Genomic DNA, 72,089 nt, shown 5'->3' on the forward strand with positions numbered 1-72,089 from the left:
CAGTTGCTAGGAATTGCCAATGAACGATTTCTTTTCCCCATATAGTCGGGTATTCTAGCCATCACTAAGAATCTTCACCTTACCTTTTTTATCTCTAGCTAAGTTAGGTATTCTAGTCATTGCTAGGAATCGTCATTGAACCTAGTTGTTATTCGCCACTGAGTTAGGTATCTTAGTTGTTATTAAAGATCATCGGTGAATTCATTTGGTCGATCCCCAGTAGATATCAGGTATTCCAGCCATTTCCAGGAATCGCCATTGAATCTATATTTTCCCCATTAGAGTTAGGTGTTCCAACTGTTTCTAGGAATTACCTTCCTTTTTTTCTCCCTATCCATTTCTAGGGGCAGTCGCCCTTTCTCCTTTACTGATATTCTCATTCCCCAACAGAGTTTCTTCCCTCCGTCTTCTTGAGATTTTGACATCAAAAGATACTTATGTTGCATACATTGCATTGCATTGCATGCATAATCATCATAATCATGCATAATCCTGAAAGAAATCAACTCATATCACTATTATCCCCAGCAGGGCAAATGTGTGGTTACTCCTATTAGTATTTAATCCCCTCCTACCATGAATGTATTAGAAACCATTGTTATACATACCTTCAAGTTCGAAAAGGTTAAATAAGGGAAGTTGTCATACCCTTAAATTTACCCTACCCCATATCACTCTCTTAATCCCTAAACCCTAAGCCTACATACCACACATTTCATACCATATGCATCAATCCACAATAAGCCACAAATTTAAGGCATGTGATTCATCTATGAAGGTTCAAGCTCCATAAGCCATGTTGAGGTCTACCCAAGCCACTTTAACCCTGATTTTATCCTCAAGCATCCCACAAATCCTAGAGGATCTCTCAAGACATCTCACTTACTCCCTAAATCCAATTTGGGTGGTGATTCCCCTTTGAAGAAGCTTCAAGATTCATCTGGTCACCCAAGGACCAAACCCTAGCTATTGACCCTCATTTAGCTTGTACAAGTTATGATTCACCATGGATCTTGACCATGCCATTGAGGATCCATCAAATCCAAAGTTTTTTCATGCCACATATCCTTTAAATATCTCAACTTGACCCTTGCATCTCAAACCCTTATCCATCTCGATTTGGTTCTTGATGAAACTTGTGGCTTAAGAAATCCTGATTTAGGGATCCTTCAACCATTGGACTTGCTTCATTTTGATAATCCAATCACCACACCATTCATTCAACATCATTCTATGTCCATTACAACCAAAATCCATCATTTAAACCTCCATTCAATCCATGTTACAAGTAGTTGGTTTATTCATGATTTTTCAACATTCAATGCTTTGATCCACCCATCAACTTGATCGAAAATCATCCAACAAAGGTACAAATCTCATTTCCCATCATGGTATGATCATAGGAACTCAAAACATTCACCATTGTGCCTTGGAAATCAAGAAATCCCAATATCCCATTTTTAGGTCATTTGGTTGGTCACATTTTGGCAAGAATGGCCTATGGGAAGTTCCAATGGTCATAACTTTCTCATTTTTCAAGATTTTTAAATTACACTTCAAGTAAAATGTTCTAAATAACTTCCTCTCCAACTTTTTTTCAAGGTCCAAGACCTAATTGATTGAGGAAGGGCTTCCATTCTGCTATTGGCCAAGTTGGTCCAACATTCCCACCATGCCCTAAAATCATGTCATGACCACTACTTTGACACATTTTCATTTCCAAACTACAAACTTTTTTGACCTGGTTCTTTTTTCATTCAATCAAGATCATGTCAAGGAACAAATTTCCCAAAATTGAGACAAAATGCACGAGCCAATTTCATTTGGCCTTGGTTCAAACATGGGGGTTCATCCTAATGTGCAAGACATATCACAACCAGTCAGAATTGGAAAATGGATGCACCAATTTACCAAATCAATCCCTTCTGATCCCAATGGTCCCTAAACACTTTGTATATGGTATTTTGGTGTAGAAGGAATTTAACTTGGATACTAAAACTCCTCATAATGCCAAAACCGGTCCCATGTGCAAAAATCAATTTTTGCCCAAAATGGAAAAAAGCAAAATCCATAGCAGGCTATCCCTTTGCCCTTGTCTGTTCTAGATCAATTCGAAGGACCAAGGCAAAGTTGTCTGAGGTGGAATCAAGCTCAGACAACAACCACACTTGTCCCCCATGATCAAACTTCAACCATGCCTCGAGCCAGTTCCCCTTTCTGAGCAATCCTTCATATTCTCCCTCTAAAACCATTCACATGCATTCCCTATAAAAAGGTGAAGGTGTCCCCTTCATTTTCCAAACTAGAAATCCACCTAAACCTCTTCTACACTTTTGAACCAAATCTCCAAGAACAGATAATCGTGCCTTGGTTTTTAGAGTGTTTCAATCCCAAATAACCACCCAGAAACCTTCACCAATATCCATTCGAGCTTTTCAAACTCCTAACTCACCTTCCCTAAGCCTCACCTAAGTTGAGCTATGTCATCAGAAAACCTCCTTGAGTTGTTTCTGATCAGGTAGTTTCCTTCACCACCTTCATCCAAATAAGTTCTTAACCACTTCGAAATTTTCTTATGATTATTTCCCCTAAAGTTGTAGCTTTGATTGTCCCATATTCAGATATTGACTTCTAAACTAGGTCAATTGTGGTCAACTAAATCGTGGTGAAATATTCCATACTTAGAGCCAATCAATGGCTCATAAGTGTGGAAGATGATTTATTTTTGATCATACAAGCTATCTCCATGCTTGAATCTAATTGAAAAATGGATTTTTGAAGTTTCATTTTTAGTTTGCTCGAGATAGAAGACAACTGTTTGTGCATTTTTTGAATTTGAAATTGTGTTGTGTCCCACTCTGGTTAGTTGATCAGCGCGTACATCCATTTCATTTTTTGTTTTTAATATCTATTTATTTCAATGTGTTTGCTTGCACAAGAGAGCTCTTGGCCTAGTGGGAGAGGGGGTTGATCCCCCCATGACCCCAAGGTCATGGGTTAAACCTCCAACATGTGCAAATCCTTTGTTTCAATTTCACTTGTCTCATTTTATTTATTTTATTTCACCATTTATTTCCATTTTCTCTTTATTTTTTACGTCACTTATTTTATTTATTCTGAAGACATGTCCAACATAAACCCCAATTATTTTTGCCTATAGTATTTGATTTTGTTTTATTTCAAGTCATTTGGATATTTTTTGAATGGCTTATGGAGTCTGAACTTATGGACTAATGAAATCCACCTAGGTCATGATTTATTTGGTTTAGGGTTGATTAAACCTTCCATACTTCAAACCTACCATTGGATGATCAAGTATTCATCCACGATACTTAAAAGCATGGATAGGTTGCCCCTATTTCAAATAACTTGGGTCATTTTACTTATGGATGAAGTATTACTTGAACTTGTTGACTTGTGGAGTCACCTGATATGTTATTATTCCTCTTGGTTTATACTAACCCACTAACATTTTATACTTACTTATTTATATCATACACTAACCATTTACTAACTTGTTAATATTATACCTTGTCCTTATAACTTGCTAACTTAATAACTTAATCAATCATAATCTCTCAAACTTGGGTTTTCTATAGTCTTCCTTTTGTCAATCTATTGATAGATGGACTTGGGTTTGAATAACTTTCATTTTTAGAAATCGATGGTAAGTTGATCCATTGATCATCTTCCATACTTTGTATCAGTGATAAGTTATCCCCTGATTCGCCATATTTTGAATTTATTGACCAAAGGATAGATAATCCGCAAGTGTTTGTCCTTTGTTCATAACCTAACTTTACTAGCTTTGATTATTACTAACCTTTTGTTATTATTATTATCATTTTCATATTTCATTGTTATTTACTTTTATTTAATTTACATTTAAGTACTCATCATCACCATGTCCATTGTATAAACTCATCATGCATAGTTTATCATTTGTCTTTACCTTATTGTTATCATACAATTAAAAACAACAAAAACATGATAAAATTATAAGACCAGAACGAATCCATTTCACTTAACCTACTTCAACTTAGAGTATCTCATCCTAGGACCTTTGCTTGGAGCCCTTTTTCCTTATCTTTGTAATACTCTGTGAACTTTGGGTTTCATTCGTACTTACATACATGTTGTAAGAATGACATCATTGCACAACCTTAGGGGGACATGTTTGTAAGACCAATATCCTTTGTTTATATTATGTCACTTTTGCATACACAACGATTTCTCTTCGGCTACCTTATAATGGGACTCTTTATTTTCTTGTCGGTTACATTGCATTCATGTTGCAATAGCCAAATTTCATAATCAAATAAATAAACCCTTGATTCAACGTCAAACGACTTTTTCATAATCAAATTTAAATCATATAATAACTACAATTAGTATTGTGCGCCACGAGCCTTAGGTAGTCGAGAATGAGTGAGAATGGATCATTCTTACCCTCACTCTAATTCTTTTGGACTCAAGATGCTTGGCTTGTTGTCTAGAATATTCACCTCTTCCCCTAGTCTTTAGTGAAATATAATCCCAAACATTCTTTTCATAAACCCTTGTCCAAGGTAAAATCAACACAACCTATCAAACTTAATTTTTTGTGCCTTAGGGAACCCATCCCGGAAACCCTTTTCTCAAAGGTAAAACTAATAAGCACACAAGCATTTTCCACTCTGAACTATGGAGCTCTGATTTCTCATCCCCGATGAGTGATACGTAGGCACAAGGGCCACAATCATTGGCGAGCACCATAATAAAAAACCAAAACCCTCTTTCTTTCACACATTCTTTTAGAAAGTAAAATAATAATGAGATAAATCCCCACGTACGTAAACAAACCAAATGCTTCCCATGGAATACCATGGACGTGAGGGGTGCTAATAACTTCCCTTTGCGTAATTGTCTTCCGAACCCAAATCTCGGTTGCGAAACCAGTTCCTTATTCTCTTCTAGTGCCTCCCGTGCGCGTCTCTTTTCTCGAGGGTTTTATCGACTATTTCCCCTCACCTTTCTGATAGAAGCACACAAATAAAATCCAATGGCGACTCTTATGATTTTTTCCTTTGATAGGCAGTTCATTGTACTCGGTTTCAATATCATGAAATCTCGGTAGCGACAATAATGAATTTATTGATCCCATTTTTATGAAATGCAATATGATATGCGAATGATGCATGCATGCAAAAATGTTTTTGTCATTATTATTTTATTTCAAGGGAATCATGAGATTTGTCTATTGTTATGAGCAATCATAGAGCATAAAATTAGAGGCAAAATAACATTCCCAAATAAAGAAAATACGCATTTTATTCATATGGAAAAATAATGGCTACAAATACAAATCAACAATTTGCTCATCGAACTATAACATGATCGTCCTGAAACCTCTAAAATACAACTATATAGATAGAGATAAAATGAAATACAACCTTGTCGCTACCAAGTAAATGGAGCGAGTCGACTGACAGGTGTCAAAAAGAAAATGACACATAGTCGCCACCGAATTTTAGTTATTCCCAAAGAGGAAAAAGGGAAATAGTCGATAAAACCCTCAGGGAAAAGAGATGCATGTGGTGGTAAATTCATGACCATCAAGCTATGGATAAGCTAGACGTCAATTAAACCAGAGTCGCCACCACACTTTTATTGTTTCCAAGGGAAAAGGGAAAAGTACGGACTAAATCCAAAAATAAGAAGTTTTTAAATCAAAACTAATAAAATGCCAGAGATTACAGGTAAGGGGGTTGCTTACACAAAGGGAAGGTATTAGCACCCAAAGTGTCATAGGTACTCCTAGGGAGCCCTTTTTTGTGTGCATATGTGTTTTGGTATAAAAGATGTTTGCAATAAATAGAGTGTAGGGATGAGAAAAGAAATCATTAATTATAATTTTGTGTTTGACAAGACCTTCGGACTTGTGCCTACGTACCAACGTAAAAATGAGGGATCAAAACCTCATAGTTTGTGGTAACAATTTCAAAGTGAATGCATTGCTTTTAACAAAAATTTAAGTTTAACAAAGGCACGAAAGGCCTAAAAAGGTTTGAGTGAGTGTTAGTTCTTTTTGGGTTTTAAAAATTTAAGTCAAGTATAGTTAAGTTTATTTATAAGTTTGATTAAGAAAAAGATTTTTAAAATGCAATGACATAAGGCCAAAGTTTCTAATTTTCAAAATGGTTTAAGTTTAGAAAACACAAGCAAAGAAGATTTGAAAAGGAGGGAGAGATTTGAAATTAAAGAAGTGGGGAGGAGATGAAGAGACTAATCCTAAGCACAAATTTAAAAGTTGAGAGTTGAAAATATCTAACCAATGGGCTACAATCCAATAGACAAGAATGTCATATAGAAACCCAAATTTCCCTTGGACTTTAGAATCAAGCAATTTCAATACAAAAAATAGCAAGGTGAAGAGCAGGGCATCAAATAAAGATATCCACATCCAAGCTTAGCAACTCCGTGATCTTATTCAAAATTTCTCATGTATTAGATGACTTCAAAGGTAGTATTAGATACAAGTTCAAAATAACAGCTTCAACATGATCATGTTGCAGATGAACTCAAATGGATATTCAATAATTGTATCAGATGAAAGTTCACTTCACAAGCACTTGGTTTTATGAAAGTTGGCATTGGTCAAGTCCTTTGCATAGGTAGTTTTGCCTAATTCTAAGTTCAATGTCTCAGATAAAATCCAACAGTCCATACAAATTGTTTTTTAGGGTTTTTGTTCTTATTATGTACATTAAAGTCAAAATACCACAAACACAAACAAGTATATACAAACACAATATATTCACAAAATATGGCTCAAGTGAGCAAAGTGAAAATGGCATTAAAGTAAACAAATTGAATGGTATGAACAATGGCAAATGAATAAAGCTTGAAATTAAAGTGCATAAGAGTAAATGGCTTGAAATTAAATTTTAGTTGTTAATTGATTAGGAGTTAGTATTGCTTTTGCTTTTGTTTTGTTTGAGTCATTCTTTGGAGAACACTCAACCCACTTATCATAAGCATGGATCCTTGAACCAAGACATCTTCCAAAGGAAGGAAAAAAGGCCAAGTTTCCACACAATACCATGAAAGAGGGAGACTTACAATCTCACTTACTAGAATGCAATGCCTTTTGTGTCACAAATTTAGCGCTATGTTAAGCAATCGTAATTGAACTTATGTAGAAGTCACAACTATTTGAGGCTAGGCAATAGAATTTTGGTGTTAATGCATGTTAGAGACATAGTATAATGGACCATGCTCCTAAAACATACCACACACAAAAAGAATATGCAAAAGTGTGAACCTAATCTCATCCATACTCATATTGATTTTGCAATCAACCTAGCCTTAGGATCTAGAGATATCATTGGTCTATGATATGAAAGAATAGACAAGGGGAATGAGATGAAGAGGGAGGGTAAATGGAATCAACACAAATTGGTCAAAGGAGGACTTTTACCAAATTAAGATCATTCATTCATTTAGGGAGATGAAATGTATATTTCACCAATCCCCAAAATCCAATGATTTTAACTCATTAAAGCCAAATCAACCTTGACCAAGGCCCAACAACACAAGTCAAACTCAACAAGTCAAAATTAGAAGCTCAACACAATTTATTTGGCATTTAAATAATTAAAATTAACTAAAATATAGATTAAACTAAATTATGGTTTATCAAATTCCTAAAACCTCATCAAAACACCAAAGAAATGACCATGATATTTATCATAGGTTAAACAAGGTCAAAGGACCTTCGAGAAAAAATTTCATCATTTTTGGAAACTTAAAACTATTTTTAAAGAATTAAAAATATTCACAAAATCAATTAAATCATGAAAAATATTAATAATGATCCAAAAAATAATTTTAATTCAGAAAATGAAAGAGGAAATTATTTAAAAATTTTTTGGTGAAACTCTCATATTTTTTGGAGCACTATTAAAATTAATATGAATTAATGAAAATAAAACAAATAAAATTAAAATCAAATAATCAGAAAAAACGTGGACCACTTGATCTCCCTCATTAATTGAGGTGGCAGATCAGATGGTCACAAGTGCGCAATCCACAATGGTCTTTAGTCAATGCGCCACAACAATGGTAATTCAAACCAACACTTAAGATTAAATCATTTCAAATGGATCCTATGATTCTGAACTTGCCAACTCACCACCGGAGCTGGCTCCGGTCTCCTTCTCCGGTGAGCTTCACCGGACTGGTTCAGTCACAACCATCACCAAAATTAAAAAGAAGGACATGATTTAAAAGTAAAAATGGCACTGAGCTCGAATCTGGCATATTGAGAGATACAAGGAGTTGAAATTTGAGGTACACGATTTGAGTTGCTTTTATTTGACCTCAAAGCAACTCAATCTTGTTGCCTACATTGGTAGGACTTCAGACAACCGAAGATCCAAGAGAATTATGGAGAATTGTGTGAGAATCTAAGAGATAAAATTTTCTGGAAAATACCTTCAATGTAGGTCTGAACTCGATCGATCTTGCTCTTGCTTGTGCTTGATCTTACTCAGGATGCTTCAAGGAGTAGATTAGAATGATCAAAAGGCTTTGGATCCCTGGAATTTTGAATCTCAAAACAGTGAGATTCAAACTCAATTTCCAATGGAAATTCTCAAGTTTATCCTCTCAAATGGAAGGGTTTGAAGGTGTGGATTCAAAGCTGGAACGCATGGTCCTCCATTCTAAGTGTGAAGGGTTCTATTTATAGCCAATTCAATTGATATTTGCACACTTGAAGTGAACTTCCAAAATTAGCAATGTGGGATGCATGGGTGCATGGGCGTGTTCAGGCCCATGAAATCATTCCATTTGATCCATAATTGAGTGTAAGCATTTCTGAAGTCATGTTGGAATTCTGGGCAACTGTGCATGGAAGTTTGAAGTTCAATCTTGCCAAATGATGATGCAATGTTCAAGCCATGTGTAACCCATTCAAATCTTGTCCAAAATGGATGAGATTGGAGTTTTTGAAAAGTTTAGATCAATAGGAACAACTTTCATGTTGAACACTTTTTCATTTGAAGCTTGTATCATGAAGAATATTGAGGTGGAAGTTTTGAAAATTAAACATATCTAAAAAATTTGTAAGGGTCAAGCCATATGTTCAATTATTCCACCTTGGCTAATTTTTTATGTGAGCTTCAAATAAGAAAAGTTCCTTCATAAAAGTTGTAGATATCTAAAAGTAATTCAAAATGGTCACAAATTTAAACTTATTTGGAATTAATATTAAGTAGTTATGCATTTTTGAAGTTGAGGAAAATCACTTGTTCAATGGTATCGGTCCAAAATGACCTATAATGTATCCTCATATCACATGCTCATAAAAGTTGAATTAGCTCTTCCTACAAACATAAAAGTTGAATTATACATCTTTAATTTGATTGTTCAACTTGGAAATCTTTCATCTCATAAAAATTGAGAAAGTTATGGCCTTGGGAAGTTGACCTCCAAATTAGGGTTTAGACAAATTGACCTATAATCTTTCACCATAAAAAATGAATTTACAAGCAAAAATAGCTCTAGACCTCAACATGAAAGTTGTTTGTAATGTCATTTAGAGTAACATTTATCTTGGAATAATTTTCATATGATAAACATTGTAGGAGATAGGGTCTAGGGAACCCCAGATTTGATCAGATGAATTCCTCTAGTCAACCACCATCAACCAAATTGCTAGCTTGCAATTCTCTTAACTTTTGGGACTCATGGATGATCAAATATGCATAAGATAATGAAATTTTAATTATCCCTTTAAATATTGGATCAAATTTTGAAGAAGCTTGTTGAAGAAGTTACACAAGATACCCAGATGAACTAGGGTTTCCAAGGCAAACCAATTCCAAACTCTTGATGATTTCTTGATCAAAATGACATGTGAGGCTCAAGGGGATCCATATATGATACCTAAAGCCATTTTATATCATTCTTGATTGAGATCTTAGTAATGAGGGTCTGAAACCCTAGATATGAACTTTATAGATCAAAGGTGAGCATGTGCCCTACCTACAAAAGAGTTAGACAAATGCAAAGACATGTTTTTGGTATTTTGGTTAGTAAAATGATAAAATACAAAGTATGATACAACCAAGTGGTGCTTGGTGATCTCTTCCAATGCAAACCCAATGAATGAGGGGTAAGGAGGATGCCAAGGTGTCATCACAATGCCAATGCATATGATGAGATAGCATGAGGGATCTTAGGGTCAAAATTGGGGTCTTACAATGCACATAGGAGTGTAATAAGGATAAAGAATCGGTCTCGCAACCTATATTGGGTTCGGAAGTTGGTTACATAAGGGGGGGTATTAGTATCACTCACGTCCATGGTACTCCATGGGAACCATTTAAGTTGTAACGAGCATGGGTTTTTATCTTATTTATTGCTTTATTTTTATAAATAGCGTGAAAGAATGGTTTTTGGAATTTTTATTATTGTGCTCGTCAAGGATTGTGGACCTTGTGCCTACGTATCATTCATCCGGTGATGAAAAATCAGATCTCCGTAGTTCTGAGTAAAAATGTTTGTGGTGTGGTTGATTTTACCTTTGAGAAAAGGGTTTTCGGAGTGGTTCCCTGAGGAAGAAAAAATGGGGTTTGATGGGTTGTGTTGATTTTACCTTGAATAAGGGTTTATGAATAAATTGTTTGTGATTATATTGCACTAAAGTCTATGTGTCTTGTGTCCAAAATAATCAGAGTAGGGGTAGGAAAGCTCCATTCTTACTCATTCACCACCACTTAATGCTCACGGTGCATAATACTAATCGTAGTTTTATTGTGTTTTGAATTTGATTATGAAAATTCCTCTTGACAATGAATCAAGGGTTTGTTTATTTGAATATGAAATTGGGTGATGAATAAGATACACAAACTAACCAAACAAGAAAGTAAAGAGTCTTATTGTAAGGTAGCCCAAGATAAAGTCTTATGTATGAAAAAGTGACCTAAGCTAGCAAAGGATTATGGTCTTACAATCATGTCCCCCTAGGGTAGTTTCATGATGTCATTCTTACAACATGAGTCTAAGTTACAGGTGAAATCCAAAGTTAAAACAAAGTATCACAAGATAAGGGAAAATTCCTCCAAGCAAAGGTCCTAAGATTAAATCCTCTAAGTCCAAGTTGATCATAAGTGGAATGAATTTTTTGGTCTTATCATTTTATCATTTTTTTGTTGTTTTTAATTGTATGATGACAATAAGATGAATGACAGTAACAAACATGCATGATGAGTTTATACAATGATGCTGATGAGAATGAATAATTGAATGTAAATTACAATGTAATAACATAAAAGTAAATAATAAAGTAGTAATGATAAAGTCACAATAGAAATGGTTACTAAGAAACAAAGTATAGTTAGTGGTTAGTAAAAATATACAAGGTAGCCACTGAGGATTATCTATCCTTAGGTAAAAAGATTCAAAATATGGCGCATCAAGGGATAACTTATCATTGATGCAAAGTATTGAAGATGATCAATGATCAACTAATAATATATTTGTAACAACGAAAGTTATACAACCCCAAGTCCATCTATCAATAGTTTGACAAACAAAATATTATATCACTCAATGATACAAGTTAATGGTTGATTAAAGGATTAAGTTGGGGATTTGTTGAGTTACGTACAAGTTAAACAAAGGTTAAGTCATATACAAGGTTAGCAAAGGAGCATAATGGTTAGAGGGTTAGTATAAACAATGGAAGCAAAAATGAAACAAATGGAATCACAAGTTAATATGTACAAGAAAAGATTCATCTATGTGTCAAATGATCCAAATTTTGTTGATATATAGGCAACCTATCTATGCCTCAAAGTATCATGAATGATCCATTGATCATTAATTGATATATTTGAAACATAAAAGGTTTAGTCAACCCTAATTAATCCATAATCATGACCTAATATACCTCATTAGCCATCAATGTTCAAGGCATAAAAAATCAAGCAAAAAATGCTCAACTGAAATGAAACAAAGGTAATAAAATAAAGAGGGAAACATAATGAGAGCTTGTGTTGGAAAATTTTTTATCAGAAATAAAATAAATGGGTAACAAAATTAAATGAGAAGAGAAAATAAATAGGTTTAAAATAAATAAAAGAAAAGAAGTAAAGAAAAAACAAGGGAAATGGGCACGCTGGGGGTTGAACCCCTGACCTTGGGGTCACGGGGTCAACCCCCTCACCAACTCAGCCAAGCACTCTTGGTGATTCAGAAGCGCTTCAACAAAATAAATATGAAAACAACTATTAAAACAAAATGCGTGCGTGACCCAACCATTCAGAGTGAGACATCACAATCTTTTGAATTCAAAAACGCGCGCACGTGGTCATCATCAACCTTTAGCCACCTCAAAATCAAACTTCAGAACTCGAGTTTTTAGGGAGATTTAAACTTGGAAATATCATCCCCAACCTTCATCGTTCTAACCTCCACACTCATGAGCTATTGATTTGATCTGAGTGTTTAGTATTTTACAAAAGCTTAGAAACTCGATTTAACCTAAAACAAAAATTAAATGCTTGATATTGGACAATCAACACGCAAACCATAGGGTTAAGCTTCAATGGATGATTTCGAGTGGAATGGTAATTTATTTGAGTGAAGGGTGTGAGTGTAGTACCTCATCATAATTGGTTTTAGAAGTGAACTACGACGAGTTTGAGTAGCTCAAGTGAGGTGTTGGGAAGGTGATTTGGTGTTTGGGAATGTTTGAGTGATGTTTATGGATGGATTCTGGGCACTTGGTTTGAATAGAAATGGTTCATAACTTAGAAATGTTATCTCTGTTTCAATGGTGAATACGATTTTGCAGCAAGGTGATTCTAGCTATTCAAGCTTGGTTTTAGAGTGGAAAACCTTCCCCTATTTATGGGGAAGGTGATGAAGTGGTTTAGAGGGATAAAATAGAAGGTTTCTTCAGAAAAGGGGAAATTCGAAAAATGTAAAAATATGGAGACTTATTGGACAAGTGTGGTATGTGCTTGTCATGTAATTTTATTCCTTTTAGTCTATTTTGCCATTTTCATTGTTTTGGTCGGACAAGGGTGGTCCCAAAACCTTCTGAGGTGTCTTTGGTTTTGTCCATTTTTGGAAAAAAAAACTCCTCTTTAAACCATGGTTCGGGTTGGCTGTAGCGGGGTATTCGTTACCATTAGAGATATTGACTAAATCCAAGTTAAATCATACAAGTCGAGTCGCCATCGCACTTCTATTTATCCAAAGGAATGGTTAGAAAGCGAACAAAAACCTAAAAGTTTTATCGAATCAAAAACTAGTAAAAGAGAGTCAGAGATCTGGGTAGGGGGTTGGTTATGCAATGGGAAGGTGTTAGGCACCCAAAACATCCTAGGTACTCCTAGGGATCCCTTTTCACATTTGTTGTAAGGTTGTTATTTTGTAAAAAAAATTGCTTGTGCAAACATGATTGAAGAGATGAGAAGAGAATATACAAGTTATTTACATTTTTGTGTTTGGATGGATAAACCCATTGCCTACGTACCATCTTAAAAAAGATTAGGATCAAAACCTCGTAGTTCGGGGTAAAAATCTCAAAATGAGTGAGTGGATTGATTGGTCCAAAAGCCTTAAGGTCTTTTGTTATCCAAGGGAGAAAACTCAACCTAAAACCACAAATCCATCATGTGAGGATAGCTTCAACATGCTAGTGAGGGGTTAACCCTATAATAAGCATGGAAGACTCATTGTCCATCACTAAGGATATAGGAGAGTATTACATCTACCTCAAGGATAACTCAAACCTAATAGCTAAAGGTTATGAAAAAGTGATTTAAGAAAGTGGCCATTGAAACCATAAAAGCATTTGAATGGGTTATATTTACCAATGAAAAGTATTTTCAAAAATGGTCAAAGTTGACTTAGAATTTCAATTCAAAATAAGAATTATGAAAAGAGAGTTTAAAAATCAAAAGCATAAGGCTTAGGTTTCTAATGTTGAAAACAAGTGTTAGATGTTTGCACAAGAGTTTTGGCTTGGGTTAGAGTGGAGGGAAGAAGAAGAATGGCTAAAGTCCTAAGCAATACAAGAGGTAAGGGACAAGAAGCAAAACCACAAATGGAGTTCCTCTCTTGAGATCATATTGATGATCCAAGTAGCTCCCATACTTTGGAATAAGCAAACACATAAGCATAAACTCAAGCAATCAACAATCAAATGAACTCTTGGAAGATCCCTCTCTCTTAGAAGCTCATGGCAATGGTTCCTCAACTTGGCTCAATGTTGGAATCCCTAGCACAAAAACACACACATCAAAAGGTTCTATTAACAATCAAATAATGGACAAAAGGGAGTTTAGAATATGGTCCTTTCAATGTTCATCCTTAAGCTTTAAGCATTCTAAAGGCATGAGGCCTAGTTGCTCTTTGACATTTAAGCACTCTAAAGGCATGAGGCCTAGTTTCTCTTCAAACTCCATTTGCTTGGGTAAAGTCCTAAAGCCTAAGTCCATTTTGTCCAATTCTTCACATTTGGTTCACAACAAACAGACAAACACAAGCACACAAGATATATGTATACACAATTATATGCTCAAGTGAGCAAAAGGCAAATGGCATTAACATAAACATGTGCTCCAATGAGCAAAGGAAAAAGAAAATGAATAATATGTACAAGAATGATAAATTGCATAAATGTAAAGTGCAAAAAGTAAATGTTAATGGTTAATGGTTAGTGTTAGTAGTTAGTGTGCCATAAGGCAAATTTAGCGTTATGTTAAGCAATCGTAATTGGACTTATGTGGAAGTCACAACTATCTGAGGCCGGTCAATAATAATATAGGCAACAACACAAGTTAGAAGTCTTGATTAGTGAACCAAGTTCCAACAACTTGCCATGCCAAAAGAAAAAAAGGAGAATTGATCTTGTATTGGTTTAAGTCTTTTGCATGATTTAGGAAGCAACATATCCTTAATGCAAAGACATTCACTTGATCATTTGATCAAGATGAATTAGATTTGAATCAAAGAAGATTAAACATCCCTAGTCAATGCTAACTTATCAACCTTCAACTCATTGATCAAAAGAAGAAAGAATAAGAAGAAGATGAATAATGGATTATGAAATGGAAGGATTAAAATGCATAAGATGAAATAAAATGTACCAATCCATATGTGTTGACCGAATGACATTCAAAGTCAAAGTCAAACAATGAAAAACCAGAAATCGGATGAAGATTGGAGGTCAAACAATGAGCAAAATATTTTGGCATTTTTAATATCAAAATAAACTTGAATTAAAAAGAAAAGAAAGGTCAAACTTCAAAATCACTTCAAATCAATCTTGAAAGGTCCAAGTGATTTATCCTAAGTTCAACAAGGTCAAACAAAGTTTGACAAAAAATTTCAGCATTTTTAAAAGTCAGAAACTATTTTTAGTCAATTAAAAATGAATAAAAATAACCTAATTGAACTAAAATCTCAAATAAATCTCAAATCATTTGAAAAATTCATGAGAATATTTTTCATAGATCCATCATCATTCAAGTAGGTTAGGGAAATATTTTTGTATTTTTTGAATATCAAAAACTTATTAAAATGAATTAAAAATAACCAGAAAAGAGGAAATTCACAAAAAATATCAAATGACAAAATAAAAAATATTAAAAATCATTTTTAGAAACTAGAAATTATTTGGAGAAGAATGCAATTGGTCCCATATTTTTTGGAATTAAAATGAAGAAGTTATGAATTTTTGAAAATAAAGGAAATAAAAGAAATTAAAACAGAAATTAAAAAATTCAAAAAAACAAGGAGCGTCTGATCAAGCCTCATTAATTGACGTGGCTGATCAAACGCTCCAGATGCGCGCTTCCATGGTAGGCTTCAGTCCACGCGTAACACAAGGAATTATTAAAAGTCATAAGAAGCAAAGGCCAGGATTAGAGCTGGAAATAAGAATGGATGGCCACGATTGGATCTGGAGACCAGACGGTGGCCAGCGCCACCGTCTTCTCCGGCTAGCTCCGGTGAGAGCTCAAATTTGCAGAAGAGCAAATGTGCACCAAAACACACGATCCAGGCATCAATCGAAAGAGGAAGTGATGTACATCACTCCTATACCACTCACTTCCACTCTAGATTCCTATTAAGAGAGAAATTAGAGATGGAAGCTCGATGGTGTTCATCATGAACTTTCTTGATTTTGAAAATTGAATACACAGTAATGATGCCTCTGTGGAGAGGACTTCACACAACACAATATCCAAGCAAATAGATCAAAGAATAGTGAGTTTTGAAGAAAAAACCAGTTGGAGAGAACCTTTGAATTGTGGTGATCTGAGCTTGCTTCCTTGCTTCCTTTGGCCAAACAAAAGTACAATGGACTATAGGATGAAGGTCTAGGAACTTTAGATCTAGAGATTCAACCAGATTTAGTTGAATTTCAGATCTGAAAAATTTGAATGAAAATGAAATAGTTCCTTTGGTGAGAGGTTTGGTTTTCAATTCAGCAGCATTTCAGGTTGATTCATGGATCATAATTGAATGGAATGGTGCTTCTATTTATAGCCAAGCATGGTGCAAGCAATGAGAAATCCGTGGGTGCATGGCAAGTGGATGCTCTTTGCATGGGCTTGCATGATCATGTAAAAGGCCCAAATTCAATGCCAAATGCAATCTGCAGTGTAATTGAGCTGAAATGGATGTGTAATTGGCAATGCACAAGCTTGTGTAATGAGTTCCAACATGTTATGCACAATTATGCCTAAAACGTCTCCTCTTCGAAAATGCCATTTTCCAAATTAAAACATGAGCATGTGAGTAATGGTTGGAAAGGTCTTGATGTAAGGAACAAATGTTATGTTTGGAAAAAATCCATTTGAAGTGTGGAAATTAGTGAATTTTGAGTTTAAAGTGTAAGGTGCAAAGCATGCAAAGGTGAGGTTTCCAAATTTGGCCAATGTTCAAGCCCCTCTATTTTGATGATGAAAACCTCAAATGAAAAAACCTCCAACATCAACATTGTAGATCTTTTCAAGATAATCAAAATAGGCTTAATTTTTGCATCATTTGGATTTTTTATGAAAGAGTTATGGGCACTTGAAGTTGGACTTTGTTTGCCTTACAATGCATTTGGTCCAAAGTGACCTATAATGTTTTGCATTATCACATGTGTTTCCTTTGAGATTTTGAAATTTTGTTCAACATAACATTTGAAGTAGACATCTTAAGCTTTCCAATTCATTTGATTCCACATAAAAATCATAAAAAATGAATGAGTTATGTTCTTGGGAAGTTGACCCAAAATTAGGGTTTCAGTCAAAATGACCTATAATGTCTTGGAATGGATGATGACCTTCCAAGCTTCAAATCAATTTTAAATGAACATGAAAGTTGTTCATATTGTCCTTAAGAACATTTTTGCTTTTGGGATCATCTCCATTTGACCAACACATAAAACGTTAGGTCTATTTAGAAAAAATATGGGGACCAAAATGGTAATTTAGTCTATTTATTAGTAATAAATTAGTATTAATTTTAAATGTTTATATTACAAAATAATAATAATTGTGTCCTTGTTATAATAATTTATTAGCTTTGTGTATGGAGAATTATGTAATAATTTTATTTTTAGATAAATGATTATATAGTAAATAATTTAAAATATATATTGATATATTTGAAATTAAATATATAATAATAATAATGGTTAAATATGTTTGTGGTCCTTTAAAATATCTTGAATTTCGTTTTTAGTTCCTCAAGATATTTCCTTTAAGAAATTGTCTTTATAAAAATTTTCATCAATTGGTCATAATATTAAAACTATCGCTAATTTTTTTGCTAATCCAACCGTTAAGTAATCAATCGTCGCTAAAACTATCGCTAATTTTGTCGTTAAATTGTAAAAATCGTCGCTATGTTGCAGGAGAGATCAAAAGTGTGAAAAATATGGATAAATTTTTTTCTTAATTCGTATTGTTCTTCCTAAATCTCTTTAGTTGTCTTGACTACTCGTTCCCTTTTCAGGTTAAGGTTGAGCTTCAAGTTCTATCTATCCAAAATGATTTTACCAATGTTAGATCGGAGGCCAACATTCTCCTTTTCCAACACTTTGATAATCTCTTTGAGTTTGTAAACCTTTGAAATAGGAACAACAACAGGCTCAACAGGCTTGATACTCATGGAAGGCTCAGATGGAAACGACAAGATAATTTCTATGACCCTCTCCTTAACCCACTGTGTGTAGGATTTCTTCGCAATGCAATTCTTCTTTCCCAACTGATTCCTTCCTTGGAGGCGGACCTCTCCCCATGCTCTGATAATCCTCTTTTGAAACTATGAGTTATCAACCCCTTCATACAAGACAAAATCCTTCAACTGCTCGAAGTCTAATTTGTCCAACATTAGGTATCCCAACTAACGTAGTGTTAATCTCAGATTATTGTTAATTCCTCCTTTTCTACCTAAGAGGGGCACATTGGGGAAATTAAAACAACTGAGGATGATTTTGATGTCATCATAGCTTCTAGAATACCATGAGATATCTTCGGATGTAATAGACATGATCCTTTGGGACCATTTAAGGTTTCCCTTGTTGTCGACAAAAGGAGCCTTGTTGGATAGATGCATAATAAACCATCTATACAGCAGAGGAATACAACATATTATGGTTCCTTTCCTCTTCTTATTTCTCACATGGATATAGTAGTAAGTATCAGCAAGAAGAGTAGGAACAAGATTCTTGGCCATGAAAAGGTGGATAGAAGCTAAATTCACAAAGTCTTCCATGTTCAGGAACAACATAATCCCATATATGAACAAAGAAAAACCAATGTTGAAAGCACTCCAACTTCCAGCTTCAGTGAAGGTAACGACCTTGCCTACCAGAAAACTTCAGAGTAAAACCATGAGTCCCACCCTTAGGTTTAAGGTTAAGTTCCACTTCCTTCTTCTCCAGGTGAAGGAATTCAGCTAGATAGTGAGACTTAGGAAGATCCTTTGTACGTAAAGCATGTGAATATTCCTCCAGAGTTGGAGCCAACTGATAGTCTTGGAACGTAAAGCATCTCAATGGAGGATCATAAAATTGTACAAGAGTATGGACAACTGTTGTATTGAATTCAGTGTTAAGAATACCAAGGATATTATCGTAGGTCTTCTTGAAACCTTATTTATTATCAAGAAACAAACGAGCCCCCATCCTCTCAGAGTCTTCAACTGAGGCTCCACGAACTTGTAACTACGAATGCTTCTTCTAACAGAATCCATTCTCTATTGACCATTCAAAAAAGTATGATCTCTTGAGTTCCTTGGAAATGTACATGCAAACAATAATTTCAATATGATGAAATGGTATGCAAGCATCATACAATCAAAATTTCAGTATAATTTGGAAATTCTGGATAATATGGTATGATATATAAAATATGGATAACCTGTTCATTTAACTCAATATAGGATCAAAAGTCTGGTATGATATATAAAATATGGATAACCTGTTCATTTAACTCAATATAGGATCAAAAGTACGGTATGCTTTAGAAAATCTAGATAACATGTCCATGTAACTCAATATAGGATCAAAAGTCCGGTATGATCTAGAAAATGTAGATAACCTATCCATGTGACTCAGTATAGGATAAAACGTCCGACGTATATAAGAGATAAATGGAATGAAGGATCCTAGTTTCCTGCAGAAAAAACCCAATATCCCCTCTCACAGGTGTGTACTATTCCTTAAAGGTGGTCCCTAAAAGGTCTCTCAGAGTCATTTACTCAAATGAAAATACCTTTCCATAGCGAATACCTTGACATTGAATGAATAACGAAATTAAATGTAATAATTATAGTTTTTTCCCCTTATATTTAAGTCCGTTATAGTTTTTCTTCCATATAGTCATGATAACCATACAAATTTTTAAGTTTTGTCACTCCATTATAGTTTTTCTTCGAACCACACTTCATCATCATTACGCCGTCTCTCTCAAATATAGTCATGATATCCAACTCATTATTGTTTGTTGCTGTCAATATTGTTTGTTGCTGTCAATTAAGATTTATTTGTTATAGTTCAACTCAAATTCTTTTATTTATTGTTTAATAAAGTATATTATATTATTAACTTATGGTATTTTATCTTTTTTAATTTAGGCATTCTTAATAATTTGAATTATATTTTAGTTATTATATTCTATTATTTTAATTTGGTTTAGTTTATTGTAATTCTTTAATTTGGTCAAATTATTTTTAAATAAATGTTGAAATGAAGTGTAGAACTATGTTGTGTTATTAATATTATATATACTATAAATATTATTGTATTAAATTTGGAATGAATTTTTGAAATATTTATTTTATTAAGTTGTGAACATATGATTATGTGTAACATATTTATGAAATATAGTTTTATACTATTAGTTTATTTAATAAACGGTTCAACCGTAGGATTAACGGTTTGAACCAATAGAACCTTAAAACGCAAGTTTTACCGATTCAATTTTTAATTCGATTTATAAAACATTGGTTCATCTCTCATATTTAACTACTGAAATAACGATAATTTTAACGATGATTTAAGTATTAGATATAAAAAAAATTTAGAAGAACCATTCTTTAGAGGATATACATATATATATATATATATATATATATATATATATATATATATATATATATATATATATATATATTCAAATTAATTACGTCATACAATAAATATCATTAGACGTCATAGGTTGAATAAAAGAGAAAAATAATACTTTTTTCGGTCTTAAATATAACCTACTTTACAAAAAAAACTTACCCTTTAAAAAATAATTGAATTCATTTAAATCTTACCCTCTTTTTAATTTTATGCATACTTTTTATTTTGAAAATCTTTAAAAATATATGAATAGAAATAGCGATAAATTTGGAATAATGACATTGAATGAATAATGACATTAAATGTAATAATTATAGTTTTTTTTCTTATATTTTAGACTATTAAAACTTCTTTTTAAACTTATATTGAGAAACTGAGGGAGTAATTATGAAACATCAACTTATAGAAAGAGAAAAATAATTATTATTTAAAACCTATTAATAGTGTTACCAAAAAACCATTTATTTTTTAAATTTTTTATTAAATTCTTTAAACTTTTTATAATTTACTATGATTTTAAATTTATTGAAATTTAATGATATGCAATTTATTTATTATAATAACTAATTAACTAGATAGAATGTTATGAGATGTAGACTTTGATTATAATGTCATTTGAATATATAACTAAAATAAATCAATAATTTATATATATAATTATGTAATATGCCTATTGATGTATTTATATAGTAATAGTAGGAAGTAATTTATTATATATATATATATATATATATATATATATATATATATATATATATATATATATATATATATATATATATATATATATATATATATATATATATATATATATATATATATATATATATATATATATATATATATATATATATATATATATATATATATATATATATATATATATATATATATATATATATCATTCTATTTTATATTGTTTATGAAATTAATCTTTTTATTTTGAATTCAAATGGTTATAATTACCTCTCACATTATTGCATTTAAAATTATCATATAAGATTTTTTTTGAAACTTTAAACACAAATATATAAGTTATATGTTATATATGTCATCAATTTTTAATGATAAAAAACATATGTTTCAATTTATTAAAAATTGACCTGTCATTAATTTTGAGTAAAAATTTGTAAAAATGATAAAAAAAATATTTTAATTTAAAATAAAAAATTATTTTTCGTGAATGAAAAAAAAATGTGGACTATTTTAAAGATTGATACTAACAAAATAGGGGACCAAAACAATACTAATAATTTAAGAATTTAGAAATTGTAATTCACAGTACTAACAATAAAATTTGGAGTTGAAGAATATGAAAAGAATAATATTTAAATGGTAATTTAGTCTATTTATTAGTAATAAATTAGTATAAATTTTAAATGTTTATATTACAAAATAATAATAATTGTGTCCTTGTTATAATAATTTATTAGCTTTGTGTATGGAGAATTATGTAATAATTTTATTTTTAGATAAATGATTATATAGTAAATAATTTAAAATATATATTGATATATTTGAAATGAAATATATAATAATAATAATGGTTAAATATGTTTGTGGTCCTTTAAAATATCTTGAATTTCGTTTTTAGTTCCTCAAGATATTTCCTTTAAGCAATTGTCTTTATAAAAAATTTCATCCATTGGTCATAATATTAAAACTATCGCTAATTTTTTTGCTAATCCAACCGTTAAGTAATCAATCGTCGCTAAAACTATCACTAATTTTGTCGTTAAATTGTAAAAACCGTCGCTATGTTGCAGGAGAGATCAAAAGTGTGAAAAATATGGATAAATTTTTTTACGAGGACCATTCTTTGAAGAAAATATTACGAGGAAATAAAAATGATATTTGAGATATTTAGGAGGACAACAACATATTTTACCCTAATAATAATATATCATAAATTTTTAAGGTTTTTTTAATTTTTTAAAAATAAGAACCTTTAAATAATGTATAATTTTGTTTATGAATTTTTAATAAATTAACAACTAATTTGATAAAGAATGTAAATTTGTTTTGTTCAATGTTTTTAATTTAATTTTATATATAATTTATAGAGAGTATTAAGAGTTCTTAAATGTATAAAATAGTTTAATAAAAAGATCTATATGGTTTTACAAAAAACAAAATATTATATGATGTTGTTACAATTTATATAATATTAAAGCAATTTTAATAAAATAGTACAATTTAAAATATTATTTTAGCAAAGTCTTTTTAATTTTTATTTATAATGTGGAGAGAGAGAGTATTAGTGATTTTTTTGGACAACCTTGTTTTTGTTCTTTATCAAAAAAAAATTGGAAGTTTCTCATTGTTAGATATATAATTAATTGATATATAACTTATGAAATTAAATTAAAATGGAAAAAGAGTAGGTGACAAGTTTACACACGTCATATCATCATAATACTCTTTTAATATTAACTCAAGTATTAATTTTAATATTTTTTATTAATTTATTATATTATTAAAAAAATTTGTATAATAAATAGACATAAAATACAATATTTTATATACAATGTATAATAAACTTAGAAGCAAAGGAAAAAGTAATAAAATCACTAATAAAAAATGATTTTAAAATAATTTTAAAATTCCTTTAATTTGCCTATAAATAATGTCCTTGAATCTTCATTCAAATCACAACTAGAATTAAACATTTCAAAAGAATTCATAAAGCATATAAAAACATCTAATTTTAACATGGGCTCAAAGAGTGTTGCATCGATTATCATCGTCATCTTTTTTGTTAACATCCTTTTCTCTGCTGGTCTTAGCTCCGCCCATGTTCAAGTGGCAGTTAGTTCAAAATGTCCTGATTTGCGTGTTTGTGCCAATGTGTTGAAAGATTTGGTGTCCATTATAATTGGCGCTCCACAATCCAAGCCATGTTGCTCCCTCATTGCTGGTCTTGTTGATGTTAAAGCCCATGCTTGTCTTTGCACAGCAATCAAAGGTGATATTTTGGGAATAAACATTAATATTCCTGTAAAAATTTTACTCAATATATGCGGACGAAAGGTCCCTGACGGCCCTGTATGTTAACATAATATAGCATTTTCAAATAATAATAGAAATTTCTATTATATTAGTTACCAACAATGTATATCAATCAATATATATAATGCAAAATTATATTCTTTGGTGCAATAATGTTATTTTTACTAATAGGATGATTACAAACCATTAATCGGTTTAAGTTTTCACACTTTTATAACATTCTATTGAATGTTTTTTAGCATTTCTCATTGTTAAAAAAATTTGTATCTTAATTAACCTTTAGTGAATTTGCCAAGTAATTTTCGAATTTAAGTCCATCTTTACATTGTTTCACTCTACATGCCACATTTTGGGTTGGGTTTATCCAATTTAAGCGTGTGACCATTATTGAAAAGCTAAGAAGTAGAACTATAACTTCCATTTTGGACCCAAACCTGAGTACATAAATACTGATGGTGAAAAATCGCAATATCTTAAAGATGCACTTGCCTGTGGGGTTGAGCCACTTATTTGTATTGGGTCAGAGAATTAAATTATTAATTCTGTAAGGTTTTGTTTGTGAGTTTGGAGGTGAGGGGAGAGAATGACTTTGAAAAATAAGAGGGATTCAGTAAAAAGAATAGAAAGAATTTAGTTTGGAGGGTTTTGGAGGATTTGTGTTTATTTAATACCAAAAGCCCCGAAATTTGGGAAACTCAAAATTTGAATTTGATGAGAGTTTTGGAATATTTTGGTTTTTTTGGAAGACTTAGACAAATTGTTTAAATATAATTTTTGTTATTATGGTATTTAAAAAATTAAAAATTTCTCTATATTTAAAAACAAAATATATTTCGAAACCCTCTTTTCCACTCCCTTCCAAACTCTCAAACAAAACCTAAGGGAATTGCTTATCCCACCCTATGTGATGAAAAAACACCATATAAACTTTTTAAAATCTCCCTTTAATTCCGAAAATTCAATTTCGGACGCATCTCGAATGTCACAAAATTTCTTCCCACTTGAGTCTCACCCCGTATTTTTTCCAAAATTTATTTCGGAGATTCATCTTCGGACTCACCCTACATATTTATTTCTAATTTAACAACTCAGTGAAAAATTTGAAATGCGTTTCTGGATTTGTAAAGCGGGAATTTGAAAGCATGCCACCTCTGCATGTCAATCAATTTCAGAAGTACATTTTTGAAACTGTCAAATGTGATTTTTAATAAAACATAACCCTTATTCTCTTCTTCCTCCTGATCAAAGACCAATTTGTCTGAAAACCCTTACAAAAGTCCTTCCATTCTTAATCAAGATTTGCACTCCAAAACTTTACTCTTGTGTTTCATCACATCAAAAGGATCAAAAGAATTTAGAATTCTAGTTAAAGCTCATTTATTTCATTCCTCATTTCCCACATTAATATGGTTTTTGAGCTAAAAAAGTTATGTTGCTTTTGAAAATGCATTTCTGAATTCTATATGAATTCGAACGGAAGTGCATTTCCAGAATTGTTCAGTGTTCATTTGAATATGTTTTTGAATATTTTATGTTATTGTTTGCATTAGATATGGTGCACCCTAATGTTTTCATTGAACCTATTGTGACTATGGATGCCAAACGTGTTGATGTGAAGGAGGTAAATATTGACAACCAATTTACAAATGGACAAAAGTTTAAGTTTCCTGATCATATGCTCCAATGGATTTGCACGGAGGCATCCAAATTTGGATTTGGGTGTTATAATCGGAAGGCCTGGTAATGGTTAAGATAAAAGACTTGCATTTGTGAGAATGAGATACAAAATAAGTGGGAAGTGTATAACTCCTCTACGAAAATTCAAACGAGATGACACTGGTTCAAAAAATGTGAGTTTCCCTTTAAGTTATGTGGTTATATTTTGGTAAATAACAAATGGAAATTTAATGTGATTTGTGGTTTACATAACCATGATATTGTAGCGGTAAATTCATGACCATTAAGCTATGGATAAACTTAACTTCAATAAGACCAGAGTTGCCACCGCGCTTTTATTGTTTCCAAAGGAAAAGGGAAAAGTACGAACAAAACTCAAAGATAAGAAGTTTTCAAATCAAAACTAATAAAATGCCATAGATTACAGGTAAGGGGGTTGGTTACACAGAGGAAAGGTGTTAGCATCCAAAGTGTCCTAGGTACTCCTAGAGAGCCCTTTTTTATGTGTGTATGTGTTTTTGGTATAAAAGATGTTTGCAACAAATAGGGTGTGAGGATTAGAAAAGAATTCATTAATTATATTTTTGTGTTTGACAAGACCTTCGGACAATTTTAAAATGAGTGGATTTGCTTTTATCAAAAGTTAAAGTTTTAAAAGAGGCACAAAAAGGCCTAAAAGAGTTTGAATGAGTGTTAGTTCTTTTTGTCTTTTGAAATTTTAAATCAATATGGTTAAGTTCATTTACAAGTTTGATTTAGGAAAAGAGTTCAAAAATGCCATGGCATAAGGCCAAAGTTTCTAATTTACAATAAAGTCTAAGTTTAGAAATCACAAGCAAAGAAGATTTTGAAAATGGGGAGAGATTTGAAATTTAAGAAATGGGAGGAGATGAAGAGACTAATCCTAAGCAAAAATTTAAACGTTAAGAGTTAAAAAGATCTGACCAGTGGGATGCAATCCAATAAACAAGAGTGTCATATAGAAACCCATTTTTCCTTTGGACTTTGGAATCAAACAATATCAATAAGCAACTAGCAAAATGAAGAGCAATGTATCAAATAAAGATAGCCACATCCAAGCTAGCCACTTTATAGTCTTCTTCTTAATCTTGCCATGTATCAGATGACATACTCCCTGAATGGCTCAGAATAAGGCATTAGACACAGGTTCAAAGTAACATTTGCATCAAGACCATGTGGCAGATGCACTTAAGAGGATCCCAATACTTGAATCAGATGAGGGCTTAAATCACAATAACTTGGTTTCAGAAATGTTGGCATTGACCAAGTCCTTTTGGATAGGGAATGTTGCCTAATACTAAGTCCAAAGCTCAGATCAAACTCAACAGTCCACACAAACATTTTTTAGGGTTTTTGTTGTTTATTAGGTATTTTAAGGTCCTAAGACCACAAACACAAACAGGATACACAAACAAATATATACAATCACAATATATGGCTCAAATGAGCAAAGGGAAATGCCACAAACATAAACAAGTTAAATGATATGTAAATGGAAAATGGTAAACGACTTGAATTTAAATGACATAAAGTAAATGACTTGAAATTAAAAGCTATAAGAACAAAAGTTAGTCAGATGTTAGTTGATTAGATGTTACTATTGTTTTTCTTCTCAATTGATAAAGTCATTCTTTGGAGAACATTCAACCCTCTATTCACAAGCATGGATCCTTGAACCAAGACATCTTCCAAAGGAAGGAAAAAAGGTCAAGTTTCCATACAATACCATGAAAGGGGGGAGACTTACAATCCCACTTACTAGAATGCCATGCCTTTTGGGTCAAAATTTAGCGCTATGTTAAGCAATCGTAATTGGACTTATGTAGAAGTCTCAACTATCTGAGGTCGGGCAATAGAAATTTAGATGCTAATGCATGTTAGAGATATGATATAACGAACCACACTCTTAAAACATACCACACTCAAAAAGAAAATGATCAAAGGATGGACCTAATCTCATCCATACTTGTATTGGTTCATTTAACATAAGTTATTGTTGAACCAATTAGCCTTAGGATATTGAGATGTCATTGGCCAATGGAAGGGATGAGATAGAATGGGATTAGAGATGAAGAGGGAGGGGAGATGAGACAAACACAAATTGGTCATGGGAGGAATTTTATCAAATTAAAATCACTCATTCATTTTGGGAGATGAAATGTACATTTCATCAATCCCCTAAATCCAATGATTTTAATCCAACAAAAGTCAAATCAACCTTGACTATAAGACCCCAATTTTGTCCCTAAGATCCCTCATGGCACCATAGCATTGCATTTGCATCTTGCCTCAAGGATCATAGCATCTTGGTTCCCTTTGCCTTTGGGCGGGACCTCTTGTGAGTGGTTTGAGATCACCAAGCATTCTTGAATTGTATATTATTGGTTTTCTCACTTTGTTTACTAACCAAAAGCACAATAATATGTCACTAACATCTTTTGTTTGTAGCTTGAGCAATCACAAGATCCAAAGCTTCAACGAGATCTTTTGTGCAATGATAAGGTCAAGAGGAGATGAAAGCAAGCATGGTAATGGTTCCCAAAGTTCTCCTCCATCAAATATGCCTCCCTAGCATCTCAATTCATCATTCTAATCAAAAGCAAGTCAAAGGGTTTGAGGTTTGTCCTCCAAGAAACCCTAATTCACCTGTGCACCACAATGCCTTGCTCTTGAAGCAACCTCAGTCCATGATCAAATGCAACGAAGGGAAGTTCTTTAACTCATCATTTCATGCATATTTGAACTTATTTGAGTATCCTCAATCATCAATTCATCAAGATATGAGTCATGGACTTGAGAAGTTGATCAAGTCAATTCATCTGACTATTTTGAAATACACTGAGACCTAACTTTTTGTGTGTTGGTAAAATGGAGATGATCCCAAAAGCAAAAATGTTCTTAAGGAAAATATGAACAACTTTCATGTTCAACAAAAATTGATTTGAATCTTGGAAGGTCATCTCCCATTCCAAGACATTATAGGTCATTTTGACTGAAACCCTAATTTTGGGTCAACTTCCCAAAGACATAACTCATTCATATTTTATGATTTTGAGGTGGGATTAAATGAATTAGAAATCTTAAGATGTCTACTTCAAATTCTATGTTGAACAAGATTTCAAAATCTTAAAGGAAATACATGTGATAATGCAAGACATTATAGGTCCTTTTGGACCAAATGCATTAAAAGGCAAAAAAGTCCAACTTCAAGTGCCTATAACTCTTTCATAAAAAATCCAAATGATGCAAAATTTAAGTCCATTTTGATTGTCTTGAGAATATCTACAACTTTGATGTTGGAGGTTTTTTCATATGAGGTTTGCATCACTGAAACAGAGGGGCTTGAACATTGGCCAAATTTAGAAACTTTGCCTTTAAATGTTTTGCACCTTGCACTTTAAACTCAAATTTCACCAATTTCCACACTTCAAATGGATTTTTTCCCAACATAACAATTGTTCCTTACATCAAAACCTTTCCAACCATTACTCACATGATCATGTTTGGATTTGGCAAATGGTATTTTCGAAGAAGGGAAGTTTTTGGTTCAATTATGCATAACACCTCAAAATTCCATGCACAAGCAATTACCATTCAGATTACACGTCCATTTCACTTTGGTATGATTTCAGATTGCATTTGGCATTGAATATGGGCCTTTTGAATGATCATGCAAGCCCATGCAATGAATGTCCAATTCCATGCACACGGATTGAATCACACTTGCCTTGCCATTCCATCTATAAATAGAAGCCTTACTCCATTCAAATTTCATCCATGAATCAACCTGAAATGCTGCTGAACTGAAAACCTAACCTCTCAACAAAGAAGCTATTTCACTTTTCTTCAAATTTTTCAGATCTAAAATTCAACTACATCTGGTTGAATCTTTGGATCTAAAGCTTCTAGACCTTCATCCTTTAGTCCATTGCACTTCTGTTTTGCCAAAGGAAGCAAGGAAGCAAGCTCAAATTTCCAGAATCCAAGGTTGATCATCAACTGGGTTTCTCTTCGAAACTCATTACTCTTTGATCTATTTGCCTGGCCATTGTGTTTTCTGAAGTCCTCACTTGAGAGGCAAGCTAGTGGTAGCTTCAATTTTGTGTTTTATTGAACTGCATTTTTCATACCTGAATCTTCCATCTCAGATTTCTTACTCTATAGGAATCTTGAGTGTGATTCAAGGTTACAGGGGTGATGTACATCACCCCAGCTTTATTTTGATATAAGGATCGTGCAAAATGATGAAGGTTTGAAAACCTGCAAATATCACCAGAATCTTCATGCTTACCGGAGAAGAAGGTGGCTCTGGTGGCTGTCCCTTTGCCAGATGCGTTGTGGATCGTTGGATCTGATTTCCAGTTTATATCCTAGCCCTTGGATCTTTTGACTTTTATTAATGCTAAGTGTTACGCGTTGGATTTCGGCCTATGGTGGAGGCGCGCTTCTGGAGCGTATGATCTGCCAACTCAATTAATGAGCTCAGATCTAACGCTCCTGGTTTTTTTGAATTTCCTATTTTCTGATTTTATTTCTTTTATTTCCATTATTTTCAAAAATTCATATCTTCTTCATTTTAAATCCAAAAATTATGGGACCAATTGCATTCTTCCCCAAATAATTTTTAGTTTCTAATTTTGATTTTTAATATTTTTTATTTTGTCATTTGGTATTTTTTGTGAATTTTCTCTTTTCTGGTTATTTTTAATTCATTTTAATTAGTTTTTGATATTCAAAAAATACAAAAATATTTTCCTAACCTATTTGAATGATGATGAATCTATGAAAAATATTCTCATCAATTTTTTAATTGATTTGAGATTTATTTGAGATTTTAGTTCAATTAGGTTATTTTTCTTCATTTTTAATTGATTAAAAATAGTTTCTGACTTTTTAAAATGCTGAAATTTTTTGTCAAACTTTGTTTGACCTTGTTGAACTTGGGATAAATCACTTGGACCTTTCAAGGTTGATTTGAGGTGATTTTGAAGTTTGACCTCTCTTTTATTTTTAATTCAAGTTTATTTCAATATTAAAAATGCCAAAAAATATTTTGCTTATCATGTGACCTCCAATCTTTATCTCATTTCTGATTTCTCATTGTTTGACTTTGACTTTCAATGTCATTTGGTCAACACATATGGATTGGTACATTTGATTTCACCTTATGCACTTTATTCTTTCCATTTTCCTTTTCCTTTATTCATCTCTTTCTTCTTTTTCTTTTTCTTTTTTGATCAATGAGTTAAAGGTTGATAAGTTAGAATTGATTAGGGAGGCTTAATCTTCCTTGATTCAAATCTAATTCATCTTGATCAATTGATCAAATGAATGGTTTTGCATTAAGGATAGGTTGCTTCCTAAATCATGCAAAAGACTTAAACCAATACAAGATCAATTCTCTTCTTCTTTTTGGCATGGCAAGTTGTTGGAACTTGGTTCACTAATCAAGACTTCTAACTTGTGTTGTTGCCTACATTATTATTGACCGGCCTCAGATAGTTGTGACTTCTACATAAGTCCAATTACGATTGCTTAACATAGCGCTAAATTTGCCTTATGGCACACTAACTACTAACACTAACTATTAACAATTAACATTTACTTTATGCACTTTACTTTTATGCAATTTACTATTCTTGCACATATTATTCATTTTCTTTTTCCTTTGCTCATTGGAGCACATGTTTATGTTAATGCCATTTGCCTTTTGCTCACTTGAGCACATAATTGTGTATATACTATTGTGCTTGTGTTTTGTTTTGATTGTTATGAACCAAATGAAAAGAATTGGACAAAATGGACCTAGATTTTAGGACCTTACCCTAGCAAATGGAGTTTATAGAGCAACTAGGCCTCATGCCTTTAGAGTGCTTAAATGTCAAAGAGCAACTAGGCCTCATGTCTTTAGAATGCTTAAAGCTTAAGGATGAACTTTGAAAGGACCATATTCTAAACTCCCTCTTGTCCATTCTTTGATTGTATTATAGAACCTTTTGATGTGTGTTTTCTTGTGGTAGGAGTTCCAACTTGAGCTTAATTGAAGAACCATTACCATGAGCTTCTAAGAGAGAGAGATCCAAGATACATTGAGGAGTCTTCTCAAGAGTTCTTTTGACTATTGATTGCTTGAGTTTATGCTTGTGATTGCTTATTCCAAAGGATGGGATCTACTTGGATCATCAATATGATCTCAAGAGAGGAACTCCTTGTGTGGTTTTGTTCTCTTCTCCCTTATCTCTTGTATGCTTAGGATTTTAGCCCTTCTTCTTCTCTCCACTCTAACCCAAGCCAAAACTTTTGTGCAAACATTTAACCTTTGTTTTCAACATTAGAAACCAAAGCCTTATGCTTTTGATTTTCAAAATTTCTTTTCCTAATACTTATTTTGAATTGAACCTTTAAATCAACTTTGACCATTTTGTACATACTTCTAATTGGTAAATATAACCCATCCAAATACCTTTTTGTGGTTTCAAGGGCCACTTTCTAATCCAAACTTTTTCATAACCTTTAGCTATTAGGTTTGAGTTATCTTTGTGGTAGATGTAATACTCACCTATATCCTTATGATGGACAATGAGTCTTCCATGCTTATTATAGGGTTAACCCCTCACTAGCATGTTGAAGCTTTCCTCGCATGGTGGATTTGTGGTTTTAGGTTGAGTTTTCTCCCTTAGATAACAAAAGACCTTAAGGCTTTTGGACCAAATCAATTCACCAACTCATTTTGAGATTTTTACCCCGAACTACGAGGTTTTGATCCTAATCTTTTTAAGATGGTACGTAGGCAATGGGTTTATCCATTCAAACACAAAATGTAAATAAACTTGTATCTCCTTTTCTCATCTCTTCAATCATGTTTGCACAAGTAAACTTTCACAAAACAACAACCTTACAACAAGTGTGAAAAGGGCTCCCTAGGAGTACCAAGGATGTTTTGGGTGCCTAACACCTTCCCATTGCATAACCAACCCCCTTACCCAGATCTCTGACTCTCTTTTACTAGTTTTTGATTCGATAAAATTTTTAGGTTTTTGTTCGCTTTCTAACCATTCCTTTGGATAAATAGAAGTGCGGTGGCGACTCAACTTGTGTGATTTACCTTGGATTTAGTCAATATCTCTAATGGTAACGAATACCCCGCTACATTGACCAAGGCCCAAACGCATAGGCAAACTTGACAAGTCAATAAAAATTGATCAACATAAATTATTCACAATTAATCAATTAAAAAACCAAATTAAAATGCATTTAAATTATATTATGTTTGATCAAAAACCTAAAACCTCTTCAAAACACCAAATAAATGGCCAAGAGATTTATCCTAGGTCAATGATGGTCAAAGGACCTTAGACAAAAAAATTCACAATTTTTGAAAAGTCAGAAGTATTTACAAACAATTAAAAATATGCACAAAAAGAATTAAATCATGAAAAATATCAATATTAATCCAAAAAATAATTTTAATTCAGAAAATAAAAGAGGAAAATATTTGAATTTTTTGGTGAAAGTCTTATATTTTTTGGATTAATAATGAAATTAATATGAATTCATTAAAAAATAATGGATTAAATGAAATATTCAAAAATTCAAAAAAATGAGAGTCATCTGATCTCCCTCATTAATTGAGGTGGCAAATCAGATTCTGATAAGCACGCATTCCATGATGAACTGCAGTCAACGCGACATAGGCTTAGTAATTAAAAGCAACACATGAGATTAGAAGATGGAGAGGCGATCTGATGGATAAGAGCATGCCACCACACCACCGGAGCTACGGCTCCGGTTGTCTTCTCCGGTGGACCTCACCGGACTGGCCACCACCAACCTCCACAAAAATAAAAATAAAACAAGACATGGATTTAAAGAAAAAATTATCAGGAGCTCAAATCTGGCCTCAAATTTGTCCAATTCTAAGTATTTATAAAGATACAACAATTTGAATTTTGAGGATCATGAACTAAGTTGCTTCGATTTGACCTCAAAGAAACTCAATCTTGTTGCCTATATTGGTAGGACTTCAGAAGACCAAAAATCACAAAGAATAATGGAGAATTGAGAGAGAATTGAAGAAGAAAAGTTTCTAAAATCTCACATTCGAATTGATCTAATTTCACTTGATCTTGATCTGGATTTGATTGCTTTCTCTTCCTCTTGCTTGCAGAAACCAATTGAGATGAAAAGGGAAGTGAATTTCTGGAGAAATCTTTAGAAATTCTATGGTAGTGGGGGTTTGAATTGGTCTAGAGAAGCTTGGGCAAGGTGTTGATGAAGTTCTGATCACATTGCACTTCTATTTATAGGCTATGAGATTGATATTTGCACACTTCCAATTTTGCCAAAATTTGAATTCCTCTCTTGCATGGATGCATGAGCGTGCACTAGGCCTATGAGATGATGTAATCTGATCCAAAGTTCAATGTACTTCATGCTAAAATCATGTTAGAAGCCCATGCAAATGTGTGTGAAAATTGGAACTTGAAATCAACCAAATGCTGCTTTAAATTGCACCCATCCGCAAGTCCCTCATACTTTGGCCAAATGAGATGCTTATGGACTTTTTAGAAAGGTGAGATCAAGGGGAACAACTTTCATGTTGAACATTTTTTCATTTGAAACATGGATCATGATGAATTTTGAGGTGGAAGTTTGGGAAATTAAACATATTTGAACATTTTCTAAGTCCCAAGTCAAATGTTCACTTCTTCTACCTTGAATAACTTTTTATGTGGACTTCAAATGAGAAATGTTCCTTCATAAAACTTGTAGATATTTCAAACCTATTCAATTTTTATCACAAATTTGACCTAATTTAGATTTTTAATGAAGGAGTTATGCATTTTAGAAGTTGAGGAAAATCACCTATTCAATGGTAATGGTCCAAAGGACCTATAATGTTTCCTCTTGGAACATGTATTTACAAGTTGAATTTGCACTTCCTCTAAACATAAAAGTTGAAGTATGCATCTTTATTTTGATCATGAAAGTTTAATGGCTTTCATATCATAAAAAATGAAAAAGTTATGGTCTTGGGTAGTTGACCTCCAAACTAGGGTTCAGACAAAATGACCTATAATCTTTCACCATAAAAAATGACTTTTCAAGAAAAACTAGCTCCTTACCTAAACATGAAAGTTTTTTTTAATGTCATTTAGATTAACTTTTCTCTTGGAATAATTTACATATGACACAAATTGTAGGAGATAGGGTCTAGGGAACCCTAGTTTTGACTAGTTGACTTTCTCTGGTCAACCACCATGAACCAACTTGCTAGCTTGATATTCTCTTAACTTTTGGGGCTCATGGAGGATCATATATGCATAAGATGATGTAATATTAAGTACCCCTGGATATATTTGTTCAATTGTTGAAGAAACTTATTGAAGAAACTTGTTGAAGAAGTCACGTAAGCTACCCAGATGAATTAGGGTTTCCAAGGCAAACAAACTCCAAACTCTTGATGATTTCTTGATCAAAATAACATGTGAAGATCATGGGGATCCATATATGATACTTAGAGCTAATGTGAACCATTTCTTGATTGATCTTCTTGCATTGAGGGTCTTAAACCCTAGATATGAGCTTGATAGGGCATAGGTGAGCATACACACTACCTACAAAAGCAACAAACTATACATTGACATATTTTTTGGTATTTTGGTTAGTAAATAAAAAAAATAAAGTATGATACAATATAAAGTGCTTGGTGACCTCTCCCAATGCAAACCCAATGAATGAAGGTAAGGAGAATGTCAAGGTGTGATCCCAATGCCAATGCATATGATGAGATGGCATGAGGGATCTTAGGGTCAAAATTGGGGTCTTACAGATATGTCTGCCAAGTTTTTCGGTCATCCCATTGCATGTTGCCTTATGTTGTAAGAGAAGGTAATTGTTTCGAACAGGAAATTTGTTGCATCTCGAAAAATATGATCCTTCATGAGGCACTCACATGCTTGTGGAAAAAATATTTGAGAAGAGTCGCCACCGAACTTTTTTTATCCCAAAAGAGGAAAGGGAAAATATTTATAAAACCTTTAAGAGAAAAATAAGATGTTCATCGCAACCAAATTCAGGTTCAGGAGTCGATTACACAAGGGAAAGATATTAGCACCCCTCACGTCTGTTGTACTCAATGAAACCTTTTAGTTAAATTTATGATTGAATGTTAGCTATCATTAATCATTTCCTTCGAGTGATAAAATATTAAAGAAAAAAAAGAAAGGGGTCAGAAAAAGTTTTTTTTTATTAATGTGCTTGACAAGATTGCGAGTCTTGCTCCTACATATCCTCAGGTACAATGAGGAATTAAAAGCGATGTACTTATGTGTAGCAAATAAGTGTTGGTTGATTAATTTTAGTAAACATATGTTTAGGTCGCATTCTAATGGTTAAATGTTGGCTTGCATGCTCGTGGTGGATGCTTAAGTGCTAGTTTGTATACGCATTAGAAAGGACTAAACAATGTTCATTTGTGAAAAAATTTCGATCGCACGGGGGAGAGAAAAAGATAGGTTTGATGTGTTGAAAGTATTTTAGGCGAAAGACAAGTATTAAAATAGGGAGCTCTACAACAGTGTTCAAATAATCAGAGACTGAGGAAAGTCTAAATCCAATCAATCATTTTTCTTCTAAATTATTTTGAAAAAAATGTATGGAGAATTAAGTCAAGATTCATTGACGAAAGAAAATTATTCGCACAGGGAGCTCTACAATAGTGTCAAAATAATTTGAGATTGATAAAGGTCTAAACCCAATCAGTATTTTTCCTTTAATAAGAGAACTATAAGACCCCAATAATACCCCCATAATACCCATTAAACGACGATAAACCCCCCTTACCTGAGTTAATCCGGCAAATCCTTTAGCTTCAAGCTTCTCCCTTCTTCAACCCTCGTTCTCTTGCTCTTCCTCCTTGCCCTTTTCTCACTTTCTGTCGCTTCTCTGGTTTCCACGTGAAAAACCCTTTTTACCAAATGGAACTCTTTATATATATTCCAACTTATTATTCCAATTTATATTATTCCAATAATAATAATTCCAAATAATATTCCAATTATTTAATTAAATTAATAAATATACTATTAACTTAAATTAAATAATTATCTTATTTTTATCGGGGTGTTACACCATGAGCCTAGAAAGTCAAGAGAATTGAAGGTTAGCAAGTTGGTTGATGGGGGTTGGCCAGATGAATTCATCTGATCAAAATTGGGTCTCCCTAGACCCTATCTCCTACAATTTTCACCATATGAAAATTATTCCAAGATAAATATTACTCTAAATGTCATTCCAAACAACTTTCATGTTGAGACCTAGAGCTAGTTTTTCTTGGAAAATCATTTTCTATGTTGAAACATTATAGGTCATTTTGTCTAAACCCTAATTTGAAAGTCAACTTCCCAAGGCCATAACTTGCTCAATTTTTATAAGATCAAAGATTTCCAAGTTTCAGAGTAAAATTCAAGATGTCTACTTCAACTTCAATGTTTGGAGTGAGAGCTAATTCCACTTTTATGAGCATGTGATATGAGGCTACATTATAGGTCCCTTTTGACCTATACCATTGAACAAGTGATTTTTCCAAACTTCAAAAATGCATAACTCTATCATTTCAAATCTAAATGACATGAAACTGGTTACCATTTTTAAGGTATTTGAAATATATACAACTTTGATGAAGACACTTTTCTCATTTGAGGCTCATATACAAAGTTAAGCAAGGTGGAATATTGAGATATATGGCTTGATACTTAGAAACATTTTCAACATGTTAAAATTTACAAACTTCCACCTTAAAATTCATCATGATACACACTCCAAATCGAAAAGTGTTGAACATGAAAGTTGTTCCTCTTGATCTAACCTTTCCAAAAAGTCGAAGTTCATCCATTTTGGACAAGAATTATTAGGGCTGCACATGGCATGGACATGGTATCATCATTTGGCAAAGATCAAACTTCAAATCTTCACACACACTTACCTTGCAATCCAAGTTGATTTCAGACTCTCTCATATTTATTTGTGGAACTTAAGCAATGATCTCATGGGCCTGTACACGCCCATGCACCCATGCATCACCATTTGCCTATTTTGGAAAGTGAATTTGAAGGTGAAAATATCATGAGATGCAGCTATAAATAGAGACCTCTAGCGTCGGAATTGAACACCCCTTGCGCGCCAGCTTTGCCCCCCATTGAAACCCTCTCATTCCAAAGGAAAACCTGATAAATTTCAACTTGAAATTTTAGTTTGAATATCAACTGTTGGAGATTAAAAAACTCCAGGATCCAAAGCCTTGCAACCTCATCAATCACTTCCTGCTAGCTACTCAAGTGTGATCAGATCATGTTTGGAGCAAACAACCTCAAGAATTGCACTGCATTGAAGGTAATTTTCAGAAAACTTCATCTCTTTGATTCTCTCTCAATCTTGCTCAAGTCTCTTGATTCTTTGGTTGTCTGAATTCCTACCAATGTAGGCAAGAAGATTGAGTTGCTTAGAGGTCAAATCAAAGCAACTTAGTTGACATACCTCAAATTTCAACTCTTCATATCTTTATATATGTTAGGAGTTAGTTAAAATTGAGGTGATATTCATGATCTACACCATTTTTCCTTTCAGATTATGTCCTCCTTTTTCATTTTTGTTGAGGTGATGAATGGACCAGTCCAGCCAAGGTCGCCTGAGAAGACGACTGACGCTTTGCTCTAGCAATGATGTGGCGTGGTCCTCAGCCATTGGATGAGTTTAAATTGTTTTAATCATGAGCGTGTGTTTTAATTACCAAGCGCGTGGACATTTGACTCAGGCGCACCATGGAACGCGCGTTGGTGGCCACTTGATCTGCCATCTCAATTAATGAGGGAGATCAAGTCGTCCACGTTTTTTCTGATTATTTGAATTTCATTTTCATTAATTCATATTAATTTTAATATTGATCCAAAAAATATGAGAGTTTCGCCCAAAATTTTGAAATATTTTCCTCTTTCATATTCTAAATTAAAATTAGTTTTTGGATCATTATTAACATTTTTCATGATTTACTTTATTTTTCATTTGTTTTTAATTATTTAAAAATACTTTTAAGTCTTTAAAAAACCTGGATTTTTTTCTCCAAGGTCCTTTGAGCTTGTTTGACCTATGATAAATGTCATGGCCATTTATTTGGTGTTTTGATGAGGTTTTAGGAATTTGACAAACCATATTTAATTTAAATTCATTATTTTAGTATTTTCAATTGGAATAAATGCCAAATAATTTTGTTGACCAATTGTGATGACTTGTTTATGTTCGACTCTTGCTGTTGGGCCTCGATCAAGGTTGATTTGACTTTGTCAAATTAATATCATTGGATTTAGGGGATTGATGGAATGTATATTACATCTCCCAAAATGAATGAATGATATTAATTTGGTAAAAGTCCTCCTTTGATCAATTTGAGATTTCATCTATTCCCCTCCCTCTTCATCTCATTCTCCTTCTTGATTCATTGATCTCATTTGGACTATGATATCTCAAAGTCCTAAAGCTAGTTAATTGAAAAATTAACATGAGTATGGATGAGATTAGGCCACAGCTTTTTCATATTCTTTCCTTGTGTGGTATGTTTCATGAGCATAGTTCATAATACTATGTCTCTAACATGCATCAATACCAAAATTCTATTGCCCGACCTAAAAATAGTTGTGACTTCTACATAAGTCCAATTACGATTGCTTAACATAGCGCTAAATTTGTGACATAAAAGGCATAGCATTCTAGTTAGTCAGATTGTAAGTCTCCCCTCTTTCATGGTATTGTATAGAAACTTGGCCTTTTTTACTTCCTTTGGAAGATGTCTTGGTTCAAGGATCCATGCTTGTGATAAGTGGGTTGAGTGTTCTCCAAAGAATGTCTAAGAATGAAAATAAAAAACAAAATGATGGAGGATAGATCTTGACAATGATTTGTATTAGATCCCTTGGACTTTAAACAACGTCATGGGAAGCTTTTATTTATCTTGTATGCTGATGTGGTTGAAGGACTTTTGAGTGTGCTAGTGCAGTTCTATGATCCTCTCTACCGTTGTTTCACTTTCCCTGATTTTTAGTTTGTGCCTAGCTTGGAGGAGTATTCTCATATTTTGGGGATACTTGTTTCTAGTAGAGTGCCTTTAAGTGGATTGGAGAAGATTCCCCGATCTAGTATTATTGCTGAAGCTCTTCACTTAAAGAAGTCTGAGATAGAGGCTCATTGGGTGAAGAAAGGAGGATTATTTTTGGGTTGCCATCTGATTTCCTCATCAAGAAAGCTACTGCCTTTGCTCAGGTCGGTAGTGTGGACGCTTTTGAAGTTAACTTTGTGTTGCTCATTAATGGATTAGCTTTGTTCCCTAATATTTATGGTTTTGTTGATGTTAACGCCACTAGACTATTCTTGATTGGGAATCATGTGCCTACTTTGTTGGGTGATATGTATTTCTCTTTACATCTAAGGAATTCTAAAGGTGGTGGAACGATTGTCTGTTGCATTCCTCTTCTGTACAAGTGGTTTATTTCACACTTGCCTTAGACACCTGCTTTTGTGGAGAACAAACAATGTCTAAGGTGGTCTCAGAGACTTATGTCTCTCACTAATGATGATATAGTTTGGTATGATCCGTCTTTGAGTAGTTTGGAGATTATTGATAGTTGTGGTGAATTCTCTAATATGCCTCTCATTGGTACACAAGGAGGAATTAACTACAACCCTATTTTGGCTCGTCTACAACTTGGGTTCCCCTTGAGAGACAAGCCTAATAACACTTTGTTAGAAAGTCTTCTCTATCAAGAGGGTAAAGATCCCAACATTTCAAGCAGAAGATTGTGCATGCTTGGCATAATGTGCATAGGAAAGGAAGATCCGAGCTTGGTCCGTGCAATTGTGTAGCTTTGGAAGCTTACACTCTTTGGGTGAAGAAGAGAGCTTTGGAGTTGAAGATGCCTTATCCTTGTGAAAGACCTATGTCAACGGTTGTGGTTGAGCCATTAATTCTCCCTAACCAAGATGTAGAGGAGTTGTAAGGCGCGTTCATCAAGATGAAGCAAGAGAAGGACATGTGGGAAGAGCGTTTCCATGCTTTGAGAAAGAAGCATGAAGAGTTGCAGTTGGAGTCTAAGGATTGCATTTCATGCATCATTTGCATAAGCAAGTTTCTGCCAGATGTCTGATTGGTGTTTCTTCTGTGCTTTAGCCAAGCTGACTCACCGGTACAATACCCGAGCCAATCATCTGAGAATCATGGAGCACCTAGAGCAAGAGAACAGAGAGCTGAAGGACGAGATCGCCCGCCTGACTGCCATAATGGAGTCAGTTCTTGCCGCTCATAGTCAATATTCTCCAACGCTTGCAACTCCTTCTGCGAGGACTGTTATTTCAGAGGTGGCTACCTCTACCAGGCCTGCTGCGGCCGCACATTTCGCGCCAACTATGCCTGCCGGATTCCCGTGGGGAATGTCGTCCATCTTTGTGCCCGAAGGCTTTGCGCCTACCTTTGCTTCCATGCCGGCATCTAGCCCGGTCATGTCTGTGCCTCCTCCCATTGTGCACTGCTTGCCTCGCGTAGAGGACATCATTTATCACTCTGAGCTGTCTGAGGGTCCGGATGTTTATGAGAAAATGGATTAAATGAAGGATCAATTTCTTGAGTTGCACAAGGAATTGAAGACGCTGATAGGTAAGGATTTGGTTGGAAAAAGTGCTGCCGAGTTGTGTTTAGTGCCCAACGTCAAGATCCCAGTGAAGTTCAAAGTACCTGACTTTAAAAAGTATAAGGGGAACTCTTGTTCGCTCAGTCATCTCGTGATGTATGCTCGCAAGATGTCTACTCAGACCGATAATGATCAATTGCTTATTCACTACTTCCAAGATAGTCTGACCGACGCTGCGCTTCGTTGGTACATGGGATTGGACAGTGCCATCATTCACACTTTCAATGACCTGGGGGAGGCTTTTTTCAAGCAGTATAAGTATAACAGGGATATGGCGCCTGATAGAGACCAGCTGAGGTGTATGTGTCAAAAGGACAAAGAGACATTCAAAGAGTATGCACAATGATGGAGGGAGTTGTCTTCCCAGATTACTCCTCCTTTGGAGAAAAAAGAAATGACAAAGATATTCTTGAAAACTCTGAGTTCATTTTACTATGAACGAATGATTGCTAGTGCCCCCAGTGACTTTACCGAAATGGTAAACATGGGGATGAGGCTTGAGGAAGGAGTCATAGAGGGACGTTTTGTAAGAACAAAGTTGGTTCTACAATATATCTCTAAGATTTTGATGATAACAAAGGATGAAACCAAAAATGGTACTCTTACGAGATTTTTTCTTAGTGTGTAGGACTCTGAACATTTATGCAGGATTCTGACCATACATCAGATACAAAATTACATCAATTATAAAGTATTAGATGATCAGACGCCACTCAGAAAGGAATATGTCTAGAAGGTTCTGATTCTGATCAACGCAGATACCAATGCAACAGTAAGAAGTCAGAAGCTCCGAAAAAAGACTACTGGATTCAGACTCTGATACTTAAGAAGTCTAGAGCACTAAGAAGCTCTAATGAAGTCAGACATAGTCATCCTCTGAAGACTAACTCTGGTATATCAAAGACTCTGATACAAACTCACCAGTCCAGATTGTGTAACCGAAAAGAATCTAATTATGGAAAGAAATTATTTAAAGAAAGAAATAATGAGGTGGAAAAAATGGTTTTAGAAAGAAATAATAGAAGTAATGACATTAATTATTCTTCAATGACCAAGATTCTGTCATCACTCCAACGGTCCTTCACAACGACTATATAAAGGGCTGATTACTTCTCTAAAGAATACACCTGAGACACACAGAAATATCATTCATTCTCTCACTTTTTTTCACGAGCTACTGCTCTTACGTGAAAAGCTACTGCTCTCATATTTTCTATAATACTTCCTTGTTGTTAGAAGCACTTTACATTACAATTTACTTTTGCTTAAACTATTTCCTCAAGTGACTATGCGCAGTCTGAATACTTGAGAGGGCTAAGAGATTATTCTCTTAGACGATTGGTCCATACGTTGTTAAGAGAGCCTTTTCAGGCAGTGCTTTGTTGCTCACAACTGTGGATGGGGAGGATTTCACACGTCCTGTGAATTCAGATGCAGTCAAGAAATACTTTGCCTAAAAATAAAAACAGAATAGCTCGCTAAGTTGAAAACCCAAAAGGGCGACTTAGACAAAAATGAGCGTCTAGGTGGATTGAAAACCCGAAAGGGCGGTCCAGGCAAAAGTTAGAGACATGAAAAAAAGTGAATATGTATATCCCGCTAGATTGAGTACCTCACCCTAGGGCAATCTAGGCAAAAATTAGGGATTTGGCAAGTAACTGCATCCTGACAAGACCTTGTTCTACAACTGTCATCTGTCAAAGATTCTCGCTCAGTCATCATCAACTAAAGTTTCGAATATAGTGGATTCAGAGTTGGTGCAGAAACGGTCATTATGTTCAATGTATCCCTTTTTCCATGTATATCACCAATGTCAAATTTGTAAAGATCCATGGAGTCTCGCCATTTGCGGACTACCATTCTCTTAAATAAATTTGAGCCTTTATCCAATTCTTTGCACTCTTGTTTGTTCCTGTTTAACAAACGTTTGCATGTTTTAATTGATAAATATCATTGTTTTAAACAAATAAAATTTTCATAAATAAACTGTTTTAAACAAAATGAACATTCACCACGATTGAAAGGATAAGTGGAATGTATTCAGTGCTTTCCCAAGGATAGTATGATCACCAAAGGGTAAGACATTTATTCATATTATGGCATCAACTTTCAAGTTGTCTCCCCAGCGAGCACAAAAAGAATGGTACACCATCACCTTCCCAGAGAGTCTGGCGCTAGCATTTGTGTTCTATCAATTATATCGTTGTCATCCCTTGGGTGGACTGGCCTAAAATCCCTTATAGATTGATAAAAGTTGATATGCTTTAAGTGGAGAATATTCCTTGCCTCATTATCCTGAGTATCTACTCATGAGGAAGTTTGCATTTCCCCAGCATGAGTAGGAATCCCCAACATGAGTAAGAATCTCCAGTGGAGTAAGCATGTGATAATTGTTTCCCCAGTGAAGTTGCCAGTTGATGGAGGGCATATTTCCCTTTTCATTTCATTTTGAAAAGAAATATCTCCGGTGTGTCGCTTGTGGATGAAAGATTCATTTCCCATTTCTCTAGCCAGGGTAGTTCCCTTGAGAACATTTGCAGCTTGTCCCCAGTGGGGTTACCAGATCAGAGTTTGATGTTTGTATCTCCCCCAAGTTTGAAGAGTTTCTTCTAGCATTGATATCTGGTGGTGAAGATGTTTGTTTCCTTCCCCGGTGAAGAAAGATGTTATTTTCCCCTTTTGCAGAGTTTCCTCTGCAGCAGTTAGAAGGGAGTGTTTTGATTGGTGTACATCTGTTTGGTGGTTGTTCCCCACGGAGTTTTCATATCATTCCTGGATAAGCTTCCCCAGTAGAGTTTTTTCTCCAGCGGGTCTTATTGTTATTTAACCACCTGTTCCCGAGAGAGTTGATGGAAACTCCCTGACAGATTTTCTTCATCTTCCTTTTGTCAGGATTGTTTGCTCTTGGTAGTTTCCTCCTGTGCAGAGTGTTGTCCCTTGCAGTTGGAAGCTTTGACTTTGCATATTCCCAGCTATGGCTAAAGTCTTCCCTTGTTCACTTTTATCCCATAGATAATTCCCCATCAGAGTTGAGTTCTCTGTTTGATCGTCCTCTTTCGCTGCTCCTGGATACATTTTCTTTGTATCCTCAGCGAGTGTAGCTTTGGGATAGGGTTTGATATCCCCGATGATTTATTTTCATCCTGCTCGGGTTGTTCCCAAGCTGAGTTCTCCAGTAGGCTTCGCCTTCTTGTCGAGATGTTAGCCGAGTGTCTGTTCGCGATTCTTGGACCTGTTTGTGTTAGATATGTCTGTTTGTCAGCATTAATCATACACAAATTATGCATAATCATAGCATTCAGATATTCATGGTTCATTCTTTGCCATATATCTTTGCTTGTTATCTCCCGCTATTGGTGAAAAGTTCTTCCCCAAGCAGATGTTTGTGTCTGATCTCTCCATATAGAGTCAGCCCTATAGGCAAAAAATGTCTATCTTTCCTCCTTTCTTCCCCACTGAGTTATGACCTCGTGGATGATTATTGTTTCGGTTTCCTCCACAGGTGTATCAGGATGGAATTACTCCTCCGAGTTATATCCTCATCGGGTTGAGTCTTGTTTAATTGTGTCTTTCTAGTTTGTTCCTAGATTGATGTCCTTTCTTGTTATCCCTTGCAGTTCCCTGTGGCTCAGTTGTTCAATTGCTTAGTAACCGGTAATTGTTCATCCTTTTCCCAAGTGGACTTTGTGGCCTTCTACCCAGTAACTGGTAGTTGTAAGTCCTATTTCTGTGGTTTTCTACCCAATAGCCGGTAGATGTAATCCCGTCTTTGTTGGTTATCTTTACCCAATAACTGGTATTGATATTCCTTCTTTTGAGTATACCACCTAGGAACCGATGATATATCTTTTGGATAATTGCTTTTGTCAGGCAATTTATCTCTGGCGAGTCATCTTTCATTTACCCTTGTTTGGTAATGATTGTTTCTCCTTCTGATTGGTCATCATTTTATACCCAGTAACCGGTATCCCGATGTCCCATCTTTTTGGTCGATGTATCCTTTATTAAACCAGTAACCGGTTGTGGATAATCTTCCATGTGAGTATGTTATCTATGTTTTTACCCATATAACGGTAATAGATAATATATCTCATGCGCTCTTCAGTCGGAGTCTTTTTCTTCCCCAGTCGAGTAAGATTCGGATTCCCTTGTGGAATCGAATGCCCATCCTGTAAGTCGAGTTTGCTTTTTCAGACCTCCTTCCGGATGATGAGTGTCTTGGATATGTTCCCAATTCACGCCTGTTTGGTCACCTATTATATGCCCAGTAACCGGTATCCCTGGTGTTCCTTCCTTCTGCTCCTTATTATGACTTTTTGTCCCCTGTGGAGTCAGATTTTCCTGAGTTGAGATGTGCCTTTTGGGTCCTCCTCAGATGTTTCGGATGATTGATATCTCTCATCCTTATACCGGTCTTAGATATTCTTTCTCCCTGAGTGTGTTGTTCTCTCACCCAGTAACCGTTGTTTTGATGACATGTCTCTCTTTGAGTTTATTACCCAGTAACCGGTAATATCTCGTTGTCTCTCCCTCGTCTGAGTCCGGATTTTTATCTGATGTATCCTTTGTGGATAGTTTTCCTGTATTGGCATATTCCTCAATACATGCATCTTTGCGTCAGCTCGAGTCTTTCGATCGATTTATTTTTATGGAATCCCTTCGTGACTCCCAGCAAGTTTTCAAGTCGTGACCTGCTCACGCATTTTTACCTTATTTCCCCCAGAGTCTCAATTTTTTTTCACACTTTCGAGCTTGAAATTCAGTATCATTAGCTGAGTTTCAAAGCCTGATTCCTTAGCCAATCACTTCCATTACACTCAAGGATCAAAGAGGAGCAAGGATCTTGAAGGATTCGTGGTTTTAATCTTGATCATCCATTGTAATTACTTCATTTAATACCTTGTGTAGCGCGTTTGACTCAAACACACCGTGTTCCCTATGATCTGGATCATCCATGAGCGCCACATCAATTAATGAATGCATCATGTGGCTGCGCTTTTTTCCATTTATTCCATTTTCTTTTTATTTTCAGTTAATTCATTTCATTTTCAAAAATTCATTAAAAATTCATTTGAAGTCAGAAAAATATGAGACCAATTCCAAAAATTTCCTTTAAAAATATAGTTTCATATTGTGAATTTTAATTATTTTTGTGACTTCATTTGATATTTTTCATGGATTATTTGATTTTAATTGGTTTTAATTCATTTTAAAATACTTTCTGACTTTTGAAAAATCCAAAAATATTTTCATAGCATTTATGGGTCATGATAAGTCAATGAAAAATAGTCTCATCAATTTCTTATTTGATTTGATATTATTTGAGATTTTAATTCATATTATGCTATTTTTAATTGTTTTTAATTGATTTTAAATACTTTCTGGTTTCAAAATTTTGTGAGAAAATTAGTCAAAGCTTGTTTGACTATGTTGAACCTATGAGAATTTAATTGGACTTGGTGAAGTTGTTTTGAATTGAATTTGGGGTTTGACCTTATTTGTTTATTTTTTATATGCATTTTATTTTAATTCAAAAAATACAAAAAAAAATATGGTTGACTTCTTGACTTGTTATCTTCATTTCTCTTATGTTTGGTGTTGAATGATGTTGATTTGATTCACATTTGATCAATTGGGTTTGATTGTTGTCTTCTTTTCCCCTCCCTTTCATCTTAATCCCTTTCTTTCCATTAATGGCCAATGAGTTAAAGTCTTGAAGTTGGTCTTGACAAATGAGAAGTTTAACCTTCTTTGATCCAAACCAAACTCAACTTAATCCATGATCAAGTGAGTTGTTTTATGTCCAAGATAGGTTGCTTCTTGGTCAAGCAAATAACTAAAAGTCAATACAAGGCCATTCCCCTTTTGTTTGGCATGGCAAGTTTATGGAGCTTGGCTTACTAGTCATGACCTCTAACTTGTGTTCTTTGCCTATATTCTTATTTACCAACCTCAGATAGGTGTGACTACTCCATTAGTCCACTTACGATTGCTTAAATAGCGCTACATTCTCTTTTGACAAGCTAACATAACCCTACTAACTACTAACTTTAATTTGAGCTTTTAATTTCTTGCCATTTACTTTTAATGCCATTTATTTCTTGCTCATTATTCATATTGATTTTCACTTTTCTCACTTGAGCACATACTTTATGTTTATGTCATTTTTCTTTTGCTCATTTGAGCCCATTATTGTGTATATATATTGCTATTTTGTGTTGCTTTGTGTTTGTTTTGTGTGAACCAAGTGCAAAAGGAGAAAGGACTTAGAATTAGGACTTACCTATGCTTAAAGGAGTTCAAGAGCAACTAGGCCTCATGCCTTTAGAATGCAAAATATGTTTAAGAGCAACTAGGCCTTATGCCTTTAGAATGCTAAAATTCAAAGTTGACCTCAAAAGGACTTCTCATCCAAACTTATTCTTTGTCCATTCCCTTTATTGTGTTATGAGATTTTTGATGTTTGCTTTTGTGTGATAGGGATCCCACTTTGAGATTGTGAAAAAAGGACCATTGTCATGAGTAGCCAAGTTAAGAGCCAAGCCAAGTGGAAATCCTAAGAGCTTGAATTCAATTGTTTGATTGCTTGTTTGTGTGCTAAGTCCAAAGGAAATGAGCATCTTGAGTCATCTCTATGACCCCAAGAAAAGGAACTCCAAGGGTTTTTCTTTCCCCTCTTATCTTTATATGCTTTTAGGAATAGCCCTTCTCTTCTTCTCCCCACTCTAACCAAGCCAAAAATCAGTTTCAAAATTTTGACTTTATTTCAAATTAAAAACCTAGGCCTTAAGCCTTTGACTTTTCAAAAATTCATTTTTCATTAATACTCATTGTGAATAAACTTTAATCCAACTTTGACTTCATTTTGTAAATAAGTCTAACTTGTAAATATAACTGATTTCAAGTTGTTTTGTGGTTCCAATGGCCACCTTGTTAAAAACTTTTCATAAACATTAGTCATAGGTTTGAGTTATCATAATGGTTGATGTAAATCTCACCTCATCCTTAGTGTTGGATTATAAGCCTTCCATGCTTATTATAGGGTTAACCCCTCACTAGCATGTTGAAGCCTTCCTCACATGGTGGATTGTTGGTTTAGGTTGAGTTTTCTCCCTTTGATAACAAAAGACCTTAAGGCTTTTGATTAATATCAATTCACCAATCTTTGAGACTTTTACCCCGAACTACGAGGTTTTGATCCTCCTTTGTGATGGTACGTAAGTGATGGGTTCATCCATTAAAACCAAAAATTTGTAAATATAATCTATTCTCTACTCATCCCTCCAATCGTTTGTACAAATCTTTTCACAAATACCAACCTACAACACATATTTGCAAAAAGGGTTCCCTTAGAGTACTAAGGATGTTTTGGCTGCGTAAAACCTTCCCATTTCATAACCAACCCCCTTACCTAGATCTCTGACATTTTTATTAGTTATTGATTTGAAAAACTTCTTACTTGGCTTTTGTTCTCTTTTTAGCCTTTCCTTTGGACAAATAAAAGTGCGGTGGCGACTCGAATTGTATGTTGACTTTTGGTTTAGTCCATAAACCTAAAGGTAACGAAAACCTCGCTACACTACCCTATGCACAAAAATTTAAAAGTCTAGAGTTGAAAAGATCTGACCAAATGGGTAGCAATCGAATAGAAAAGTATGTCAATAGAAACCCATAATTTTCTTGGACTTTTTAGAATCAAGCAACACACAAATGCACAATTATTATCTTGAAGAGCAAGGCATCAAATAAAGATGGCCTCATCCAAGCTTATCCACTCCATGGTCTTCTTCAGAATAGCCCATGCAACAGATGAATTCCACAAGTCACAGGTTCAATCATAACAGCTTCATAATGATCATTGTTGCAGATGAATCTAGAGAGATCTAGAATGATGTATCAGATGAATTTCAAATTGCAAGTACTTGGTTCTTCAACAATTTGGCATTGGCCAAGTCCATTAGCAAAGGAATGTTGCCTAAGTTCTAAGTCCAAATGGTCCATAGATCAAACCAATAGTCCACTCAAAAATCTTTTAGGGTTTTTGTTATTATTATGTGCATTAATGGTCAAAGACACACACAAACAAGCAAAGTACACACAAACAAAATAATATCACACAATATGGTCCAAATGGACAAAGTGAAAATTACATTAACATAAACAATTAGAATGATATGTATAATGGCAAATGATATAAAGTGCTAAAAGTAAATTGCATTAAAGTAAAATCTTTAAATTAAAAGTTAATAGTTAGTAAGTCAGGAGCTAGTTTGGTTTTGCATTTGATTTCAAGACATTCTTTGGAGAACACTTGGCCCACTTGCCACAAGCATGGATCCTTGAACCAAAACATCTTCCAAAGGAAGGAAAGAAGGCCAAGTTTCCACACAATACCATGGAAGAGGGGAGACTTGCAATCTCACTAACTAGAATGCTTATGCCTTTTATATCATAAATTTAGCGCCATGTTAAGCAATCGTAATTGGACTTATGTAGAAGTCACAACTATTTGAGGTCGGGCAATAGACTTCTGGTGTTAATGCATGTTGGAGACATAGTATTAAGAACTATGCTCATTAAACATACCACACACAAAACTATGCAAAAGGTGTGACCTAATCTCATCCATACTCATGTTAATCTTTCAATCAACTAGCATTAGAACTTTGAGATGTCGTTGGCCAAATGGAAATGAATGAATGAAGAAGGGGAATTAGATGAAGAGGGAAAGGGATGAATGAGATCACAAATTGGTCAAATGAGGACTTTTACCAAATTAATATCATTCATTCATTTTGGGAGATGGAATGTACATTCCATCAATCCCCTAAATCCAATGATATTAACTTGACAAAGTCAAATCAACCTTAACCAAGGCCCAACAACAAACAATCAAACTCAATTAAGTCAATACAATTAAAATGTCATTTATTCAATTAAAAATAATAAAATAATGCATTAAATTCAAATATCTTTTGTCCAAATCCTAAAATCTCATCAAAACACCAACGAAATGGCTATGAGATTTATCATAGGTCAAACAAGGTCAAAGGACCTTGGAGAAAAAAATTCATAATTCTTGAATACTTAAAAATATTTTTAAACAATAAAAAACAAATCAAAAATCAATTAATTCATGAAAAATATTAACAATGATCCAAAAAATAATTTTAATTCAGAATATGAAAGAGAAAAGTTTTTGGAAATTTTTGGTGAAAGTCCCATATTTTTTGTATCAATATTGAATTTAATATGAATTATAGAAGAAAAGGAAATTAAAATAAAATTTAGAAAATCCAAAAATACGTGGACCATTAGATCTCCCTCATTAATTGAGGTGGCAGATCTGATGATCCAAAACGCGCATTCCACAAAGACCTGAGTCAACCGCGTGGCACAAATGGTATTCACAAGGAACGGTTAAGATTAAAATGTGAGACATGGATCATGTGGCTCTGACTCAAGACACATCATCACCGGAGCCAGAGCTCCGGTTGTCTTCTCCGGTGAGCTCCACCGGACTGGTCAAGATAAACCATCACCAAAATACAAAACAGGGACATGATCTTAAAGAAAAAACATCACTGAGCACGAATATGACCTCCAATTCCTCCAATTCCAAATATATTAAGAGACATGTGAAATTGAAAAATGAGGTTCATGATCTGAGTTGCTTCGATTTGGCCTCAAAGCAACTCAATCTTCTTCCCTACATTGGTAGGACTTCAGACAACCAAAGAATCAATGGAATTGAGCAATAAATTGAGAGAATCAAAGAGTTTAAAATTTCTGCAATTTACCTTCAATGGAGGTCTGGACACGATGGATCTTGATCTAAATTGTGCTTGGCTTCACTTCAATTGCTTGCAGGAGAGGAATGGAAAGGTTTATAAGCAATGGACTCATGGAGAATTGAATTCCAAAACAGTGGAGATTCAAGCTCAAATTCAAATGAATTTATCAGGGTTATCCTTTGAGAGTGAAGGGTTTTCAATGGAGATTCAAAGCTGGCGCAATATGTCTATTTTCTGAGCAAATGCATCTGTATTTATAGCCAAATCCATGTGATATTTGCACACTCTTTTCAACCTTCCAAATTTGGCAAATGATGATAGCATGGGGCATGGGCGTGCATAGTCCCATGAAATGATAGCTTGAAGTGCAAAATGAATGATCATATGTGTTGAAGCAAGCTTGGAATGTAAGGCAATTGAACATTGATGCTTGAAGTTGGATCCATGCCAAATGATATCAGCCTATTTAAGGCATACGCAACCTATGCATTTCGTATCCAAAATGAATGAATTTGAGCTCTTTGGAAAGGTGAGATCAAGAGGGACAAGTTTGACGTTGAACACCTTTTCATTTGGAGCTTGGAACTCAGAGAAATTTGAGGTGGATGTTTGGAAAAATTGGACATATCAAAAATTTTCTAAGTGTCAAGCCATATGTCTCAGTATTTCACCTTGCTTAACTTTTTATAAGAGATTCAAATGAGAAAAGTGTCTTCATAAAAGTTATAGCTCTCTCAATGTCCTTCAAAATGGTCACCAATTTCATGTAATTTGGATTACAAATGATACACTTATGCATTTTTGAAGTTTGGAAAAATCACTTGATCAATGGTATAGATCAAAAGTGACCTATAACGTAACCTCATATCACATGCTCAAAAAAGTTGAATTAGCTCCCACTCCAAACATAAGAGTTTAAGTAGACATCTTGAATTTGATTTTTCAACTTGGAAATCTTTCATGTCATACAAATTGAGAAAGTTATGGCCTTGGGAAGTTGACTTTAAAATTAGGGTTTAGACAAAATGACCTATAATGTTTCAACATAGAAAATGATTTTCCAAGAAAACATAGCTATAGGTCTCAACATGAAAGTTGTTTATAATGTAATTTAGAGTACTTTTTCTCTTGGAATCATTTTCATATGGTGAAAATTATAGGAGATAGGGTCTAGGGAGACCCAGTTTTGATCAGATGAATTCATCTGGCCAACCAACTTTCTAATTTCCAATTCTCTTGACTGTATTGTCTCATGGTAGGTAATATATGCATAAGATGATGAATTTTTAAGTGTACCTTGAGAAATTTGATCAATTGGTGAGATAGCTTGTTGGAGAAGTTACTCAAGATACCCAGACAAACTAGGGTTTCCAATGCAAATCACCCTCAAACTCTTTAAGAAAACATGATCAACATAACATGTAGAGATCATTGGGACTCATATATGATGTTCATAACCATTGTTTAATCAATTCTTGGTTGTGCTCTTTGTTCACGAGGGTCTCAAACCCTATATGTGAACTTGATGAATCAATGAGATCATGCCCTACCTGCAAAAGAGTTAGACTAAGACAAAGACATATTTTTGGTATTTGGTTAGTGAAATGATAAGATACAAGTATGATATAATCACAAAGTGCTTGGTGATCTCTCCCAAAATAAAACTCAATGAAAGAAGGGGGAAGGAGGATGCCAAGGTATGATCCCAATGCTTATGCTTATGATGGAATTGCATGAGGGATCTTAGGGTTAAAATTGGGATCTTAAGGACATTCTAACTGAGGAGATGAAGTTTAAAATATTCGGCTCGACTCAGTAGAATGGGCTTAAATAACAACATATAGAAACAAATTTTTGTCCCTAAGAGACCTCATGATGCATATGATATGAATGCAAAAGTAAATTCTTTGTGAGGAAATATTGCCACAAAGGAAAAGAAATCAGAGAGACCGAAAGTCCACAGGAGTAAAATGCATTCCGTAAGGAAAACTCACTGGGGAGATCGAGACTCTGGGGGAAAAGAGGAGTTATGCGTAGGCCAGGCTACGACTTAAAACTGCTGGGAGACTAGAGGGATTCCACACAAAAAGGAAAGACTCAGCCATGGAAACAAACATCATCTGCAGGGAATACGAATAAGTCAGGATAAAAGTGAAGTACTCGACTCTTGCAGGGGAAAGCGGTTTCACTAAGGAAAAACGCACTCAACTCAACTGGGGAGAAATAAAAATTCCAACACAGGAGGAACAAAAATCTATTATCTACTACCTGCTAATGGATAAGGAGATAATAAAGATTTGACAGAGAGACCATCCGTCATCGGTTAGGATGAACATGTCAAGGATGACTCGTTGGGAAACACCAGGAGGAAGTATTCATTACCGGTTACTGGGTAAGAATAACCTTGCTGGGGAAACTGCAGAAAAGAATAGGATTTACAACTACCAGTTACTAGGCAGAAAACCAAGGGTGAGAGTATCCGTCATTGGTTAGGATGAACATATCAAGGATAAACTCGACAGGGAATAAAATCTGTCACCGGTTAGAGTGAACATATCAAGGATAGACTTTCCTGGGGATGTTAAGGATTATACCCGTCATCGCTTAGGATGAACATATCAAGGATATACCAACTTAACAGAAAAGGAGGAATTACATCTATCAAAACAGGATAGAAAACCGTCGGAGACAGAATCCGTCACCGGTTAGGATGAACATATCAAGGATTAACTCTGTGAGGGGACAAAGTAGGATTTACAACTACCGGTTACTGGGTAGAAGACCGATCATAGAGAAAATTCGTCACAGACTAAGATGAACATATCAAGGATAGAATCTGAAAGGGGAGAAAATATAGGGATTACATCTATCGGTTACTGGATAGACTCTGATTTTTTTGTGCTTTTTGATGAACATGAAAAACTTTCATGTTCATCAAAAATCCATTTGAAACTTGTAAGGTCATCATTCATTTCAAAACATTATAGGTCATTTTGACTGAAACCCTAATTTTGGGTCAACTTCCCAAGGACTTAAATCCTTCATTTTTTATGATTTTAAGGTGAGAACAAGTGCATTAGAAATTTTAAGATGTCTACTTTAATTTTTATGTTGGACAAAATTTCATAATCCTAAAAAAAACACATGTGATAATACAAAACATTATAGGTCACTTTGGACCAAAGTCATTGAAATGAGAAAAAGTCCAACTTCAAGTGCCTATAACTTTCACATAAAAAATCCAAATGATGCAAAATTTAAGTCCAACTTGATTGTCTGGAAAATAAATACAACCTTCATGTTTAAGGTTTTGTCATTTGAGGCTTGCATCACTGAAACAGAAGGGCTTGAAGTTGGTCCATTTTGGCAAAATTTTCAAATACATGTTTTGTACCTTGAACTTCATGGCTAGTTTTCAATATTTTCCACACTCCAAATGGATTTTTGTTCAACATAACTTTTGTTCCTTATGTCAAGACCTTTCCAACCATTACCCACATGTGTATGTTTCAATTTTCCAATTGGCATTTTCGAAGAGCTGAAGCTTTATGATCAATTATGCATAACATGTTAAATTTCCATACACAAGCTAATGCATTGCCATCTGCATGTCCAAATTTGATTCATTTGACTTCAGCATGCAAAACCAATTGCTTTTGGGCCTCCCATGCGCCTGTACAGGCCCATGCATGGAGGACCCAACTTCACATGCACACGAGTTTCCCACCATTTTGCATCAGCTGTGGCTATAAATAGAAGGCATTGCCCACTTCAATTGGCAACCTGAAGGCGCCTGAAACCCTGCTGAATTGATTCCATAACCTCTCACTCAAAGGAATTCTGAAATTTCACTTCACTTTTCAAGCTTAAATTTCGACTTCCCTGGTTGATCTTTAGCTTCTAATTCCTTAGCCTTGCTTCATTGTTGCTTCAAGATCAAGATGCACTCAAGAATTGGATTGGATCAAGCTCTTAAAAGCTGCACTTCAAAGGTTTATACCATAACTGTTTTGATTTGAATCTCTCTGATTATTGTGCATTGCTTGTGTTGGTTGGCATTTTTGAAGTCCTCATTTGAGAGGCAATTGATTGGTGGTTTTAATTTTGAGAATTGGTTAACTTCAGATTGAGTATCTTACTTTTCAACCTCAGATTTCTTCTTCTATAAGAGTCTTGAGCAAAAACTAAGGTCACAGGAGTGATGTACATCACCCCAGTTTTCTTTTGGTATATGGATCGTGTGCTATGGTTGAGGTTGTAAAACCTGCATCTGGTGGCGTTTTCTGGCCTTCTCACCGGAGAAGACGATGGTTTCCACCACCGTCCCCACGCGTCCAAACCTTGGCCCTTGGATCCATTGGTCACGATCTAATCTTGGTTGTTGAATGTTATGACTTAATTTAATGTTGAATGTCAGGCTGTTGACTAATGGGTACCATACACGCACGCTTCCTAGCCATGTCATCAGCCACGTCAATTAATGAGGTTGGATCTGACGCTTGTGGTTTTTTTCCTATTTTCTGAATTTCCATTTTAATTTCTTTTATTCAATTTTATTTTAAAAATTCATAACTTCTTTATTTAGAATCACAAAAATATGGAACCAATTGCAAAAAATTTATCTTAAATTCTAGTTTCATAAAATGATTTTTAATTATTTTTGTGATTCCATTTAATATTTTTTGTGAATTATTTCTTTTCTAATTGTTTTTAATTCATTTTAAATGCTTTTTGATATTAAAAAATGCCAAAAATATTTTCTTAACATCTTTGGATGATGATGAATCTATGAAAAATATTCTCATCAATTTCTTAATTGATTTGAGATTTATTTGAGATTTTAGTCCAATTATGTTATTTTTCTTCATTTTTAATTGTTTAAAATTAGTTTCTGTTTTCAAAAAGTGTTGAGAAAATTTGTCAAACCTTGTTTGACCTTGTTAGACTTATGATGATCCAATTGGACTTATCCAAGTTGATTTGAAGTTTGACCTTTATTTGTTCATTTTATTTTATGCATTATTTTAATTCCAAAAAAATACCAATAAAATGTTTGTCATTTGTTGACTTCTAATTTTCATCTTACTTCTGTTTATCATTGATTGATGTTGATTCCATTCTTGTTTGATCAATGTGTTTTGGTTATCCCTTTTGAATTTCAATTTTGTACATTTCATTTCCATCTTCATCTTCTTCTTTTCTTTTGACCAATGAGTTAATGATTTATGGTTAGCCTTGACATATGAGAGGCTTAACCTTCTTTGATCCAATCAAATTCATCTTGATCAAAGATCAAGTGAATTGCTTTGTGTCCACGATAGGTTGCTTCTTGGTTAAGCAAAAAACCTAACAATCCATACAAGGTCATTCTTCTTTTCTTTTGGCATGGCAAGTTGTAGGAGCTTGACTTACTAGTCATGATCTCTAACTTGTGTTTGTTTGCCTATAGTTTTATTGAGCAACCTCAGATAGGTGTGTAGCACCTCAAATTTTCACCTCCCATTTTGTACATACATTTTCATGATTAGGTCATAACATTAGCATTGTCCACTGCATAGCATTGCATTGTCCATTGCCAAGTCATCAGTTCATCAGTCAAGACTGGTCAGGAGATCCAGTTAATCAAGCAAGCAAGAGCATTTTCTATTGAAGCAAAGCCCTAGGGTCGATTCAATGAGTTCATATGATTCAAGGATCATTTTGAAGTGGTTTGGCCACAGGTTGGATGCTCAGAAGTCATCAGTCATTGCACAATGTATCTGAAACCCTAGAAAGTCAACCAAAGTCAACTGTGCATAAAATCATGGATTTGAAGGTGGGAGATGGTTAGAGAGGCCTCATTCATGTCCATACAAGTCTCATTTGACATTTCAAACATCAACATTGAAGAAAATAAAGTCAGATGAAAACTTTCCAAAAATAGAAAGTGACTTGTAATTCAAAACTGCCAAAAATGGAAAGGTTTTCTCCTCAAAATTACATGTCCAAAAATGCTTCAAATGAAATTTTGTCCAACATGAAAGTTGTAGATCTTGCTCTCACCTTTCCAAAAAGTCCAAGAACATGAATTTCCCATGTGTGGTTGAGAAATTATGGATTGATCTTTATCAAGCAAATTTGAAATTCAAAAGAGGATAACTTTCACACCACAAGGCCAAAGGAAGGGGGATTTTTTGCTACAATCTTGTTTTAACATGAGCTATCATAATCATGAATCACATTTCATCAATGCTCATCACAAAAATATTGGATTTTTCACTTGAATAGAATTTGAATTTTGGAGGGAAAAGTTCAATTTGAAAACTAAGTATTTTCCACACATGGTTTCATTGGCATTTGGCTAAAAGTGATATTTCAAGGTGAATTGAGCACAAACTCGTGCACTGTAGCATGCATTCCATGCACATGAGGTGGTTTGGCTAATTTGCATCACACTTGCATTTTCATTAATCACTTTGGCTTGGCTTAATCTTGATTAGCAAACATTATTAACAGGTCATATATATTGATAATCATAACAGAAAACACCATTAGCATTCCATTTGGTTCAGATCTAGATCAAAAATTGCAAATCTCACAAATTTTTGCTCTCACTTTTTCTGCAAAATTCTTCAAATCCTTTGCTATTTCTTCATTGATTCATCATCCACAAGTGTTATTGGATCTTTTGCAAGCAAGAAATCATCATTTTCGAAGCTGAATCAAGAACTGTTGAAGCTAGCATCATCCATGGCAGCTGCGGATTTGAGTTACATCCATCACAATTGAGCCTCGATTCTTCATTCATTCACTCACATAAGCATTAAAGAACTTCTGTTTCAACTTTCCAAAGCCTGAAAACTCCAAATCCAGTTCTGTAATCTTTGAAGGTTGGAATTCGAATCTCGTAATTGTTGAAATCATGATATGCGTTTTGTAGATCTTTGATCCATGAGCATGCTGAGCTTTGTAGTTTTAAATTTCATCAAGAATTAAGAAAGATGTGCTGATTTTAAGATTGATGTGCAAAACTTCTCCTGTTCGATCCAGGCATGTTAGTTAGAATTAGGCTTAATGGATTATAGCATGTTAATGTACACTGAAAGATGAACATGATGATGTATTCACTTTGCACTTTGGTGACAAATGTTCTTGAGCCTGGGTTTGATGAAGAACACGATGAACTTTTAAGGTTTGTGTTTCCAGAATATCATTTGATCCATTTGCGCGCTGCTTGCATGGCTTTTGATGTTTATGTTCAGGCATTGGTTGCATGTTATCCTACTTGGCTCTTTGATTGGCCAGGATTCACTGGCCGCGCCACATAAGCTTAAGTGAAACACAGCGTTTCACTTAAGCACGCGCCAGATTTAAATATACACATGGATCGATCCTTGGCTCCGGTTGTTTTCCATTTGGCCTTTGTTTTTTCACCTTATGCCTTCATGTTCATGTATGCTTGCTTATTTTTTTTTTAATTTTTCTTTTCAATCACTTCAAAAATTCATAACTCCTTGATGGATTGTCCAATTGATGTGAGACTTTTTTCATTGTGTTCCTCATGATCTCTAGTATTTTTTGATGATTTTTACAAAAATTGTGCACGCCTGGATTTTTATTTTGGCTAGGGAATGTTCATACATGTGTTTCCTTGATATGCCTTGCCATTTTGATTGTGAGATGATGATGCTTGATCCAATGAAGCTGAAAATTTACATGCTTAATCTAGACACATTGATTGATCTTTTGGCTTTGAGTTTGTATTTTTAGCATGCTTGGTTGATGAGATATGCTCTGTTGAATGGAGGTGTGACAATGTGTGTCACACCATTTCTTGTCCAACTTGTTGATTTTCTTTACCATGCCATATGAACTTCAATTGATGTGAATTTTGCATGTTGACTCTTCTGGACGTTAAGTTTGATCATGAATTTTTATGGAATTTTTGAGTGCATTTCCAGTTTGTTTGAGATTTTCTTTGTTGATTGGTCATGTGTGGACTTTTGATGAGTGTTGAATTTAGATGATTTGTGAAATGCTGGTTGTATATCCTATGAGCTTGAAATTTTGCACATTGATTCTAGACTCTTTAAAGTTTGCCATGCTTTTGGTTTGATTCATTTATCATGTGTAGATTCTGTTTTATGCTTGTGTGAAGTTGATGTATGAAATTGTGCTTCCTTTGAGCTTGTTTTGACTTGCCTTGCCTTAGGGAATTTATTTGCCATGCTTCCACTTATCCAAAGGACCTGAATATTGGTATGTTGATCATGTGATGAATGCTGTTTAGCCATGATTTTTCTTGGGATTTATTAAAATGTTTTTAGGTTAATGTGGATTGATTCATTCTGTTTGGTTCTAGGAGCTTCAAATTGCATCCTTTGCACTAAATGCTTTATGAAATGAAATTGGTTGATGATATGGATATGAGACCAATTGGATGTTGTTCTTATTTGTTTAAGCTTGATTCATGCCAATTTTCATGTTCTGTTTTGGTTTATTGCTCTCTCTTTGACCCTAGGCCTTGTCCTAGTGGTTAACCTCTCACATTTGAGCTTTGTTTCAGGTTAAAAGAGCACAATTGCCATGCTTGATGAGGTTCACTCATTTGGTGTTGATCCATTGCTTGTTGATGACTAATCTTGAGTTTATTTTGTAGGCTTTAGGACTTAAGCTTAAGGTTTGTGGCTTGCTGTGCATTGATGCTTGTTTGTCTGTTTATGTACAGTTGTCTGTTGACTTGTAACTGTCTGACTTTTGTTTGAGTTGTGTACTGATTATGTTGGATTGTTTTCAGGTACATTAGTTGCTATAGTTCCTTTGTGAACTTGCTTTTGCTTTGCTTGATAGCTTGAGCATTGAGGTATAATGTCTCTAACTTCATGTAGTCTGGAAGACCTGGCCTGTTATTTGGTCAGGCACCTGTCTGAAGTCCTCCTTAAGAAGCAATGCTTGTGTTTGTTTATCTTTGTGCCAAGCAGGACAAGACCTTTGATAAGGCAATTGGCAGATAAAAGAGATGTGTAGTCCATCTCCTGCTAGTCAGTGTGTCATCCCTTTGCTCACATTACATGTTGATGCATTGTGGATATCAACCCAAGATCCATGTTGAGTCTGTCATAAGTGTAGAAGGGTTCCAACTTTCTGAACCCACACTTTCATATGTCTAAAAGCTCTCCCAGGCCAGGGATAAGAGCTGTGAGGCACACCCCTCACTTCCCATTTCATCTGCTTCACCCTAACTCTCAATGTTAGGGTTAAGAGCTAACATCACCCTGATACAGTTGGCTTGTGTTTCACAGCCTAACCCTTGTGTGAGCCCACTTTGTGTGTATATAGTGTGTGCTATTTGTGATTGTTTGATTGCTTTGCCTGTGTTATTTAGGATAGCTTGCTCCCTGTGCAAGTTAGATAGCAACCTTAACTTAGGGATGATATGCATGATAACATCTAGGCTCGAGTCGTAGTCTCTCTAACTGTGTCTCCCTTTGTATCTGGTTAGGCTAGTCCTTTTTCCCTGCGTAGGGGAACTACGTCGCCCTGATCCTCATACCAAATGAGGTACATAGGCAGGAGATGAGCTGATCTCTCCGGGCGCCCTTTTTGTTTTGTCTCTTGTGTGTGTTAGGAGATGGATGTAAGCCCAGCGATTGGAATTCCGTATCCTATTGTTGTGTGCTTGGAGTCCGATGTAAGTCCAGCGATTGGCATTTGGTTTCCAGTGTGCGTGTGTTTGGTTCGGAGTCTGATGTAAGTCCAGCGATTGGCATTCGGTTTCCATGTTTACTTGTTTGTATGGAGTTTGACGTAAGTCCAGCGATTGGCAGTCGATTTCCTGTGTGGTTTTGTTTGGCGTGCGTTAGCCGAGCTACGAGTGCTCTGATTCTTCTTTAGTCCGAGAAGATACGTATGCATAGGATGCCACATCCTAGCGAGCACGCTTTCCCCTAGTCCCGAACTACGTCGACTCTGATGTCTGTGCCTGACAGACTACGTAGGCCCAGGATGCGATATCCTGCCGAGTTAGTTTCTTTTGTTTTCTGTGTCTCTTTCAGCCAGTGTTTGATGTTTGAGCAGCGTTTTAGCAACCTTTATCCTTCCTTTTGAGCATGGATCCCGTCGAGTACGACGGATGCGTAGGGGTGCTAATACCTTCCCTTCGCATAACCGACTCCCGATCCCATTCTCTTTGGTCGTGAGACCATGTCTTTTCCAGGTTTACTTCGAGCGTTTCCTTTCCCTCTTTTGGGATAAATAACGCACGGTGGCGGCTCTGTTGTTTCGTTTTCCCGCTGGTTTTTCGCGTAATGCGACAAGGTGTGACTACTACATTAGTCCACTTACGATTGCTTAACATAGCACTAAATTTCCTTATGGCACACTAACACTAACTACTAATTACTAACTTTTAATTCAAGCATTTAATTCTTGCAATTTTCTTTAATGCAATTTAATTTCTTGCTCATTTATTCATATTGTCTTTTTCCCTTTGCTCACTTGAGCTCATGCTTATGTTTATTCCATTTGCCTTTTACTCACTTGAGCACATTATTGTGTATATACTATTGCCTTGTGTTTGTTTGTCTTTGTTTGTATGAACCAAGGCAAAAGGAGAAAGGACTTAGAATTCGGACCTTACCTATGCTTAATGCAGTTTCAAGAGTAACTAGGCCTCATGCCTTTAGAATGCTAAATATGTTGAAGAGCAACTAGGCCTCATGCCTTTAGAATGCTTAATCTTGAAGATGATATTGAAAGGACCCCTAATCTAAACTCTTTCTTTGTCCATTTTTTCTATTGCATTGTGGAACTTTTTTATTTGTTTGTTCTTGTGTGATAGGGATCCCAAACTTGAGCTAATTAGAAGGACCATTGTCATGATCATCCAAGATAAGAGAGACAAATCCAAAATTGTAAGATCCTAGGAGCTTGATTGAATATTTGCTTGATTGCTTGAGTTAATTGCTTATTGCTTGCTAAGTCCACAGGAAAGGAGCAACTTGGATCATCTTTATGATCTCAAGAAAGGAACTCCAAGGGTTTTATTTCTCTACTCTCATATTTTCATGTTTAGGACCTAGCCATTCTCTTCTTCTTTCCACTCTAACCCAAGCCAAACTTATTTTGTTCAAACATTGACATTGTTCTCAAAATTAGAAACCTAGGCCATATGCCTTTGATTTTTCAAACTCTTTTCATAATACTCATTTTGAATTGAACTTTAAGTCAACTTTGACTTCCTTTTATGAATACTTCTAATTGGTAAATCCAACTCATTTCAAATTCTTTTGTGGTTCCAATGACCACCTTTTGATAAAAGCTTTTCATAAACATTAGCAATGAGGTTTGAGTTATCATAGTGGTTGATGTAAACCTCACCTTATCCTTAGTGATTAGACTATAAGTCTTCCATACTTATTATAGGGTGGATCCCTCACTAGTATGTTGAAGCTCTCCTCACATGGTGGATTTGTGGTTTAGGTTGAGTTTTCTCCATTTGATAACAAAAGACCTTAAGGCTTTTGAAACAATCAATTCACCAACTTGTTTTGAGATTTTTACCCCGAACTACAAGGTTTTGATCCTACCTTTATGATGGTACGTAGGCAATGGGTTTATCCATTCAAACAACAAAATTGTAAATAATTTGAATATTCTTTGCTCATCTCCCCAATCATGTTTGCATAAATATTTTCACCAATACTAACCTACCATACAACATTTGCAAAAAGGGCTCCCTTAGAGTACTAAGGATGTTTTGGGTGCTTAAAACCTTCCTATTGCATAACCAACCCTCTTACCCAGATCTATGACATTATTATTAGTTTTTGATTTGATAAAACTTCTCGATTTTTGTTCGCTTTCTAACCTTTCCTTTGGATAAATAGAAGTGCGGTGGCGACTCGAATTGTATGATTTAATTTTGATTTAGTCAATAAATCTAAAGGTAACGAATACCCCGCTACAGAAAAGTGGCGACTCTGCTAGGGAAGCACTTTCCTAGTGGGTGTAGCCTACTTTTTGCCTTTGTTGTATTGTATGTTTATATTCCTTGTGACATATTTTTGTGCAAATTTGGGATGACTGTATTGTTTGTAATGTATGAATTGCTTGATATATATCAATTGCTTGTGTGCTTGGTGGTCTCTTGTGAGATGAGTTCTATACCCGAACTCGAGTGCACTTATGATAGGAGAATGGCATAGTCTTGTTGACTTGTGAGGAGTTATTCCTTAGCAAGTTGACTTTCAAGCCCATTCACTTGGTGGAGGTTTTGTTGGGATCAATAATGTCACACGAGTAGTCGTGGTTAGGCATTACTCTTTCCAATATATTCCTTAGAAGCCAAGGACCTTAGATTACCTAGCCCATCTTGGCCTATTTTAGGACGTAGTGCGAAGATCGTTCAAGTGTAAGATTTGATATGATTGTTACGCGATAATACACTCATAAGAGTCTCTCTTGAGAATATTTTTGGAATACGAGTAGTCGTTTATCCGATAATATCCGAAAGATGGGATGATGACTATGGAACCTCTGGTAGAACATGATTGTCAGGTTTAACCTTAGTACACTCCCTTTGGGTGGTTCTTAACCGAGACTCCATGCTCGTGACTTGCAACAAACCCTTGATTCACGGTTGATTCGTTCTCGTATATCCTTAATATCAATGGAACTTGGATGTTGATAAGGTGTAAACCATGATCCACCAAAATGGATGATTAGTATTAAGGATGACTTGATTCATCCCGTGACCTTTGTGTGGTGTGTCTTGCTTGATCCTTGAGTGTGATTGTTGCATCCATGCATTCATGCGTTCATCTACATCCATATCATTAACAATGAGAAAATTTTCAAGGAACTTAAGAGGTGTATTTGCAAATTTTCAGACATGGATAAGCAAAGGAGGAATACGAAGAAGTACAATTTTAGACAACCCGACTTGAAAGAGTTAAGGAGTTTGACATCCTATGTATTAGATCCCGTGGAGTTCAAGGCTCGCCATGGGAAGCTTCTGTCTATTCTTGCTACTCAGGTGGATGAAGGTATGATGAGTGTGTTGGTGCAGTTCTATGACCCCTTGTACTGTTGCTTCACATTTCCGGATTTCCAGCTTTTGCCTACGCTTGAGGAGTATGCCCATCTTGTTGGTATACCTATTCTAGATCAGTTGTCGTTCAGTGGCTTGGAAAGAGTCCCTACTTCTCAAGAGATTGTTGATCTGTTGCATATAGATGAATCTATTATTGGTGCTCATATGACTACCTGTAAGACCCTAATTTTGACCCTAAGATCCCTCATGGCATCATAGCATTGCATTTGCATAGCCTCAAGGATCATAAGCATCTTGGTTCCCTTTGCTTTTGGCTGGGACCTCTTGTGAGTTGGTTTGAGATCACCAAGCATGCTTGAATTGTATATCATGTCTGTTCTCATTTTTATTCACTAACCAAAAGCACAAAAATATGTCACTAACATCTCTTGTTTGTAGCTTGAGCAGTCATAAGGTCTAAAGCTTCTAGGAGGCCCTATGTGCATTGATATGGCCAAGAGAAGATGAAGGCAAACATGGCTATGGTTCCCAAAAGCTCTCATCCATCAAATATGCCTCCCAAGTATCTCAATTCATCATCTTGATCAAAGAAAATCAAAAGGTTTGAGGTTTGTTTCCCAAGGAAACCCTAATACATCTGTTCATCAGTTGTGCCTTGCTCATGAAACAACCTCAACCCATGGTCAAATACAATCAAGGGAAGTTCTTCAATTCATCATTTCATGCATATTTGAACTTATTTGAGTGCCCTCAATCATCAATTCATCAAGATATGAGGTGTGGACTTGAGAAGTTGATCAGTCAATTCATCTGACTATTTTGAAATGCACTGAGACCTAACTTTTTATGTGTTGGTCAAATGGAGATGACCCCAAGAGAAAAACTATTCTTAAGAACCATATGAACAACTGTCATGTTCATCAAAAATTGATTTGAAGCTTGGAAGGTCATCACCCATTCCAAGACATTATAGGTCATTTTGACTGAAACCCTAATTTTGGGTCAACTTCCCAAGGACATAACTCCTTCAGTTTTCATGATCTTGATGTGAGATCAAATTCATTTGAAAGCTTAAGATGTCTACTTCAAATGTTATGTTGAGTAAAATTTCAAAATCTCAAAAGAAATACATGTGATAATGCAAAACATTATAGGTCACTTTGAACCAAATGCATTGAAATGTGAAAAAGTCCAACTTCAAGTGCCCATAACGTCTTCATTGAAAATCCAAATGATGTAAAAAAATTTAAGTCCAAATTGATTGTCTTGAAACGATCTACAACTTTTATGTTGAATATTTTGTCATTTGGAGCTTGTATCATTGAGACAAAAAGGCTTGAAATTTGGCCAATCTTGAAAAACTCACATATGCATGTTTTGCACCCTACACTTCAAGTCCAATTTTCATTAATTTCCAAGGCCCAAATGGAGTTTTGATCAACATAACATTTGTTCCTTATGCAATAAGCTTTCCAACCATTACTCATGAGGGGGTGTTCCTATTTTTAACATGGCATTTTTGAAGACTTGAATGTTATAGTGCATTTTTGGAAAATCATTTCAATTGCCATGCATGAGCTAATACAGTCCAATTTGTACGTCCATTCTCATTCCCTTTGGCATAAGCTTGATATTCCAAGTGGAATTGGGCCCTCCATGCGCCTGTACAGGCCCATGCATGGAGGCCCTTTCCATCCATGCACATGATTTGTTCATGCAACTCAGCCTTGCTCAGCTATAAATACATTGCTCATCCTCTTCATTTTGGCAACCTTAAGGCGCCCCAATTGCTGCTCAACTGAAATCCTAGCCATCACTAAAGGAACCAATCCATTTTTCTCCAAATTTTTCAGATCTGAATTTTGATTTCATTGATCAATCTTCAGATCTCAAAGTTCCTAAACCTTCTCTCCTTGATCTATAGTGTCTACTGTAAGCAAAAGCATCCAAAGATAGTGACTCAAAGCCTTGCAATTCAAAGGTTTACTTCAACTGTTATTTGCTTCGAACCAGCTTGTATAGTGCTCTATTTGCTTTGTTATTGTGTGATCTGAAGTCCTCTGCATAGAGGCAACATTGTTATGCTTTTAATTTTTGAAAATCATGAAGTTAATATGAACACCACAGAATTTCCACTTCTGATTTCTCTCAATATAGAGATCTAGAATGGAATTAAGTGGTACAGGGGTAATGTACATCACCCCAGCTCTCGATTGATGCCTCGATCATGCCATTTGGTTACCATTTTTATTTCTGCAACTTTGAGCATGACCGGAAGTTGGCCGGAGAAGACGGTGGCGCTGGCCACCGTCTGGTCTCCAGATTCAATCATGAGCGTCCATCTCTATTTCCAGATTGAATCTCAAGCATCCAATGTTATGACTTCTTTAATGACTCTGTGTGATGCGTTTGACTCGCGTGTATGGTGAGCGTGCCCTTCTTGGCCGCGTGATGATCCACGTCAATTAATGAGAGATCATCCAATGGCTCACGCTTTTTCTCTTTTTCTATTTTCTGATTTTATTTTCCTTTTATTATTTTAATTCCATTTCATTTTGAAAATTCATATCTCTCTCATTATTGGTCCAAAAATTATGGGACCAATTTCATTCCTCTCCTTTTAATTTCTACTTTCTAAAAATGATTTTTAATATTTTTTATTTTATCATTTGATATTTTTTAGTAATTTTCTCTTTTCTGGTTATTTTTAATTCATTTAAATAGTTTTTGATATCCAAAAAATACAAAAAAAAATTTCCAACCTCTTTGAATGATGATAGATCTATGAAAAATATTCTCATCAATTTATTAATTTATTTGAGATTTATTTGAGATTTTAATTCAATTAGGTTATTTTTATGCGTTTTTAATTGATTTAAAATAGTTTCTGACTTTTAAAAATGCTGAAATTTTTTGTCAAACTTTGTTTGACCTTGTTGAACTTGTGATAATTTACTTGGACTTTTCAAAGTTGATTTGAAGTAAGTTTGAAGTTTGACCTTTCTTATTATTTTAATTCAAGTTTTATTTTAATATTAAAAAATGCCAAAAATATTTTATTTGTTTCTTGACTTCTAATCTTCATTTTGCTTCTGTTTTCAATTGTTTGACCTTGATCTTCTCTATCTTTGGTCAATGCTTGTTGATTATCTCATTCCATTTCTATTAATGCACTTTAATTCTTCATGTTCTTCTTCTTCTTCTTCTTCTTCTTCTTCTTCTTCTTTTTTCTTTTTGATCAATGAGTTAAAGATTGGTGGTTAGCATTGATTCATGGAGGTTTATTATTCCTTGGTTCAAATCTAATTCATCTTGATCATGGATTAAGTGAATGGCTTTGCATTAAGGATAGGTTGCTTCCTAAATCATGCAAAGAATCTAAATTAATACAAGATCATTTCTCATCTTCTTTTTGGCATGGCAAGTTGTTGGAGTTTGATTCACTAATCAAGACCTCTAACTTATGTTGTTGCCTAAATTATTATTGACCGACCTCAGATAGTTGTGACTTCTACATAAGTCTAATTACGATTGCTTAACATAGCGCTAAATTTGCCTTATGGCACACTAACTATTAACACTAACCCTTAACCATTAACATTTACTTTTTGCTCTTTACATTTATACAATTTACTATTCTTGCACATATTATTCATTTGCTTTTCCCTCTTTGCTCATTTGAGCACATGTTTATGTTAATGCAATTTTCCTTTTGCTCACTTGAGCACATAATTGTGTATATATTATTGTGCTTGTGTTTTGTTTTGATTGTTGTGGACCAAATTCAAAGAAATGGACAAATGGACTTAGTTTCTAGGACTTTCCCTATGCAAATTGGAGTAAAAGGACCTAGATGTTGAAGATGGATTAGAAGAACCAAATCTCTAAACCCACTCTTGTCCATTCTTGATTTACTTGATAGAACTTTTTGATGTGTGTGCTTTTGTGCTATGCGATCCTATGTGAGCTCAAATTGAAGAACCATTGCCATGTTCATCCAAAGTGAAAGATACAAGAAACATTGGGGATCTTCTAAGAGCTTGTTTGATTATGTTGATTGCTTGAGCTTACACTTATTTTGCTTGCATATTCCAAAGGATGAGAGCTACTTGGATCATCAATATGATCTCAAGAGAGGAACTCCATTTGTGGTCTTGTTTCTTACCCTTCATCTCTTGTATGTTTAGGACTTTAGCCATTCTTCGTCTTCCCTCCACTCTAACCCAAGCCAAAACTTGTGTGCAAACATTTAACACTTGTTTTCAACATTAGAAACCTAAGCCTTATGCTTTTGATTTTCAAACTTTTTTTTCTTAACACTTATTTTGAATTGAACCTTTAAGTCAACTTTGACCATATTTTGTAAATACTTTTCATTGGTAAATATAACTCATTCAAATACTTTTTTGGTTTCAATGGCCACTTTCTTAATCAAAAACTTTTTCATAACCTTCAACTATTAGGTTTGAGTTATCCTTGAGGTAGACGTAATACTCACCTATATCCTTAGTGATGGACAATGAGTCTTCCATTCTTTTTGTATAAGGTTAACCCCTCACTAGCATGTTGAAGCTATCATCACATGGTGGATTTGTGGTTTTAGGTTTATTTTTCTCCCTTGGAATAACAAAAGACTTTAAGGCTTTTGGACCAATCAATTCACCAACTCATTTTGAGATTTTTACCCCGAACTACGAGGTTTTGATCCTAATCTTTTTTTAAGATGGTACGTAGGCAATGGGTTTATCCATCCAAACATAAAATGTAAATAACTTGTATATTCTCTTCTCATCTCTTCAATCATGTTTGCCCGAACAAATTTTCGCAAAATACCAACCTTACAACAAGTGTGAAAAGGGCTCCCTAGGAGTACCTAGTATGTTTTGGGGGCTTAAAACCTTCCGATTGCATAACCAACCCCTTACCCCGATCTCTGACATTTTTACTAGTTTTTGATTCGATAAAACTCTTAGGTTTCTGTTCGTTTTCTAACCATTCCTTTGGATAAATAGTAGTGCGGTGGCGACTCGACTTGTATGGTTTACCTTGGATTTAGTCAATATCTCTAATGGTAACGAATACCCCGCTACACTACCAAAGGTGGAGTTCAAGGTCTCCCATCTGATTTCCTCATTGCTTAAGCTACTATGTATGGGAAGGCCATGAGTGAGGACGCCTTTGAGGCCATATTTGTACTTCTCATCTATGGGCTAGTGTTATTCCCCAACATCGACAAGTTTGTGGATGTGAACGCCATTAGGATTTTCTCTACTCTTAATCCCGTTCCTACTCTGTTGGGTGACACTTATTTCTCTTTGCGTATGAGGAATACAAAGGGTGGTGGTACCATTGTGTGTTGTTTGCCTCTGTTGTACAAGTGGTTTATTTCGCACTTGCCCCAGACGCTCGCCTTCAAGGAGAACAAAGGATGTCTACGGTGGTGCACGAGGCTTATATCTCTCACTAATGATGATATCTTTTGGTACAACTATGTATATGATGGTGTGCAGATTATTGAATATTGTGGTGAATTCTCCAATGTGCCTCTTCTTGGTACATGTGGTGGGATTAACTACAACCCTGTTTTGGCACGTCGTCAGCTTGGGTTCCCCTTAAAGGATAAACTTAATAACATTTTGTTAGAGGGCGTGTTCTTTCAAGAGGGTAAAGATCCCCAAAACTTGAAGGGCGGGATGGTCCGCACTTGGGGCAAGATTCATAGGAAGGGAAGGAACGAGCTTGGTGCGAGGAATTGTATTGCTTTGGAACCCTATACCTCGTGGGTTAGGAGGAGAGCTTCTGAGTACCTTATGCCTTATGACTATCCAAGACCTACACCTATGGTTATGGCTGGGCCTTCAACCCTCCCTGACAAAGGAGTAGAGGAGTTGAGAGATGAAGACCGTTCACGTGCTTAGGTCCGTGAGCGAGGAGCTACTTCAGCAACTCAGAGATAAGGATGCATTGATAGATTTTCTGGAGCATCAGGTTATCGACGAGCCTGATGATGTGGTTACTTCTCTTATTCCTCAGTCATCCAGGTTTTGGAAGAGGAAGTATGATCGGCTCACCAAGGAGAAGGCAAATATGGAGGCAGCCTATGAGAGAGAGGTGAAGAGGCTTCGTGCAACTTATCTTTCGGTCTCGAGAGCTTTGGACGATTGTTTCTAGGGTTCCATAGGATGTTCATTTTCCTTCTCTCTTGTATTGTATTTGGTTACCAAGACTATACTTCTTTGGTGTAAAAATTTTCCAGATATTATTGATATGATATTTCCATATATGTGTAAATAATTAATATTTCCAAATAGATCTCAAAAGGTTCCTTTGATAATAAAAATAAAATCATATGCACAAGCATTGCATGCATCATGTGCATAAGCAGGTTTTGTTCAGGGCTTCTTGATTAGTGGTCTAACTATGTGCTCTTCATTTATTTTGAAGACAAGCTTACGCACCAGTACTGCACTAGAGCCAACTCTTCAAAGCTAATTGATCACCTCGGGCAAGAGAACAGAGAACTCAAGGAGGAGGTGGCTAGGTTGACTGCCCTGATGGAGTCATTCCTGGCCGCCCAAAGCCAGTCTTCTCCAACGCCTTCAACTCCTCCCCAGGGGACGGTCATCTTAGAGGTAGCTTCCTCTAGGGTTCCTGCCACCACTACTCATTTTGCTCCTTCTTCTATGCCAACCAGGTTTCCCTGGGGGATGCCCGCGTATTTTGTTCCAGAGGGTCTCGCCCCTACATTTGCTTCTCTTTCGGCGTCTAGCCCGGTCCTTGTTGTGCCACCTCCAGTTGTGCATACTTTGCCGAGAGTTGATGACACCATTTATCACTCTAAGCCATTTGAGGGCCCAAATGTCTATGAGAAAATGGATGCTATGAATGATCAATTCCTTGAGCTGCGCAAGGAACTTAAAACTCTAAGAGGGAAGGACCTCTTCGGTAAATCTGCTGCTGAGTTGTGCCTCGTGCCAAATGTCAAGATTCCTATCAAGTTCAAAGTGCCTGACTTTGAAAAGTACAAAGGAAACACTTGCCCACTCAGCCATCTTGTGATGTATGCACGCAAGATGTCAACTAAAACTGACAACGATCAACTCCTAATCCACTACTTCCAGGACAGTCTGTCCGGTGCCGCATTGAGATGGTATATGGGCTTGGATAGTGTGAATATTCGCTCCTTCAACGACCTTGGCGAAGATTTCGTCAAGCGGTAGAAGTACAACGTTGATATGGCTCCCGTTAGGGACCAACTGAGGGCCATGTCCCAGAAGGAAAAGGAAACGTTCAAGGAGTACGCCCAGAGGTGGCGTGAATTGGTTGCACAGATTGTGCCCCCGCTCGAAGAAAAAGAAATGACGAAGATCTTTCTCAAGACTTTAGGCTCTTTCTACTACGAGCGGATGATCGCTAGCACTCCCTCTGATTCACCGAGATGGTGAACATGGGGATGCGACTAGAGGAAGGAGTCAGGGAAGGATGCCTGACCAGAGAAGAAGGCTCTTCTGCCAAACGTTATGGGGCATTTACCAAAAAGAAAGATGGAGAAGCACATGTTGTATCTTCCCATATTAAATAAAGAAGACCCTCTGTGAAGAGGAAGACTATGCACCCTGCCAATAACCAGCACCAGATGGCTCATATAGCACCTGCCTTCAAGGAAAATCAACATTATCAGCATCAGAACCAGCAACAGCAACATCAATAATATCAACAACAACAACATCGTCCACAACAGCAGGCCTACCAGCCTCAAAACAACAACCAAACCAGCACTAGCTATGATAGGAAGAGGGTCACTTTTGATCCTATTCCAATGACCTATGCAGAGTTATATCCTTCATTGATTGAAAGGAAGCTGATCACTCAATGTGAGTCACCTGCTGTACCGGCCAACCCTCAGTGGTGGTACAAGCCCGAGCTTCACTGTGTTTATCATTCCGGTGCTCCCAGACATGACGTGGATAATTGTTATCCTCTGAACACCAAGGTTCAAGACCTTGTTAGAAGTGGGGTATTTTTTTTCGAGGACGTAAGTCCTAATGTTAAGAAGAACCCATTGCCCGAGCATGGGAAATCTGTTGTTAATATGGTTCAGGGTTACCTTGGCAAGTACAAAGTCTGATATGCCAGCCATATCAGACAATCTTTGGTCGAGATACACAGACTATTATATGGATACAGTC

Source organism: Lathyrus oleraceus, chromosome 5 (genome assembly GCF_024323335.1).
Source record: "Lathyrus oleraceus cultivar Zhongwan6 chromosome 5, CAAS_Psat_ZW6_1.0, whole genome shotgun sequence".
Classification (NCBI taxonomy): Eukaryota; Viridiplantae; Streptophyta; class Magnoliopsida; order Fabales; family Fabaceae; genus Lathyrus; species Lathyrus oleraceus.